A 70518-nucleotide genomic window follows, 5' to 3' on the forward strand; every position below is an offset into this window, starting at 1 on the left:
AAGCAGAAAAAACACCAACTATCGCGTCTTCCATTCTAAAACTTTCCAAAACCCAAATACAACTTGACACGCCAGGTCGTTGGCGACAACTTGTCCCATCAAAAGTTCTCAAACAGTTTCGCCTCGTTGCAAATCTTTGGTCTGAACTGGGCCTAAAGTATCACGTTATATTCTATAGTCTATAATAATACGCTTGGTCCTATAAATCTCTATGAAAATCACCCGTTTTTGATGTCAGTAGTTCAGTGGGCTGCTTCATACTGAGTGCAGAGTGCTTTTAATTACTCATTGGAGGTTGAGAGCCAGTGATCCTGAGAAGACAAAGATAGCCATGGAGGAACCAGAGAGTTGAGGATTACACTATAGCTGTAAAGCTTCTTTGAGCACACACAGCCTCTTTCACTCTGAACACAAGGTAACTAATACTATTAGTTAACTTGTTGGCAGGAAACAAGAGTGTGACATTTACTGACTCGGCAAGGTCTGAATTTTTTTTGCCTGCCGAGAGCTGGATGGAGATGAAATCCGACTAGTCGTTTTTGATCTTTGCCTCTACAATCAACCTTCTCAACCAAAAAAAAAACCCCTCTGACCACAAGTTAATCAAAATCAACGGGTTAATTATTGATGTCGATGCAGTCAAGCAGGCAGACGACATCTTTGGTCTGCTGTAGGGTAAAAAAAAAACGTGTGTGAAAGCTGTCTGTGTTTTAGGCTATACAACTTTTTTTTTTCCTGGACAACTGCACTGTTGTTCCTTCTCATTGCCATGCGGAATACTGCCTTGATCCCTCACCCTCGCTTCTGGAACTATTTGATTACATTTGAAAATTATATTTTAATAGAACATGTAAAAAAAAAAAAAAAAAGAAGTTACTATTTTGTTTAATTTTCTTGGTATTTTAAATGTGCCCCATTTATTGTGTAAAGTACTTCGCGACTGTGTTTTAAAAGGTGTCGTACAACTAACGTATTATTATTATTATTACTATAAAATACAGACATTACAACACACAACACGATACAACATGAGGAACATGCTTTGGCAAGACGTCTGATGTGGAAATAAATTTGTAGATTCGGTTTCAGCCCTCAAAAGACAGAGTGGAGCTGACGTTGAAAAGGAAATCCAAAATAAGAATATTCTACCCGACTACACTACATAAAATAGCTGTAAAATTCCCCGTGATGTTTTATTTCTAAAATATCACAAAGAATATGTTTTTGGTTAGTATTTTTGTCGCACCTCCGGGTCCTCACAAAGGCCACAGTCTTCATATGTTTAACCGCCTTTCACCATGTCTGCACCATATTTCCCCAGCATACCGATCAATTCGGACTTAAAATGTCAGCAACTGCAACAGTATGGAGCTACTTACAGTACGCATTGCTCGGCGTCTGTTGTGACACTTGCGAGATCTCGAAATCAATGAAAAGCGATCAAAACCGAAGGCGCCCCCTGACGACACAGCAATTTTTCGCTCCACATTACTTCCCACATGAGCGCACACGCGGCATGACAGGCATGTGCCCAAAAAAGGCCGAGTACATGCACGCAGCGACTACAGCTGGTTTCAGAAGAACGTGTGTGTGTGTGTGTGTGTGTGTGTATCTGTGTGTGTGTGTGTGTGTGTGTTTGTGTTTGCTGTGCGCATGTGTGCAGTGTCGTAGTCTATGTGCGAGGAAAAGATGATCTATAAATACGCCAGGCCGGTTTAGGTTTCATGACCAGGGTGAGGCAGTGGGCCACGCCATTCACATTTCTACTGCTCTCCTGCTTAATGACTATACGATCAAAATCTCCACCCCCGCCCCCACCCCCGCCCTACCCGCCCCACCCCACCGGACGTACAGTAGACTATATTTTCATGTGTCGTGTATGAGAGAAAGACAAATCTGTTATGCTCACCGGCAGTGATTCTCTCTAAAAATAAAACAAACACAGTGCCATCGCCTAGCAACCACCCACCCTGCAGTGCAAGCATCCAGGCTAAGCTTCATTCAGCGACATCCCCCTCTCCATGTCTTTCTCTCGCTCGCTCTAAGACTAAGACACACACACACACGCGTGCGCACGCACGCACACACCCACACACACACACACACACACACACACACACACATGCGGTAGCGAGAGGAAGGGGGAGTTGCATCATCCATCCATTAGAGCAGTTGCAGCAGCCAGACCCTGAAAGGAGACGTGCAGACTGCAAGAACACATGCAGATACGTTGAGATTTCTCTGGCAGACAATGGTACAACAGTTTGTTGGGAAATCTCACACACGCACAGAACAAAAAAACAAAAACAAAATTGTTTTTTTTTTAAAAAGCCCAGAAAATATCTCCACTGAGATCAGACTGAAACCAGGAACTCTCAACCACTTAACCTCCTCAAAACTGCTGTCACCCGTGCTGTAACCACAGATCGAAACTAACACCCCCTGACGCTAAGACACACGTCTGCCAAAAACCACTGGCTACGAACAGGGAAGTGGAAGGTCGGCGATTACACGGCGCTGCAGAGACCAAATGCTGCTCTGGGAGCAGATACATTCGCACAATACGGCTCACGCTCTCCTGGAAGCGAGGTTAACGCACAGCGCTCAGCGCCATCCATACGTACACATTCATATGCAGCAGGTCGGTGGGGTTCGGCCCAGTAGGTTCATATATCACTTTCTAGGTAATGTGCTACACCTACAGACAAAACAACCCGGGATGTTGATTTCTAGATTTTCTAGTTTGAGGATCTGAGTGTTTGAAATAAGCGCTCTATTCAAGACCCTACATTTGGAAAAAGATATTTCAAGACTTTTCTCCAGGAACTCCAAGACCTCCGCGTTGCCGCCTACGTATCAGATTTTGTCGAGCGATACAAATTGCCTGGTGCTGCTTTAATGACAAAAACTGTTTTCCTGTCTGGATTAATAAAAGAGTCTTCATGGTGAGCGCTAAAGCGGATGACACTACCAAGAAGACTGAAGAGGACAAAGGGACAACAGTCGATCGCACCGTATCAACATATACAGGTCATGAAGACAACAGTCGCGTAATAAAAAAAAATAATAATAATAATGACCCAATTACTACCGTTTAGTGACTAAAAACACGGGCTGTCGGCCTAAAAATAATCCTCTGGGTGTAATTTATTTTTGGTCTGTTCGTTTGTTTACCTCATCTGTAATTTATGAGACACATCAAGCCTACAACTGCGGAAGAGCCCCCACCCGTCCGTACGTCCAAGTTCAACTTCAGGTCGTATTTTATTTATCCACCACGGCGCAGAGTCCGAGCCTCTCAAACCTGCTGGAATCCTTCAATATCAATTTCGCTTGGATCTGAAACAGAATCTCAGAGAACCGATTCTGAAAATTGCACAAACAAACCCCTCTAATATAGAGCATTATTAAAAAATATGAATGTTTATATTAAGAATAGACCCAAAAAAATCAGTTACATGAATGCATATTCTTTTCAACAACAAGAAGTCAACATCAAGATACTCTTTCTTTCAATTGATTTTGGGATGTATGAATCGATATCAGATTAATCAAGAGAAGATTGATTTGAATCGGAAAATTTATTTTTGGGGGAATCTTTGGGAAGAATCTAAACACGTGCAATATTTTTGCACAGTAATGTTTGCTAAGGGTGTTATGCTGACAAAACCAAACCCTCTACTACTGGAGACGTAACGGTATTAACAGCACAGCAGATCACTCCCTTCACACAAAACGACTTCTGTTTTATAAATGATATTTGGCAGGTCAAGTTGGGAGAAAATTGCACTTTCACTTCCCTTCTCAGAGACAGAAGACCGTAAGCAGTTAGCCTTTTTAAAATAGAGAAGATGTGTATTTTCATTAAGAATTTCTGTTCTTTTTCCCTGTTCATCAGACAGTTAATCGAGATCACATAGCTTAACCATTATTTTTCACGTGACATTTTAGTGCTTTGGCAGCCAGTTAACTGGACTACGAACCTGAAGTGACTTCTTTCTTATTTTGTGAATCAGATTGGAACTGAGAATCGATTATGAATTGAATTGTGATACCAATAACTTGAACTGAATTGGGAAATTCATGTACATAATATTTGATCTTTCAAGTGTAATAGGTGCCCTCTCGTGTGATTGTCTTATTATGGGTGTGTCCAAATTCAGGGTTTATATCCTTTGAAAGGACCTGACGGCTCAGGTGAATGTCCTTTGTAAATGTCACAGTCTTGCGACCAATGGGTGGGCAGAGACTCGTGGAGTTTAGAGAGGGAAAGTGTAAACCACTTTATTTTCTCTAGTTAGAATTTGCAGAAGTCTCCTTACTGCCCCATAAGCAGACTATTTGTAGGTGCTACAATTTTCCAGATGTTTCCTAAACACCTCACATTTGGGCTATTGATTTAAAAAGAAAAGAAAAAAAAGAACAAAATACGGCATTTTCGTGTTAGATTTATCTCATTTACAACTGAATGATTTTATTAGGCTGGGCAGACAACAGAAGTAAAACCCATTTATGGGAAACACCGTTATCAACACCTACAAGCAGCTAAAAAGAATATAATATAATATAATCAGTGGCAATTTTGTATGTCGTGGAGCATCAAGCCTTTTCTCATCACTCTAGTCCACATATTGAACTTCGTGACTGATGTCTACCTGAAAAACACCTAATAAATGGCAAGGTCATGTGATACGTTTCCATATTTACATTGTGAAGAGAACCATGTGAATGCGCCAACCCAGAAACGACTGCGGGGGGCCGTGAGTGTGGATTGCAGAGGATAGACCGGGTCACATTTCACAGCCGCATTTGGAGGAGCCTCTGGAACGGGACAGCCTCGACGAACCGCGGTGACGTATTCGGTCTTGAAATACGGACTTTGGAGCAGGCAACCCTGAACTAGGACGCAGCGCGTGTTGTGTAATTGGTCCCCTTGCTTGACAGTAATGACTTCTAAAGCCACATCTTCCCGGTATAGCTGATCACACACCCAAACGTGACTTTACGTATTTAAATACGTCTTCTCTATGTTATCTGACACTCTTTAACGAAGGCTCCTGCTAACGGCACCTTTAACCCTGACCTTGCCGTGCCTCCATTTTTACATTTCTTTTACCACACACACACACACACGGAAGAACAAAGGTGCACAGTTGCTCATCTCCCCTTTGCGCACATATCTGCAGCAAATTACTTCCGAGATTGGCATTACGATGAATTATAGCGGAAATCCCTCCAGTACATGAAGCTCAAAGACCAAATTTGACACTTGAGAGGTATTTTCAAATAAAACGGGTGTTTTTAAAACTAGGCTTGTGGTGACATTGGTACATTTCTACAATCCTTAGTGACAAAAGCACCAACATCTCAAATGAGGAGACCAACAACCAACAAGCCACAAAATCACAACTTACAACTTCATGAGACTCATAAAAGTCCGAGGTGGAACCGCATGAAGAGAGAGGCCATTAAGGCTGAAACTTTGGTTTATTTTGATTGTCACATGACGTAGGAGTCGTAGAGCATGCCTTTAAATGTCTTGTTTTGTCTGACCGAGAGTTTCAAACCCAAAGGTATTCCATTTAAAAGAACATAGCACAGAAAAATCCGCAAACATTCATTTTTAATGAGCAGGGACAAGCAAGTATTGGACTCTCCATTCAGGCCAAACACAGCTCGACTGCAGCCCTGACATCGAGCTCCTAAAAATCTTAATGGAACCGAGATCGCCGTCCTTCACGGGTGACTCACAGACTAAAACAAAGATTATCTAGGTACCATGATATCATCAAGAAATCCAGCTAAGCCTTTTATCGTCACAACGACTAAATAATGTCACATAACAAGGAACCAGTGTCAAAGAGTAGTTATAAACCATGGCCAGACATATAAGGGGAATTTATGGTTTCTTGTGTCGATCTAAATTTCCTTTTTTGTTCAAATTACATGTATATACACTGGGGCTGCAACTAGCAAATGTTTTTATTATCGCTTCATGTACTAATTGTATTCTTGATTGATCAATACCTGTCACAAATGTCCTTTTACCTGGCTGACAATACAAAACCCACAGACATTCTGTTTGCCATCAGGAATCTGAGTTTTTGTTACGGCTGCTTGAAGTAGCTTTAACAGTTAATTTTATGCAAACACATATCGACATTTATTAATTCTCTATAAATAGCAAGACCACAGTAAGTAGCCCTAAACATTTTGTATCGTTGCATCAACATTAATAACCAGTATCGCCTCTTTCTTACCCTCTTTGTGCAACAGTTTATATTCCAAGAATATTTAATAAATGCACGTAGCGCAAAAATATATATCTGCATGGCACGCTGTGTTAGCCATTTGCATTCAGGCTGATGATGCCTTGCTTGTCCTAAGTGAATAATCTACGTAAGCAAATGAGAAAGCTGCAGTCAAACCGATTTAATCCACTAAAACAGTGACGCTTGTCACAGCGAGACTTTTATTGAACCAGAGCAAATTTCTACTGGCTCCCACAGCAATGTAGTTTTCAAAAGTCCCTTCTGACGCCTACAGTTTCACCAGTGCACAGCTTAGACCGATAAGATCTGTTAAATACTAAAATAAGCTTGTTGACTGTCTCAGTCTCCTACTGACATTGTGTTTCATCTGCTCCTCGGTCTTTACACAGTGACTGCTGACTCAGATAAGATTATCAGCTATTGAACTCCTCCTGCATCTTACTAGCAGGACACGGGCTCAACACCAAGTGATGTCATACGCTGGTCACCTGTGCACCTTATCGCAATCTGATATCCTGGAGAAGGTGACTAGGGTGGCTAAGTTTCAACACGGCACGATACAAAATTGATGATGAAATTTACCACAAGCCGTAGCATCGGTAACAAATCTGCAACATAGCGGGGGCAATTTAGATAATCATCTGATGATCACATAACATTTCCAAACTGATCTGCTCGCACACTTGGGCCTCTACACGTGGGGAGTCAAGAGCGTCACATTCAGCATAAAATCTTGGCAATTGTTCTTTTTTTCCATGGAATCAGTGCATCAGAAACTGAAGTACTTTTTGCATTACTGCCTGCTCATTAATAAAAAATAAAAAAAAAAAAGTTGGCGCAGAATTCATCATTTTGGCAGGCTAGAGGATACTCTTGTTTGGAAAACGGGGTAAACCCTAAACGCACGAAAAAAAAATATCCTATTACGATATTGGAAAAAAAAAAACTATTAAGAGAAGATTAGTAGTACGTTTGTTTACTGACCTGATTTGTTGCAAGGGTGCATCAGAAACATTTCAAATAAACTTTTGAATACATGCAGAAGAAACAGTAAGACAATATTTAAGAAGTGGCAGCATTTAGCATCTAGCTGCCAGTTGCTCAGTGCATCAAGAACAAATGCTCTTACACCCAATTCAAGGAGCTTTTTTTTTTATATTATCACTTCAGCAGAAAAGCTTTAAAAACCATGTCCAAGTCAGGGTTGATCGTATGCGCTCCTGTAGGCCTACACTAGTTAGGAGTTAACAACCAAGCCTATGTTTATGGCCAGAACAAGCCCCAGTACATTTTACACAGCTTCCTTGGGTCAATGAACCTGCAGATCTCTTTTAAGGCCTGGAATATAATGCAATATGTAGAAAATATTTATAAAAAAAAAAAAAAATATGAATGTGGCATCTGACTTTGCTGTAACGTCAATCAATCAACCAAGACATGGGAAAAACAAACTCAGAAATGCACATCAAACCAAACCGTTTGAACAGTCAACAAGCGAAACAATGAATAAAGTTCAACACCAATACGTACGTTTAGCTCGGCTTCAGTTACGTTTGACTGTTTCGTAGCGTTAAGACACCAACTGAGCTTTCTCAAAACACATTCAGTCACGCTATTGATGGTTATATACTTAAGATTTTTTTTTTTTTTTTTAGAGCAGTGGAGAATCGGTGAAGTGTTGGGAGGAGCACTGCTGCTGTCGCAGTGAAATGCAACTGAATAAACACCGTGAACCAGTTAAGAGACTATCACTGGTATCCGTTTTAATTACACGTTATACCTTCTTGCCTGACTTTACGGGCTTCAACTTAAAGACACTTTCAAAATTGTAAAAAATAAATAAATAAAAAAATGTAAAATTAAAAAAAAAAGAAAGAGGGGCCTTAGGGTTATAATTGCCCTGCATACATACACGCAAGAACACACAGTACCTGCTGGCACTGCATGCATTATCGTTAAAGACACACGCTTTGATGATTAACTCCGGGCATTATTATTATTATTATTATTATCGCTACGTAGATAACGCTACCAATAGAAATTAATGGGACCTTCTCGGCAGTTGGTTTAAAAAAAAACCGATATAACGTTACACAGATAAACCACTGATACGACACAACAACAACAACAACAACAACAAAACAACAAAAAGTCCGCTAACGCTGTCATTAGCCGGTTATAGCTCGCGTAGCTATAACGTTAACCGTGCTTAGATTAGCTCGCTTTCGGGACCGCCGGACTTTTGAGCACCGGAGGCCAACAACGGCGTGTCGTTAAAAGACTTCACCAAAAAAAATAAAAAATAAAAATAAAAAAGAGTCCGATATTAATTTAAATGAGCTTCATTCAAAAAAAAATTAAAAAAAATAAATAATAAAAATCGGTTGCTAACGTTGCCAAGTTACTGTGAAAACTTCAGAGGTCAGCTTTTATTTCTGGCTTTGTTGTTGTTGTTGTTGTTTACGTACGTTTAATAACACAACGCGGGTGCGCACGACTGATTTGTTTTGTTGTTGTTGTTGTTGGAAATGCGTTTTGCGGTAAAAAAAAAATAAAATAAACGACCGACCGACCGGACCACATGCTTTGAACTCCCTCCCGGTGAACACGGGGTCCGGGGCCTACCTTTCGCCTCCGCCGTTTGTTGACGCGATGCTAACGTTAGCCGGCGGTGCTAACTTAACAGTTCTCTTAGCGGGGGGAGGAGGTTGTCAAAAACTCGAGCTAACGACCGCTTACTTACGTTTTCCTGCTGCTGTCGGCGAACGTTGATCCAATCTTGATTTTCTTTTTATATATATATATATATATATATATATATATTTTCTTTTCTTCCTTTTGCTGGAACTTCCCGCTTTCGTGTGAAAAGATAAATGTCGTTAACCTAGCTATCTACGGTTGGGGGGGGGGAGGGGAGGGGGGAGAACGTTAGCTAGCTTAGCTGTGTTGTTGTTGTTTCCTTATTTGACCAAAAAAAAATAAAAAAAAATAAAATATATATATATATATATTTGTGTATATATATATATATATATATATATATATATATAATCGAGATTGGCCTCAGATGAGCGGCGATAATTCCTTTCTCGGTGGTTCCCTGCTTGGACAGCGTTGATTTTTACGCATGTTTGACGCCAGTTCTGTCTTCTCACAAATAAAACGAAGATAATTCCGATCGTTCCAGAAACAAATATGGACACTGAGAGTTTGGTTGTTATTATACAACACTGACAAATCCAGCACTTTCCTCCATTGAAAGGCCACAGAGCTATCCTTCGACTTTGGGTGCTGAACAAGAGGAGGTGTTATTTTTGGCACCCGCGCAGTGATTGGTTACCACGGCCGGGGCAGAACGTCGGCTAATTGGCCGCTTTCTTCTGTCAGTCAGCTCTGCCCCTATCCCGTACTGCGTTTTCATTGGTCCGCGGCGAAGTTACTGCGACGCGCTCGGATCCGCAAGGGGTACACTTGTAATTGTTATTGGCGTACACCGATGCGAGTCTGAATAGGCGGAGTCAGCCTTGAAAGAGGAGCGTTTAACTCCGAGGCGGAAGTTTAATTAGCCTCATATTACCGAACGAGACTTACAATATTTGTTCAACAAGACGTAGCGACACTTGAGGTAAAACAATTTGGTTGTCTTCCATGTTTGAAAGTTACCGCACACGAGCCCGAGTGCTGTGGGGTAAATAACAAGCGCATGCGAAGTCAAGTAATGGCATGGATGATTGAAGAGTCTCTAACAGTAGGAGGAATTGTCACTTTTCATGAAATCCGTTGGTAGTTTTGCTCTTTCGAGGATTTTTTATTTTTTTTTACACATATTTACTAGGCTTTAGTCACTCCCCTGCCACTCCATGTAGCCTAAAGAGCACAAATCTTTTCTCAGGTAAAACAAATTATATCCAATATATCTATATATGTATGTAATCTAAATGGTTGAGAAAGTGAACTTCACTGTTAAACCATCTCTTCATTAAATGTAACCACATCTAAAGATTTCTCTTAAATATTTTAAATTAAACCAATCTCTAGGATTTCAACTGGGCTGAATATGTTTACTGTGTACCGTGTTTCACTTCTTATCTGGTTTTCAACATGCAGCTACACCTTGTCAGGGACAAACTGACACTTGAACATTGGCCAATGCATTATTGCATGACAAATGGCATTTTTTTTCTATACACAAAAAAAGAAAACCCACTTATCTTGCACACCTATTGGAATGTCAAAGGGGATGATAATAATAATAATAATAATAATAAACTTTATTTGTATAGCACCTTTCATACAAGAAATGCAGCTCAAAGTGCTTGGAATGGTAATTATTACTCAAACTTTCTTTTATAATAACTACTTGTGGAGTCTTATACCCGCTGCACTTTATTGGATTTTTTTTTTTTTTTTGATATTTTTTTCAGAGGAAACTCCAATTTAAGTGCAGACATCTTTTCAGGGAAAGACAACATATACCTGCAATAACTACAAATGAACACTGTGCTCACAGTGGATTACCAACTGGGTACAACAAGGAGCTTCATGTTGGCTGCAGAAATACCAACAGGCATAAAAAATGTACATCATGTGCAAAAAGAGTGGAAGGAAGGAGGGGTTAATGTGACTTTATCTTCAGGAAACCTCGCAAACTTTCCAGGGCTGATACAGTCGATTGCCTGTTTTGGGGCAGAAACCGTATCTCATGAAAATCATAGCCCTCAAAATGGGTCAAGGAGCCGCAGTCGGTCTCGTGGTTCTCCACATGGCATGAGTATGTTTTACATGAGCTCTGCCCAGTGTCATAGTGAGATATATACACTCTAGTCTGTAGTCTCATTAGGAACGCTGTTAAAAAGAAAATATGCTCACTATCCTCAGTTAATATATGCAGCTGATTATTCTTTGTTTTTGTATGTTTGGGTAAATATATGTCCAGGGGGTCAGGCTTAAACCAGGGACGTTGTTGTCCACGACAGTGCCTTAAACCCTCAAGTAATCTGGATACTCTGGCTTTGTTGGCTGATTGTCAAGACCTCAAATGAAGTACTTTAAAGATCATCTAACAGCTTCTGGAAGCCCCAATTCAGTGTCAAACTAGAGCTGCGAAGTAGGAGGAGCTAGTTCTGTATCCCCTGCTTCTGGAAGTTTTAGTACCATTTGTTATCTGCATAGAAAAAGTGAGGTGAGTGCAACACGTCCTCACACCAAAACGATGGAATAAGTGCATTTCCAGTGACTCAGGAAAACGGCCTATATCGTCGTTTTTGGCTCCCTCTATAGGACCAACACGTCCTTATACCTAAACGACAGTGTATTTATCAAAACAACATACCTGTGTACATATGACCGTTGGACAGTGCCAGCGACAGGCATTTCAGGCCTTTGAAAAATTAACAAATAAATAAATTGGTGGCTAACATTGTGAAACAGTTGGTAAGGTTTATGGACCAAAACTCCCTGTTAGGTTTAGTAAGAGATCATGGTTTACTTTACGTGTGTCACATAAATCACATTACATACCTGACATAAGTTATCTAAGTACCATCCAACAGCCCCCGTCGGCAAGAAAACAGTGACTTCTGCAGAATTTATCACATCAGGACTACAGTTGTGCATCAACATGCAAAAGCAGAAGTTTTGGAGAGCTATACAGGAAGGCAGAGCACCCAGGATGAGGCGACGATGACAGGCTTTTGTCTTTTGCTTTTAGTGTTGCAATCATCTGTTTATATGAAGACAATTGTGATCTGAAGAGAGACGTTTAAACCTCTGACGGCAGCTGCCAAATCAATACCTGAAGTGTGGGTGACTGCTGGATTTGGAAAGATGCAGGCCCTCAAATCAGGTCTTCAGAAAGATATGAAAGGAGGGGTTTTCTAAGGCCATTCAACCATCTGACAGGCAGCTCTGGTAAAGTACACGCGTGCCTTCCCTCTACAGTATCAGGGATTTTACTGTTAACAGCAGAAATAAAGATAACATTTCATTCATTTGAAAAACAAAGCTGTTCAAGGAAATAAAATGTTGGCTCGAGTGAATCCAATGGGGGTGGGAAGATTAAGGCATGTACTGTAAAATAAGTGCATGTATAAAGATGTTTAGTAATAGTGTATCAGTGAATCTGTGTTATCTGTGTGTGTGATGGCAGGATGGGGGGAAAGCAGGGCTTATCCGTTGTCATTTTGTGTTTCTCCCTCAGGATTAGACTTGTGTCTTATTAATGAAAAACTCATCAGATATCAGAACAGCTCCCTGAGGAACCAACCGGGGTCATGAGACACATGTCAGATTAAGGCCCCGTTCGAATACTGTATGTGTGTGTGCGTGTGTGTGTCACAGAAGGACAGAGAGTGTGAGTGAGCGGAGGAGAGACGGCAGAGTGGTATTTAATTTTCCAAGATGAGGGATTATCACTGGCAGAATTTGATCATTCTGCTCTGATCTCAGGATGTTCAATCACAGCTTATCCCAAATATTAAACTCTCTTGTCTTTTGTCCCCTTTCCCCTCAATCCCTAACACGCACACACACACACACACACACACACACACACACACACACACACACACAAAACACACACACATATTTCCAAACACACACAGATGCTTGCGCCACTCCAACTGCCAAGCTTCTCATTGAGTAAAGTGGCCCACTGAGCCTACTGTCAGGGTGGTGTGTGTTATGTGATTGTTCAGCCACCTGGTGACCTCAGGGGATGGGTGAGTGAAAGGGGGGGAGGTGGGGTAGGAGGCGGGGGAAGGACGGGGGCAGAGGGTTCTGGTGAGGTTGAAGCCGGGCTTTAGTGTCTTATGGAGGCAGCCGAGGAGAGTAAATTAAAAAACTGTTACATCTAATCCGGAGCACCAAGAACAAGTGGCACACACTCCAAAATCTGATCCCACATGTTTACATGGATCTGGATGAGCCTAAACACACACAACACACACACACACACACACACACACTGCGCTCAAATGATACACCCACATGCACACATGTGCCCCTGAAGCTAAATGCTCTGTGATTGTGTCCCGGGCCGGATGGAGGGGTTAAGGTGGAGGGAGGGGTGGGACGGGGTCCTGATCTGCACTCTCATTTTCAGCCTGGAGATCTGCACATGGGACATCTGGGTCACATCATTACTGCAATCTTCTGCTTGTTCATTCCCAGCTTTACTGGGGGCTTAGAGTGACAGACAGTGTGCGTGCGCACACACACACACACACACACACACACACACACACACACACACACACACGAGGATGCGCAGCATGTAGCAGTTGTGAACAGTGAAATAAAATAACGTCTTAAGGAAGATTAAAACGATGGGTAGTGTCTTCGGTAACACAGATTAAAGGATGCAGTGAAATAAAACTGAGCAGCATGCACCTGTTATACATCAAAGACATTTCTGAAGATGCGTGTGAGCTTTTTCTGAATAATTTAATTTTAAAAAACGTGATTACTAACTGTTATTAAATAAATTTGTAAATATGAATAGTCATAAGGATGACCACAAGTGGCCTTCAGGTTAAAGTTATTTATTTGTTTATGTGGGGGTTTTTTTGAGTGATATTTCACGGAAAATATGTTTGGTGCAGTTACACCGCCCTCTCGTGGTGGACAACCGGTTTCACAACAACGTAGCAGTTGCGCTTGTTGACAGACAGGGGGCGCTGCTGAACAACATACCTGTGAAGATGGAGGCAGGTGGTCTAAAGTTGTCAGAGTTCCTAAATGTTCAAAAAACTAAATGTTTTGGAAATAAAAATGTTTTATTTGCTGTGATTTAAAAAAAAAAAATATTGTTCAAAACCATAATCCAAAATAGTCTACTTTAATGTTCATTATGAAGCAGGTAAAATTAAGGATGTTAATTGATGGTGTAATAACTGCAGTTACATTTGAGCTCTTCGCCAAATAAATTTGATGTTTATTGTTGTTGTTGTGGTTGCACAACTGATTCCCATCCCTACTATTTACTGATGGATTCATTTGTAAACTCGCTTCATGATTTATCTTTTAGAGAAATAGATATTTGTTGATTTAGTCTGATTTAATACATTTGTTGGAAATATTTTAATTATATATCAATTAATAAAAGGCTTCATAACAATCATAATGACAACAGTTACTTCAGTCATAGGGGAAAGTAAGATGCCACTGTGCTTATCTTGCATTGTTGTAAATCCACCACCCCGAATCTACATCTGTAATCACCCTGGAGTAACAGGAATCCCCTTCTCCCGAGGATTTACCTGCAGATTCACCAGATGAGGGTCACACTAAAAACTCTGCTCCAGGTGAGGCTCGAACTCACAACCTCGGCATCGCTTTGCTGAATACTGTCATATAAGTACCGCGCGCTAACCGATTGCGCCACTGGAGCTTCAGAGGACGCGAGCCGAGGTAACGGTTTAAGAAAACCACGGCCACCCGGGAAGAAGAACCGTGTCTTCATTTGATTATTCACTTTGTTTTTCAGCCGGCGTCGCAGCGGAAATAGTGCAAGACTGGAGGAGGAGTCGTCGGGACGCCGGTGGTCGCACAGAGTCCAGCAGACAGCAGCTCCTTCCGAGCCGATTATCGTGATGCGTTCAAGTACCGCTCACAAAGCTCGAACAAATTCAAGTGTGGTTCACACGGAAGAAAGGCAACAAACAGTGTCTTTTCTCAAAAAAAACAAAAACATTTCTGCTGACTTCAGAAAGTCAATACAACCAACTTATATACTTAACAGTTTATTATATTTGTCTATTTTATTTTTGGTCAAGCAAAATAGTAAGAATCATTTTTCAGGTCAGGTTTTAAAAACCTCAACGTGCTTATGAAAAGAAATTAAGTGGAAATTAGTCAATTTGATTTTAAACAACTAGAAATTTCTATGGTTTGAAAAAGCAAAACAAAATATAGCCTGTATAACATCCACACTAAAGTGAAAAAAATGAGTCATAAAGCAACTGGCAAATATTAGCTATAGACAAATAAATTATGAATATAAAAACGTAAAATATAAGGAAAACCTTTGTTTATTTATGCTGTATTTACCCTATATAAAAAACAGCTGAACTTAATTCAGGGAAACAAGAGCTATACAAAGGTGAAGTGGATCTTTTATTTTTTTTTCTTGCAGACCTGTTGAAGACTCAGTGTGTTTTAGACCAGAAAATTCATACTTCATCTAAATACATCTTTGGATCCTAGAATAGGTGACAAGTTTGATTTGTACGAGGATAAACAAATATCAGAGGCACATCACAATAGTGAAACCCATCCTGTAAATGTGTTTCTGTATGTTTTTTGTTTTTTTTATCTCCTAATATCCTCATTTGTCATAAAAGTCCATGAGTTTTTTTTGTTTTTTTTCTTTGAATATACTAATAGTTTGATCATTTCTGAGAGTGACGAAGGCAGCAGCGTTTCTACCGTTGATTCTGTGTTGACCGAGTGACAAACTCGGTACAGATACAACCTATATAGCCAAATCTGTCAGAGTTTGGCCTCTCAGTTGTGGTCACCAGTTCCTGCAGTAAACGTGCTTTCAACATTGTGGCAATAGTTCCGCCGTTTTAACATGACAATCACGCCTGTGCAAAGTCCGATCAATAAAGAAAAGATTTTCTGAGTTTAGTGTGAAAGAACTTATCTGGCCTGCACGGAGCTCTGACCTCATCAGCCTTTTGACCTCAGCTGTAACACTGTGAGGCAGATATTACTATCACACAACATGAGCGGTCAAAATCACTAATGCTCCTCTGAGTTATTGAGTATAAAACCCTGCAGCCAGGTTTTAAACTTTCATTAAAGGCTTTCTGGAAAAGTGAAATCTGTTCCAGCAACATAACTGTCCTATCTGGTCACAAAGCTAACCATCAGTTTCTCTAAAAGATAACAAGACATGTTTAAAAAAAACAAACAAAAAACAGAAGGTCATGTAAAAACAACTTCTGAAAGTATTTCCAAAATCCCCAAAGGCTCCTCCTCCTCCTCCTCTATCCATCTGGTGGAATAAATACTCCATCTGCTGAATGATAAAACAAAGATTCACAACTTTGGAAAGACGTTAAAAATCTTTTATTTATCATGCAGCAGACAGAATATATTTACATCCAGACCTGATTGACTTAATAAATATTGATTGCTTAACTTTTAGAGAAACTGATGGTTACCTCCGTGACTCTAATGTCCATTTGTTTTAATGCCAAAATTAAAACTTTTGAATCAAATGTGCGGCCGTTAAAAGACACTATAAGGGAGGGTGCATATCAGATCTGCTGCACTTTATAGTCCCCTGGGACAAATCCAATTACAACATGTCAGGTTCAATCTAAATACTGTAATTCTACCCTCCCTCTGTTTCTGATTTTCACCTTCAGTGGAAACTACAGACTGTACACGGAATACAGTTTGAAAACAAACAAAAAAACACAGAGCAGTCGCAGGAGTCAAACGTGGTCACGTTTTGATAGCTGCCTGCCCCGATGAGAGGCTGATGCTGCAAATGGGGGGGGGGGGGGGAACAAAACGCTTTCTGAACAAGAGCCACAGGGAGTGTGTACACAAAACGCATATATTTATATACACGCATATAGTGAAGCAGCTCAAAGGCAAATAAGCTTCCATGGAAAAACGATGTATAGCCTGCGAGGACTCCTCATTTCTCATCGCGGTGTCAAAATTGCCGTATTTTGTGGGGGTACTTCACGCAGTGTGCGCATCGGGCCGCCGTCTATCACACTCCCCCCCCCCCCCCCCCCCCCCCCCCCCCCTCAAGAGCAGCACCAGGCGAGGCGCAGAGGCGGAAGAGGTGGTGGAGGAGGACGGCTTGGTAGACGGGGGCGGCACGTCGGAGGATCACACACACACACACACACACACACACACACACACACACACATCACCGCAGGGCTCGCTGAGACGGACACCGCGATCTGGCACCGTTGTTGTTCGTTTTTCTTTTTATTATTCTCAGCATATTCATAAGTCAACACATGACATACAGGAAACACTAACATAAACATTCTGAATGAAAGAGGAGAAAAAAAAAAATAATTAAAAAAAATAATAATAATCACGTGACCCCTATCGGTCAGCGGAGGCTCTCGCCTCAAAAGACATGCGGTGGCGATGCCAGTTTGAAAACTTAGAATAAACAACTCCTGAAGGCTGGATGGGGCAACCGGCAACTTTTTGAGGCAACGTCCTCTGGCAATATTGTCATGCAGCAGTGTGGAGGAGAGAGAGGTCCGAAATATGGGACTTGTTAGCTTTAAAGATGAAATGCAATGTAAGTAAACGGGATGTTTGTTTTTTTTGTTTGTTTTTTTGTTTTTTTAGGGATCAGCAATCAGCTGCTGCTCTTGTTTTCGCCTCAACGTGTTGCCGGTGCGTCGCAGCCTCCGGGGAAAGATGACGGAAACCATGCCCCTTCTTCTGCTGGAAAGGAAGTGCCTCGGTACCCATGTCAGGGCTGGGTAGAGTACAGTCGGCCTTAGAAATTGGATGAGTAGAATTTACAGTGCTGTAATGAGATATACAATGTCTTTTACACGGGTTCATGTGGGAGCCTTTCTGCTGTTTTCTCTCTTATTTCTTTGCCCTGTTTTATTTTTTTTATTTTTTTATTTTTCAAACTTGCACATTAGTCATGAAATAGCTGACAGCTTTTTTTTTTTTTTTTTTTTTTTGGGTGTGGGGAGGTGGGGGGTATAGTTATGGCAGGGGTTGTTAAATAATGTCTCCGGGGTCATCGTTCTTCAACGCCGGCTTCCGGCTCGCTTATCTAGGACTTCGAAATGAGCGTGAATGCGGCGTTTTAAAGCAGCCGTGCGTAAAAAAAATAAATAAAAAGGCCGCTGGTTCGGTCTCGGGTATAGTGCATCTTCTTTTATCTTTTTATTTATTTATTTTTTTTTTTTCCATGTGGACGTTTGTCTCTTCTCCCGTCTTAAAAAGAACCTCAGAAATGCATACACCACCCCTCCCCTCCCCTCCCCCAACATCCTAATCCCACCCCATGCCCCCCCCCCCCCCATCCCCCTCATCCCCTCCCTTCCTCCCTCCCCACTCCCAAAATATACAAACTGATAAAACTTCACAACGATTCACCATCAACACAAAAGGGTCACACAAAAGCTCCGTCGTTATGTCCATCCATAGAAACTCAGAACAGGACACCATCGCTCTCTGTCGCACACGCACACACTCGCACACGCACACGCACACGCACCCCAAATACGGTATATACACATAGGAACACATTCCCAGGGGGGTCAAGAGACAGTCAGCGCTTGCAGTCAGGTCAGGTCTCTACTGCGTCATCAACATCCCCCTTGTTGCCAGACAGTCAGACAGCTTGAATACGTGTTGTCAGGGGTTACACGCCTGGTATCTTAAAAGCAAAAGGAAGGTCGGAGGATTTTAGTGAGAGAACAGCAGGGGACAATTCGTCAGCAGGTAAGGAGGGGGTCGGGGGAGGAGGAGGGGAGGGGAGGCTGCGGAGTCCACAGAGTCCGGTCAGTCGTGGATGACGATGGGGCCTCGCATCCTCAGGCTGGGGTGCGGGTGCGGGGGGGGCGAGGACGAGCCCCTGCGGTGGGCCCTGGGAGACCCTGCGCAGGGTGATTTGCTCACAGGGCTGCCGGCAAGCGTGCCTCAGCTGGGAGCGCGAGAGCAGCCGTCGGGCCCTCCTGGAGGGGAGGACACAAGACCGGGCGTGAGTGAAGAGGAAGATGCAAAGCTAAATGCATCAAAACTGAAGGTTCATTCTTGACCTTGAGTATTTATACTTCTTCTCTGCTACATTTACTAATTTTGTACTTTTTTTTTTTTATCACATTTATCCGACAACTGTTACGAGTTACTTTGCAAATTCAGATAGATGTTATAAAATACATTCATCAGCTGCATTATCAGCAATTATAATCCAATAATACACATTATTTTTTTTTACTTTTGGTACTTCAATCATATTTTTTATTCAATTTGTTTTTAAATTTTGACATTTTAAATGTATGATTTTGACCTGTAACAGAGCATTTCTACACTGCGGTATATGCTGCTTTTACCACCAAAAAGTAGAGAAATAAATATCACCAGTTGGCCCAATTATTGTTTCCAAGGTTAGGAATGAACTTTCAGTCTCAATTTTGAAGTTAACGTGGACGAGAAGTCCTTTAAAACGCTCAAAAACTAGAACATGTACGATGCTATTCAGTGAATATTAGTAATAACTACATTAATTGGTTTACAAGCAGATATTACTTGGATGATTTGGTTGTAAAAATGTTGGAAACATGTTGATTAACAGTGTCTTATCTATGACGAAGAAAAAAAAGGTTCCTGTGATCAGCACTTCTAATCAGCTTTATATGAGGTGGAGAGCCTCGTCAGCAACAGCCCGATGACGTAAGATGGAAACACTCGTAAACAGAGAGGGCTCTAAAGTGCAGTCCACATGATTGAATATTAGCACAAAGGTTCAATGTGAGGGCACCGAATTGCGTCTCCAGGCTGCAGAGAAAGTAATTATAAAACGAGCTGCTTTTCTCATTTCAGGGGGGGGTGGTGGGGGTGGGGGGGGGGATTCACTAACGGGGGATTCACCGAGCATCAGGAACAGAAGTACGCGTCTCTGTTACGAGGTGGGAGAGAGGAGGACATCTCTGCAGGGGTTTTCAGGCTTGTGAAGGAGCTCAGAGGTGATTTCCTTTGTGATGTGGCAGGAAGGCAATTTTAACAGCCCCCAGCACTAAAATCAACACCATGGGACACACCCACGAGTGTTGGGCTTCACCACTAATGGCATTCAATCGGAGATAAATGCAAGGTACATAAACACAATGCATAGGCCATTATTCATGACTCCCTTTAGGCAGTTTGGGATTTAATGAACAGCGAGGCCTTTTGTACACTCTAATATTCTTTCCTTTCACTGCTCTCAGCTGCACTGACTTTTTTTTTTTTTTTATTGCACTGTGACTGGGAAACCCATCAGCTCCCTCCAGATCCCTGCTGTTGATCAAATGAGCGCATTACATTTTGTGCTTGCGCTTCCGAGAACACCGACTGTGTCCGATTGCGCGTGCGACAATCATACAGCTCCGCAGTCGTTTTTCCAAGTACAATACGCTCCGAGATGGACGGTCGATTATCAAGCAGCCCGACCTGCAGGTATCGTCTCTCAGACTTAAAGCGGAGAGTAACGCAGAGCAGATTGAGCTCTGGTGGCACATTATCTAAAGCGCTGCTGTTTGTCTGTTCAGCTGCCACAAAGCAAACATGTAAATCTGTCCTCAAACATATCAAGCCGTCTCATCAACATTTCTGCTTCGCTTTCTCTAATTTTCTCTCCTTAAGTTTTACACTTCTGATGCTTTGCCGTACATATTATCATACAGGACATTATTATAGTGTGAATACAGATGTTGTACTGAGCTGGTTGAAGTGGAGCTAGTTTTTCCAAAGACAAAAACATGATGAATCTGCCTCATACTGAGCTGATAAATAATGCAGCGAAAAGGAAAAAGCTACGTTTCTCTACTTAAAAATCGTTATGGATCTTTCACGAATCTTTGATTTTTGTAAAAACGTTAATGAAAATAATTTTAGGCTTTAAAGCCTCGAGCAGTTATTTTCTAACCCTGTTTTATTCATCAAAAATGCACCGTATTTTGGTAACACCTTTGTAAAAGCCTGCAATTTGCTGTGTAATATTGTTGACAGAATTAAACTGGGTTCAAAATCATTTCTACGGCTACTTAAATGTTGGTACTGAAAAAATTGGGATAACAATTTGGGTACTTCCGAGTGGGAAATAAAATTATGTTAAGTGGTCAACATTTTATTTGGTCATGTTTTCATCGTCTGTATGTTTAACTAAGTATTTTCTTCATCACTGATTCATACAATGAAATTTCACTGTAAATCATCAGCTGTATTAAAACAAACTGTCTCAACAAATATTCGATGTACAACCATGAAAGTTTCGACAGATATTTATTGCCCCCAGATGATGAATCTTACCTACTTTGGTGCTCCCTTGACTTTTCCTCTAGCATCACCATTAAGTTAATAGTTTTAAACATTTCAGAATATAATATCTCAAAATTTGGTGCATATTTTGCACAAACATTCAAGATCCCTTGAATTATCTTGTTCTTATTTTCTTATTTTTGTCCGATTGAGCAGGTTCAATTGGTTTAATGACACTTTGTGATGCACTGTGTTACCTATGATAAGAAAAGTGTTAATTTGTCATCTCTATTTCCGTGTCTCTCCCCTCCCTGAATAAGTGGGAGTGCTCTCCCACTCCTTCTCTCTGCTCTGTGACACGCTGTGTTCTTCATCACACTGAGAGAGAAAGAGAGGGATAAAGAGACAGAGAAGGGGAGAAAATGAAACTTCCGATCATCTCTCATTAGCAACAGCCTTTCAGAGCAGATCTATTAACGTCGTTCATTCAGAAAGGCATTCATTGTCTCTGTTAGGCGAGTGTATGACAGTGTAATATTACAAAGAGTACAGAATTCAGACGCTATCTGTCGCACACACCAACACACAGCCATGTTGATCTCGGTGGTAAGTGAGTGATCCATGCTGCCATGGTTAATGTGGTAATGATATTTCCACTCATGGCCCAGCGGTGCCTGGCTCCATCTGCACCAGTTAGCTGCTCTAATTTTAGCCCCGGCGGGCCGAGGGCGGCTGTGAGAGCCGGGTGCCATGGCTCATTTAGACACGGGCTTAATGGTAGAACATATTTCTCTCTCACACACGGACACGCAAACCTTGAGTCATTACGTGCACACGCACACGTGCACGCGCGTGTTTGTGTGCGCGGGAGAGTGTGTCCATGTATGTGCGTGTGTGTCCGGAGAAAAAAAAAAATAAACGCTCGTTTAATCACGTGTTATGTCTTAAAAACAAAATGCGTACTGGTCGTCTGCAAAGAGAAACAGACCATAAAAGAGAGAAATCTTAAGTTTGGGGTTCAGGAGAAGTCTTAAACAAATTGTTTGCAAAGGAAAAGAGAAATCAACATCAGTCCGTTCCAGTCAGGACTTTGTAGGATGTTGAGGCAACACATTTTGTGAAGAGCACATGGAGGAGCTAATCATTTTTATTATTATTACCATTATCCATTAAGTTGAATGCATCTTTAAATCATCAACAATTATGACTTGAGGATGGCCCTTGATTAAAACTTGAATGGGGTAATCACCAAAATGATTATTATTAGAATGTTTGTACCAAATTTCTTATCAATCCATCCAAAAGTTGTCAAGACAACCCAAAACCCAATAGTGTTTGCATCATGGTGGGGCTGGATCACTGAAGTCAATTGGACCATCGATTCGATACCATATTTAATTGTAATCCAATTGTTGTTAAGATAAAGGTGTGCATAAACCAAAAGAATTTAACTGTGGTGGAAAAATACTTAATCCATCATATTTTTGGCCTGAAAGTGGTTAAATTTAGTTATAATGAGTCCAAAAATACAAAACATCAACTTGTAAGTTTTTAACTGTAGAATTTGAAATCCTTTAAAAGTTGCTAAGACCCCTGAGAAACCCAGAGGAAAAAAAATAAAATAAAAAAAAATCCAATTATATGACCCGAGTGTGTTTCATCACTTTCTTCTCAGGTACATCTTTGAATCTGGTAAAAAAAAAATGTATTTATTCAGACTAAATTGGTTCTTTTTTTCAGTGTTTCTAGGCTGCATGAACAGCTGGTAGATGATGTTTGGATGAACGACGTTTTTACACCCTTACATATTGTATCCTGAGAAAAAGTCTCATCCTGGGCTGCGTCTCTGTTTCAAAGCACCTGGGTATCGTGTTGTATCTGTCTGTGTGTTTGTGTATGTGCACTACGAAGCTGTCTGAAGTCACCGCGGGACAAGAATAACTCGGTGTACTTTTCTGTCAGAGCTCAATTCCTCTCGGCATCACTTGCTTTCCCCTTCACACGCGCACACACAGTCATCCAATCAGAGGTCAATAAAAGGTCACCTTTGCTTACCTGGTCTCCCGGGTGACGAGGAAGAAGCTGTCATCGGGAGCATCGATCCAGTTGGGGCGTCTCTTGCGGATCATCACTCCCCCCCGGCTGCTTCCACTGCCGCTGTTGCGCCCATTATGCTGCAGAAGGATAATCAATATCATTTTTATTATGATTAGCAGTGAGGCAGCTGTATTGATTTTGTAAAAAAAAAAAAAAATAATAAAATAAAAGTTGTAAAAGTATGGGACACCTACCATGAGTGGACCACCTGTTGTACCTGGGTTCTCTGCAAAAACAAAGTCACAGCAGTGAGAGAAAGATGCAAAGTACGCATTAAGGAAATCGGTCAGTTGTGAATGGTATTGATTAGTTTTGTCCTAGCAGTTACAAGTGGTGCAACAAATGACTGTGTTTCAATTTCAGTAAAAATAGTGAAGTTACCAATAAAAAACAAAGTGTCAGACTGAAGTTGAATCATCCAAATTATCCAAATGACCCCCATCTGCTGATTCGTTTTCATTAGAATTAGTTGTCATTCTCTCCAACGAGCTAGTTTAGATAAGAAATGGCAGAAAAGGTTATCAACTCCGGGTGTGTGTCCACTAATTTGATTTTTTTTTTTTTTCAAGCAAAAGGATGACAAAAAAAAACAAAAAAAAAACATTGGATATCAACACTGTTTGGTCCCCAAGGTTAATTCACATCACTTCACCGAAATAAAAAGGGGATATATTTTCCAATTTTGGGGGGAGGGGGGGCTTTAACAGAACAAGAAACGACTTTTTGCTTCTGGGCAGAATTAAGTTAAGCAATACTGAAAATAAGATTTAAAAAAAATAAAAGCCTTTTTGGAAATAATAGAGGTCTTCTTTTTCTTTTCTTTTTTTTAGTAAAATGTGGGTGAGAGTGTGTACCTGCGCGCTTGTCGGACTCGGCCCTGCTGTGGTGATGGTAGCTGCGTTTTCCCAGCATGCCGTGGGGCCCGTGCGGGAGAGAGGAGAGGAGGCGCCGCGGCGGAGGCGTCTGCAGGCCCGGGGTGCGGTGGGAGCGCGGAGCGTGGGCCGCCGGACGGGACTCTGGAAGAAACACCACACCGGAGCTGCATGAACTGACTCCCATAGACCATCTGAATAATTTTCTACTCGTGTTTTGTTTTTTTTTAATCGATTCGTCAGTGAAATGAGGCCGATTACGGTCAAATCCTGCTGCTGAAAACACTGGACTGGGTGTGCGTGTTGGATTTACCTAGAAACTGCAGAACACTGGTCAGAGTGCTCCTTTGGGCGGCTCTGGTTTTGGGTAGGCGGGTCCCCTGCCCTTCCGACACCCTTAACATGTCTAAACCAAACACACAGAAATTCGTGTCAGTCACGGCAGTGCGTCTCAAGACTGCACAAACCCCACTCTCGTTTCCCGAAACACTGCCTAACCAAAGTCTCTTCCTGACTTGAGGGATGTCTTATGCGGATGAAAATGGCCTCTTCAGATGGAAATGACCGTGGAGATGACAGGAGAGAGAGCAGATCACCGGGGCATTTATGTGGCGTCTTGTTTTCAGGGATGGCACGACCATCTAAAAATAGATCTCCCCTTCTACATGCAAGTACAGATGTCAGTACATGCACGCATGCGCGTTCAAACCAAAAAAAAAAACAAACATAATGTAAACACACATACATCCAAATATGAACATGACAGCAGGGCACTGAAGGTGGAGTCCATGCTGGAGGGGGGAGGGGGAGGAGAGAGAGAGGTGAGGGGGGGCGGGGGGAGGTGGTGCAGCTGTGGTTCCTCTGAGTGTGGTGGAGTTGATGGACAGACAACACTGACACATGAAGCACAAGGACTCGGAAGAGATGCTTTCAGGTGCGACTTTATTGGAGGTCTACTCTCAACATTCACACAGTAATGAAAGAAAAGAGCCCAAAATGATGGAGATGAGAATATTGCAACAGTTGTTAGAAAATGAAGGATGAGCAGGCAAAAAAATAAAAAAAAAAACAGAAGGGAGAGATGAGTCTGAGTGGCAAATCCTGTCCGCAGGATTTACGAGACAAGACGAGGCAACGGGATGGATTCATGTGAATATTGCATGATTTGAACAGAGGATATTAGCTGAGAGGGAGTGTGTGTGTGTGTGTGTGTGGGGGGGGGGGGGGGGGTGGCATGGCGAGGATCCGCCTTAGGGGAGTCCGTACAGGTGAGCCTGATCTACGGATGGCGATGCGGCCAAGCGGCAAAGAAGTCAAGAGCGGCTACATATTCTCCTTTGCACCCGACAATCACGTCTTCTCTTCACCTCCCCTTCTTTCAAGTTTCAGCAATCTAAAGCTCACGATCAATCAATCCAAAACACAATTCACCTCGTCTGATACACGCACAAAAACACACACACACACGATGAACAGACCGGGGAGGGGGGAGGGGGGGGGTGCGTGTGCGAAAAGAAAACGGTGATGGTGAACACACTGCAGCCGAGGTTCAGTGTTTGCGAGGAACATCTGCGGCCGAGACAACTCGCTCGGTCGTGACAGCACAAGAGCGGGGCGCACCTCGACCCGGGGCGCCGTGCAAAATAGAGCTTCTCTTAGTAAAATACGTTTTCTCTACATCTAACCTCAGCAGATACGGCTCAAGACCGACCGGAGGAGGAGGACTTCTACTGGACGCCATTACAATCTACACGACGGAAGCGATTTCAGTCGTTATGTGTGGATTCTCAAGAGTGTCGGCAGGCCGTGTGCTCGTGTAGAGCAGCCCTCGTCTGACCGGGAGGTCTTTGTGTAGAATTCCCACAATGGCTTTCAGTTCACAGTGACCACAAACCGTAACAAGACAAAAGAATACAAAAATTAAAATTAAAAAAAAAAAAATTAAAAAAACACGAATGAAAAGATGATCAAAACTCATAGTTATGAGGACAGGCAGTCTTTATTGGAAACAGGGGGTGGGGAAAATACAAAAAACAAAATAATAATAACAATAATAATAAAAACAGAAAGAGAGACAGACGGGGGCAGAGATGGGGGGGGGGGGGTTGATGGCGGGGCAGTCAGGGTGAGGAGAGGTGAGGAGGGGTGGTGAGTGTGTGTGTGTCTGTGTGTGTACACGTTTCTGTCTGTAGATGTGTGTTTGTGGCCATGTGGCAGAAGTTAGGAGGAATTGAAAGAGCTCTTACACTCTGCCTTTATGGCCCCACAGTTAATGGGGACAAAGGGCCGGCGCGCAGCACGGCGCAGCTTGATGATGTCACGGCACATGTGCCGGGCCAGCTTGGTGAGGCGGGTGGCCTGCAGCAGGAAGGCCTGCTTGGTCTTCATGGAGGACTTGGGGCTGCCGCTGTTTCGCATCGGCACCATGTGGTTGGACTGGCGAGCGGCGTGGCCCCTTGAGCGAGACTCCTGAGATCGAAGGAGGGACAGAGAGCAGAAAAGAAAAAAAGACAAGAAAAGGTTCGTAAACGCGGTTGAACTGCAAACGCTATCCAGGTCCCAAAGTCAAAGACTCCGAGTTGTCACAGTTATACAAATTATATCCAAATTTTACTTTCTGAATGTACTTTTTTTTTTTTTTGTGTGTGTGTTTAATTGAGGTGCGATTCAAAAAGTTCCAGCGACTGCTGCCGATTCGCGTGAATGGATGAGACTTCATAAAAGACTTTTTTTTTATTAATCCCGCAGTCTGGAAATTTAGTGAGAGCACGAAACAGGAGGACGCTTTAACCTTTGTGAGTCCTTCCAAGTTTCTGACGGCAGTGATCCGGAGGGTTTCTCCACGCGAACTTGGGGAGTTCTTCTTCACGAACGTTAACGGTTTACCCGTCCAGCGCACATCGCGGTGCCGGCCGGCCGACCGTCGCGCGCGAAACGCAACGGTCTCTGAACTTTCCGACAGCCGAGCTGAAACGACTCCGTCCAGCAGCGGTAAATTCTGCCTTCCTGAAGGATGCGCAGCTGTTTGTTGAAACCGTTTCAGAGAGGAGTTGATTTAACTCCGCAGCCATTGTGGAGGCCGCAGTTTGCGGTGCTGTAGCCGTATTGTGTGAAACTGCTATGTTGTCCGCCCAGTTTATGCCAATGAAGATAATTACAGCCTCCAAAACCACCATAAAGCTGATTCATCGCCCTCCTGAAAAGTTTGGATAAAACACAACCTGCAGGAAGGGAGGATTTACTGCTCGGCGGTTACGCAAGACTCCCATTAGATGCTGGCAGTTGAGCGTGTATTGTGTTACAGCGGCACACAGACAAAGACATTTTCCACGTGTCGTGGCAGGAAAAGTGCAGGTCTAATTAATGACATCATTAAAAGACGGCATTCCAGTTAACATCAGATAATTAAACTACAGTCGCGGGATGCCTGACTGTCCCGGGAAACCTTTCCTTTGCCGATTATAATAAAATAAAAAATTCTGAGACGGCATCTTTTAACTGGCCGGCTTTCTCATTTTGAAGAAAGTTCACGCAGAAAAATGTGTGAATTTATTCAATATGTCGGATACAGTACTGGATGTTGCGAGCTCAATGAATAATTGATGTGGACGTATCCAAACATCACTTATACGCTGCAGATGTTACATTTTACAGGCCCGCAGCGTCACTAATGTGGTACTTCGGGATATCGGCAAATGTATCCTGCATCACTGAAACGCATCGAACAGAACTTTGGGATTAAAAAAAAAAAAAAAAAAGCGTTATTGTTTTTTTCCTCTGTCGAGACTACGCGATCGAGTGCGTTCTAACGTTTCAACATGTTATAAGGAGCTGCCGACACCGTGATTCTGTCGCATTCAGTCTTTTGTGTGCTGCAGAACTGTACCTTCTGAACTGAGCTTACATTGCCTGCTGGGCTGGGGGAGGTCCGCTCCTCCGGGCCCTCGGCTCTGCTCGGCATCTTCAGGCCACCGTACTTCTTCCAGTACATCCAGCAGGAGACGCACAGGCGGCACTGCATGTTCGGGGGGCCCCATGAGTACCACTGGGCCGACTGCATGGCTGTTAATGTGCAAAGTGCATCAAGGCTTCGTTAGAGAGGCGAAAACTGATATCAAAACACTCAGAACGTCAATCTCAGTTGCAGTGTCGCCGTCTCTCACTCGGTGATGTGATCATCATTCATAATCCGGAAGGACTCGCATTGCGTGTCTGGTATTGAATGTATGTACCGAACAAACGTGTGCAAGTTTGTCCAAAACGGGCACGTGGACAGGGAAAAAGGATTAAAGACGACGTGAGCCGACAGTCGGGTTGGGCATCGTTTGGATTTTGCAGATTTTAATTAAAACCCTGAATCTTATTAAATCCCACTTTCAATATTTAGCAGAAAATGAAACCATAATATGCTGAAAGCAAAAATCTAATGACGGGTTCGCGTAAATCTTTTACATATTCTGTGATTTGCATGGCAGCAGCTCACAATGGCTGCAGTTCAGCTTCCACTAATACAAACAGCAGTATTTGTCTGCAGCTGTCGTCAACACTCTTAGACATCATTAGGTGCAAAAACTATTTGTTAATCAATTCTGATTAAAAAAATAAAATTGTCAGTTGTCAAGCAAATAGTCACATATTCTCCGTTTGCAGATTTGTAAATTTGAGGATTTGTACTTTTTTGTTTTATCATCGTAGAATGAATATTTCTTTAAGCTGTGAGGCGAACAAAACAAGGAATTTGAAGACACTTCGCTGTCAAACTATGATGGGCATTTTCATTATTTTCGGAAAATATATCAAAAAATAAAAGACATCATAAGTTGATAAACAGAATTCAAAGCACATTTTTTAGAGCATCCCCAGTTCATTTCAAAAGCCAGGTTTGTCCTACCCGAACCTTAAGGGGAGCTAAATGCAGGGAGATATTGATCATACACATATTGTTAACGGTTGCTGTGGATAAGGAGGGATGGTGAAAATGAAAAAGAAGCGTCTCCTCTCCAATCATAAAATCAATATTAAACCACGAGCTAACACTTCGTTTGTTTCCCTTTCATTTCTAATTAACTTATGCTCACCACGCTGGTAATTTAATTTCCCCACTCGCCACGCTTGACCAGACACTCACTCGCTCACTCTCGCAAACAAAACTCACTGTAGCAGCTCTCGCAGGCTCGGCCCCCGCCCGTTGCGTGGTAGGCCCCGGGGCCCGCTCCATTCACCGTCGCCATCTTGCCATTGGTCATCGAGATCTGGTTGGGGTTGGGTTTGTTACTGCCACAGAGGAGAAGAAGAAGAAGAAGAAGAAGAAGAAGAAGATATTTCAGAACTGCAGCTGTCTTCTGCAGAGCTTTAAATCAGAAAAAGATTGACAATGATCATCTTTCCACCACAGGCACGGTAATAACACAAGACATCTGAATATCAAATATGAAAGGAAGAGACTTACTATGTGGGGATATAAACCTGCTTCAGTTTGCTTTCTGCCTCTGCCGCCTTCAGTCTCTTCTGCTCACGGAGACACACAGGGGATTTATTCATTAACAACAAAAGCAAACAACCGTTTAAAATCAGCGCCGCAGCCTGAAAACATAACGATGGGGTTGCAGAGATGATTAGTGCCAATCCATTTCAAAGGCGTCGTTTCCTTCGCTCCTGGCGTGCGATACGTTTGCAGTCACCTTCCACTCAGAAAGCAAAGACCTGATTCGTCCCTGAACGCCATGAGTTATGCTCCGACACTCATCTTCTACATTTGGTTGATGTTCTCATCCACACTGACTTATGCACACTCCGTAGTTAACAACAATCTAAACCTTTAAAAAAAAAAAAAGGGGCACTCCGCTCATTTTATGCATGAAGAGTAGTTGTGTGTCAGGCGGATAAACAGCTGTACGAGACTTTCTGTGGGTCTGAAAGGAGGGTGGTTTCCGTTAATCTCAGACTCCCCCGAGTTGAAAAGAGCGAGACTATATATCTCGGGTATGTAGCTCAAGAATGGTTGAAAAGAGATACATATTTAATGATTACACTGCTGGTGGCTGGTAAAAAAGACTTGTCAGGGACTGTTGATCACAGCAGAGCCTCACTTTAAAACGCATGGTTGGAAATTACAGTGGACATTTTTCAGTCGTAAATTACAACACTTTGCTTCACGCTGGAAAAATGCAACAACTGTGTGACTCCCCATTGGCCCGATTTGATTTTGACAATTCGAGCATCAGGACGTAAAGAAAAGATCACCCCCTACTTGTACATGTGTTTTTTCTTTTCCTATCCTGTGTTTGTACTCAAAGGTTTTGAGGTTTGCAGCAAACATGAATATGTTATATTTACATAGACTATCTGAAATACGGCTTATGGAAATGCTTAGCTTTATGCTGAATGTTGGTAAAATAAAAATCTTATTACCAAAAGGAAAAAACATATGCAATTAAATTTTGGACATAAACCCTGTGCCACAGATAGGATCTATGACTTTTGAAGACTATTTCACAGAGGAAAGGTCTATTGAATGATGCAATTAATTTCAAAATGTTACGGTTCTCGATCAATTCTGGAGGGAGACACGATTTCTACTTTTAAGATTAGGCTTTAAACTTTATGGCTCGGGCTAGTTACGCTGCTAAAAGCCTAAACGGCTCTTTGGATCTCCCATGATGCACTGAGCTCCTCTCATCCACTCCCTCTTCTGCTCTCTGTGCATTAGGCATTACTGCATGATATCGGGTCATCTTCATTTTGTAAATGTTGTAAAGTGGTTGTTGTGGGGTGATTCTACATTTTAAATAAGACTGAATTTGATTGAGTCAAGAGTTTTAGGCCTCACTCAGAGACTAACATTCAAGATTTCTTTCATGCGAGTGGCGCAAAAACACAAGTATATATTATATACATGCAGAAAGAAATGACAAAACAAATACCCACAGACGAAATAATGTCAATGAATTTAACAAAATTTAGAACGTCTTTTTTTTCCCTCAGCAACACAGCGGAAATCTATTCCATAAAAAAATAAAAATAAAAATAAAAAAAAATACCGACTTATCTATTGTCTTATTGTCTCACCTGTTGCACATATCTGTCTGTGGTCTTCCACATGTAGTAGTACTCTATGATACTGGTCAGAGACTTCCACGGCAGCTTCACAAGCAGGAAGAGGAAAATGTGGCGAGAGGAGGGGAGAGAGACAGACAGAGAGCAAATTAATGATATTAATATCTCATGTTCTTGCCATCTGGGTGCGAAAGCCTTCATGTATAATTCATGAGCAAGAGGCATCGTGACCACAGAGGCTGAGAGCTCCTGGCTTTACTTGGTTCCGACTCCAGACGAAGACACGCACACACAGAGAGACGCAGACGCAGACACACACACAGCGAGTCACACATTTAATAAGTATTCATGAGCACCTGGTGCCAAAGTGTACACCCGTATGCCGGCTTTATTGCACAATACAGGTAGACGGTGGGAGGGAAAGTTCACCATAATCAAACAGTCATCCCCTCAAAGGCTTCAAAAGGCCAGTGTTAAAATGGGTAATTTTGTCCTTAATACTACAGCAGCTGTGGTCAGCTTGAACTCATGACGATTACAATGGACTCCAACTGTGGCAGGTTTTAACTGGGGAGAAAGGAAGCTTCAAAACGTCTATAGAAACTCCTGAAGCCTCTCCGCTGAACATCAGTATGTAAGGCTAAGTTTCAAAAAGTTATATATTTTACTACAACAGATTGCAGACAGTCACGGTAAATAACAATGCAAAACAACATTGAAACACGCACAAAAAAAAGAACAAAATATTTAAAATGGACTATTTTGTGCGACTTATTCATTAAAACCACCTTGGCAACACTTCGGGAGTTTGCTGTGGCACATAATAACAGACGTGGCACCCTGCAAGCCAGAGTGAGAGAGCAGTAACAAAAAAACACTTACAAAGTCTTGTCGGATGTCGTTGAAGTCTTTTCCATATTTCTCTAGTGCCTCTTCAAACATTGCGGCTTCCGAGGCGCTCCACTCCTCCATCTCATCCCTGCAGAGCACCGGGCCGCCCGCCGGGACCAGTACACTCAGCGCACTGGACAGGTCGTAATTATGACGATGCAGCGTGTCCATTGCATGGAACTGCGACCGATGCACACAGAAACAGGGTTACAGGGTTAAGATCCATCATTTAAATGCCGATTAGGTGCAGCAGGGTGTGTGTGTGTGTGTGTGTGTGTGTCCAACTCACCAGTGTGATATCTCGTGATGCTGCAGCCGCGCTCATGTGTAAGCTTGGCTGTCTAACTGAGCTGCTGCAGTCCAACGCTCGGGCAAAGGTCCCAACCGCCCTGAAAAATACCCACAAAAAAGAATATATATCACATGCATGTATAATTTACTGCATATTCGCACATACTCATGAGTAAGGCTCCAAAAGATTAAACCAACGCAGCCTCACAGCTCAGAATATGCTTCTGTAGCGCAACAAACCCCAAAACAGTCATTTATTATTATTAAAGGACTTATACTGATTTAAATACTTTGCATAATTCCTAATTAATTTTCATCCATTTCTTAAAAACAAAAACTAGGATGATTTCATATACGGACTTCAAATGAAAATAATGAGCCCTACTTATGAGCAATGTGCATTCGTTATTTTTTATTTATTTCACATTGTCACACGGAAACAAGACGAAATAGTGGAGCCGAATGTTGGATCCTTCACAACAGGAAGGGTCACGAAGTGTCAGAACTATGAATTATTCCAGCGAGAATGTCATTTATCAGCGGTGACTAGTGACCTACCGTGCCACCACTAGGAATTGGTCTATCTGTTTGTTGGTGAGCGGACACTCTGGATCCCACAGCTTCTCTTCTAGTTTGGACTGGTCCCTGTCGTCTGCTTCACCTGCACAACATGGAGGGAACAGATCAGAAGCAGCAAACTGAAGGTAAAGAGATCGGTTTACATTCCACACGTAACGGCTTACTTGTTAATTCACGGTTATAAACCCATCAAACTGCCTAAAAATTGGCAAAATAATGTCCAAAGAAATCACGCGTTGGCAAGATTGAGCCGTATTGGAATATGTTTGCTTTTGTTTGAGGAAAAATTTATTATTTACTAGAAACGGTTTTACACATTAACCTCAACTTAGATGATACCATCTTCTCTGTCCAATATGAAAGTCCCCCCCCCCCCCCCAATGAATACAAATATATTGCTCGCTCCCTCCAACTTTCTGACGTCCACTTCTAATTTTCAAGTTTTAAGCGAATCAGTTCAGTGTGCAGGTCGGACTGACCCTCTTGTAACATTTCAGGTACGTCTGCCTGAAAGCGCGGTCCCACTCTGATCTCTCCTTTGTCCGCCAGCAGAGTCTTCTGTGTCGGGTCGTACACCAGCGAATAGAAGAAGGTGTCCTGAAGGAAAAACAACAAATCAATTAACCAAAACAAAGAATCAGCCTTCATGATTTGACCTCACAGTTTTCTGATGTGGCGTTTAAACTCTCTTCTAAACATGTGAACATTTAAATATGAATCCGTTTGGAGGTTCTCCGATTTTCTTCTCTGAACTTCATGCGTATCGAGGCTGCCGTTGCCCTGGAAACACTCAACAGCTTTTAGAGAGGAGTCTATGCATGACTCCAGAGGTCTACAAAGGGTTTCTTCAACTTCATGGCTTGATATTGAGAACTTGTGGATTACATCGTTGGCAACACGCTAACTTTGAGGATGCCATCGACTTTACAGTTGGTCAACCGACAGTTGAAGCAGGTGCAGTGCACTTCATGCTGAGAGGAGAAACCCCTCTCTGTAGCCACTCCACAGCTCCATACATTATATATTACCGAGAGTAATTTATGGGGGGGAAAAAAAGTTGCCAGTTTTATCCATTTTAAATAAAATCTACAACACCAGGGTGAAAGAGTGAAGGGGTCTGAGTATTTTCTGAAGCGCCTGTATAATTTTTTTTTTTTTTTTAAATTAAAAAAAAAGCACGTAGTAAGTACGACTGGAGCTTCTACGATGCTGTCACGAGCGAACAAAAGCCAGCAAGAGACATCCCCTTTTCTTGTCCCAGGCTTACCTCTTTGTCAAGGTATGAAAGAACGGCTTCGGTCTCATTCAATAATGCGACACTGCACTTCCCCCTAATATAGAGAGAGAGAGAGAGAGAGAGAGAGAGAGAGAGAGAGAGAGAGAGAGAGAGAGAGAGGAAGCACGCATCATGTAAAACAGACAAAGGAGGTGAGCAGCATTTGAGGGATGTATTCATGTCTGAATGAGTGACTATCCATGGGCACTGCCTGCAGATGAGGGGACATACGGTCCATTTTACGGGCATAAGCTCGCGCTCGGTACCTGATGTGCGTCGCGGGTAGACTCTCATACTGCCGGGAGAGGAAGAGCTCTCTGTGGCGAAGCTGGTGTTTCTGTTTTTCCGTTAGCTCGGTCTCTGTTGGGTTCTCCTTCTCCTCTTCCAACTCCTCTGCAAAGGCACACACGCGGAAGGGAAATTATATAGGAGGCATGTACACCGATTTTGGTATCACGGAGGCCATTTATAAAGAAAAGAGACAAGAAACAAGACGGTGGCTTAGTCGTGACAGATAAATTACCAAACGACCGGATAATCGAAGTCGCAAAATTTCATCCATTTATCCGTCAGGCTTGACACGACATTTCATAACTGTGCTGTTATCAGACAAAACAACAGGTTGGTCAAAAAAAAGCTAAAAAAAAAAAAAAAAAAGCTCTTAAGTGGTCTGTAACCACAAACCACCGCTGCCATCCACTGAAGGGCCCAAAACTATTATGCTGAGGACTAGAATTGTAAATTCAAGAACACGGTGTTCATCCTTAAACACTGGATAAGCTGCAGCTGAGTCAGCACATAATGCGAGGCAGCCTATAAACATTTGAAATCACTGTTATAAAGTGCAGGCATACACTTAGAAATAAAGATCACCTGTCACGATCACGCAATGGTTTCTCTGTATACTGGTATTTTGTCACATCTCTGGAAGAAATTACTCACTGTATGCGTGCACATTTTGAGACAAAAGATTTCCATCTCTTATTTGACATTAAGTTTAACATTATAAAAAGGAGACGCAGCCACAGGCTCTGGTCAATTGTTCAAAAATCAAAATCTCGACTGCTTTCAGTGCCACAAACATAATTCTATTCATCTCCATTGAGGTAGGGGAAATCTGCAGCAATATCTTTGGCAGATTCCTTAAAGTCTTGGCAGATAAAAACCCAAATTATCGCCATGGTTAGTGGGGATGTCACAAGTACTGACATTTTTATACCAAGTTAATGCCAAAAAATTATGACGCAAATGCCAAAATTCTGAAAATTAAGAGCTTGTTTTTCTACAGCAGGAAGTGGAGATACTGGACAATAACAACATGTGGGATAGCAGCAGGGGGTGCAGGTGCTGCAACAGGTCTGATGTGACTTGCGGGGAAATAAGCGCACTACGAGTTGTATATGGAGGTATTTTGCATTTGTACAAACAGCATGTTGTCCAAATGCACATATCCTGAATGATGTCTGTTATTGTATCAATGTGCCAGGAACAACGTCCACAACGGCTATTATCTCGCACAGGCGAACGTGGCGATAGCGCATAACGTGCTGCTCATGATGTTAGTCATCACTGTTCAGTCTGTCAAAATATAATGTGCGATTTAAAAAAAAAAAAAATCATTTTCTATAAGGAGAGTTTGAAATAGACTCATTCATTTTTTTTCGTCGGTATTAATAATCACAGAAATTCAACTGTCCGCTTACCGACAGCATTTCTGATATCGCGGCTTCCCTAATGGTTAGACGTCACTGACATTGGGAAAATCTAAGTGTATTTTCGGAGATTTGGATTAATTGACCTCTTAAAAGAGCTAATTTTTGACCCACGGCTGTTGTGCGGAAATGATTAATGAGCACGAAAGACAAATGAGATGCAAACTCTACTGTCAGGGCTCCAGCGCAAGTCCACAGCGAGCGCAGGTGCTCGCTGCTTGGAGCAACACATTTACATTTTTCTTTGATGAACCTAGTAAAAACAAACACTTCAGGTTTAACTACTCTAAAGTTTCCACCTTCCGTTTGACTTCTGTAAAATCGGGCGTCGTGGCTGTTTTGTTTTGTCTCTCTGAACTGATCTGAGTCATAAATTGAGTAATCCTTCTCTTTATGTTTTTTTTTTTTTTTTTTTTTTTTTTTTTTAGCAGTGTGGTAGGCAGTGATACATTTTATTGTTGTTTCTGTCTCTCCTTCTGACCAGCTGGCAGATAATAGACTCCAAAGATCTTGTGGGATTGGCACAGCATTGCGATCAATGCATATGTCTCTGCGTGTTGTGCGTTTTTATTTTGTTCTTAAGGTTGCTTTATGTTTAACACACACACACACACACACACACACACACACACACACACACACCAGCAGCGAACCACAATACATTCCTTTCAGTAATGTAATGTAAACTTTATGAACACATTGTCTGTTGGGTCTCCTGCTGCTTTTCAGCTCAATCATCCTCATAATAACTGGGATTGTTGTGGTCTAAGGGGTGTTTTTTTTTTTTTTTTTACTTTCAGAAATAAACTGATCATTTGTTTTAGTGTGACCGAGAGCCCTGGGAAACAGGTATGAGGCGTCCCACACAGAACAGGTGTTGTTGTGATGACAGTACATTCCCTTCCTTCCCTCTTCTTCTCAAACAGCAACACTGACACTCCAATTTTTCCCCTCTCAGTAATAAACAATTGAGAAATGAATGGGATTTATAAATGTGAATTGCAACTTCACTTTCAAGTCCAGCTAAAGCACCCATTTATGTTCCAAATGCACCGTGTCCAGAAATATCGCTAACTAAGCGGTTGCACTCTGAAACCATAGTCGACGAGAAAAAACATTTTATTGACAGTAAATGTTACAATGTGCAAAGGTGCTAAATGGAAGCGCTGCTGGAAATGGCTCTTTGACCAACATCCAGCAGAAAGATAGTGATGACATTTTCCCTGTTCTTTTCAACTGCAGCTGAAAACCACTCCGTTTCATGATAGTACTAAAACGTCCATTAAGCTGTTAAAAACAGTTTTAACTTTTGTCTTTTATCGAGTAAATGTGACAAAACAATTCAGATTCTTACTTCTCAAATGTAAGAATTTGTTGGGTTGTTGTCCATTTTGTTCATCTTGTTGACCGTTTATTTTGTCAAATCAACATTACACTAAAACACTATGAAATGCATTCATCAATTCATTATTTGGTCTATAAATGTCTCAATTGTTCATACAATAAAAAAAAAATCATCATCATGATTTCAAGGAGCCCAAAGCAACACGTTCAAATTGTTTGCTTAGTCCAACAAAACCCCAAAATATTAAAATTTAAAAAGAAAAGCAGAAAATTCTCACATTTGTGAAATTGAAACAAGCAAATATTCCCAATTAGTTTTCACTTACTTGACTAATCAATTAATCCACATTTTATTCCAGCTTTACATTTGAGTTTAATCCTTCTACTCTAATTAATGAGAGGTTTGTGTTTGTTTGTCCCACCATTACTCCAAACCAAATTCCTCAAATCGCCTCCAAACTTGCCCTAAAAAGCTTCAGAGAGCCGGCTGTTACATAAGGTGTTTTTTTTTTGTTTTTTTACATCAGTGTTTCTTATCAGCCCCTTGCAGAGCATTTTTATGTTAAATGAATACTCATCAGTTTAGCTTTTCACTTTCAAAGCTAATATTTACAAATTCTGAACTACCGACTTTTTCCATCGTACCAATGACAACAGTTCAGCAAAGTAGCCCGTCTTTTTTTGAACATTTGTGTCATGTCTAAAAAAAGAAGCACAAATCGCTGTAGTCCAGTCGTGATGCCAGAAAATGCAAGAGATTGGCTAACGGTTGTGAATCTCACATGCAAACCAGTCACGTGTTATCCACATATTGATGTCTCCAGATATAGAAATTAAAACTTTTTTTTTTCCCTTCCAACATATGATAATGTTTTCATTAGCAACTGCCTCATAGTTCCTATGAGTGTGCAGGAAAAGCCTGAGCCACTTATGCATGGTGTTCCCCATAAGCATACGTATATTTTAGCCCCTATAAACATTTCCAACAGCGTTATTATCCAGTGATGCACGGCGACACTGACCGCCTCATTTCACAGTTTTCTATTCTTTATTTGATTTGTTTGGGCAATGTTTTAAGGGTCAGTCGTCTGGAGGGGCCAGAAAAATGGCACTTGTGCCAAACACAAATGACCTTAATGTACCAATATAGCCTTACAATACTAGTATTACTGCACTCTGATATGACAGTTGTGTGTGTGTGTGTCTGCGTTTTTCGCAGATTAGACCCTTGCAGCTTTTATCAAATCCCTTCCACATACACCAAATACTGTTTGGAGGTCTGCCCTTTGCACAGGATCTTTCTAAGAGGGTCAAGGGGTACAAGGGAAGGCTGGGCGTGAACGAAATGGAGAGGGCAGCAGTACAGGGGCAGGAGTCTCAGGGTAGGTGCTTTCCTCTACTGTACGTTGATAAACAGATCCTTAAGAAACTGTCCTGTCTTTTGCAACACATTATTGCCTGAATGGAGCTGTAACTTTCACTCACATGCGACGAAAGCAAAAAGTCCGATGGTGCAAGAAAGGGTGACTACTCACTTGCATGTTTATCTGCCAGCTGGATGAGGCTGTGGGAGATGTCTCGCCTTCTGTAGAAACAAACCACCTTGGCCTCCACATTTCCACTGGCGGTCTGAAACCGAGAGGAGAGAGATCCAGGTTGACTGAAGGAAATGGCAACACCTCCCTGCACAACCCTCTAATTTCCCCAAGATGCTTGGCTCTTTTGTGTACTCATCAAGCTATGCTGCTATGACAGGCTGGCCATGGCTGTAACATTGTTTTTGATCAGATGATTGATTTATTGTCTCGCTGTATAATTAGGCCGACAGGCTCAGTCAGCATTAAATGCCGTGACTGACGTCGAGTGAGTGGATGTGGGGTTAGAGGGTTAGAGAAAGGATTGAGAAAACCGTGCACCCCCAACTGCCTGCCTCAAAGTTCTGCTGCTTTAACGGGGAAGTTGTAGGCGAGATGAAAATGTATTTTCTGACAGTATTCATGTGAAGGATATGGACAAAAGAACAGAGACAATTAAATGCATTACAATGCAACACCATCACAAGCTACAGCCACAAAAATGTTAATGTTTAAATCGACCACTCTCTAAGCTATGTACAGTTTGTATTTGCAGCAGGACCGCTATAATAAATTGTATCATACTGCAGTAAGTGCCCATTTCTTACAATAACAACGTGTCTGGTCTTTAGACTATAATATAAAGCCTCACGAAGTTTATCTGAGGCCAATATTGACCTGATCTGACATTATTGCACACCCACAATCTGACCTGAATTTATCTGCATATCTTGGTGCAAGTGCAACACAATAAAAGCTTTTGCAAGCCATTAAAGATGGTTTTGTAAAATTTCTAACAAAGTATTGTGCTAATGTTGGTCTTTTCTTGACGGGCATACATGCAAGTGACACACTAGTGAGAATTTTTTTTTTTTTACAGCTGTAAACTCTTCAACTGGTCAAATATTGAAAGACAACATATCTCACCACATCGCTTTTACACTTTACACTTAGGTTCGTGGCTATATGCGCTCTTGAAATGCTCCTTATAATAATCATCCTGCCTAACGCACACCCACACTCCTACAGCCGTGTCCAGTGACACTAACGGAAGTTGGGAGATCAGGTAACACCTGTCTTTTACAGCCATATTACAAATACTTAAAGTCACAAAATGCAAACAGACACAATGCCAAAGAGAGGGGGGGTTGGGGGCAGGAATGGAAAGGAATCCAAGCTATTCACCCTTCAGGCAAAAGGAGGCATAAACGCACACAAAAATGACACAAACACATCAGTACCTTGTTGAGTTCTTCTATCCGTCGGATCAGGTAAGGGTTACTGGAGGAGTTCTCAAAGAATACATAATCTGAAACAGAAAACAAACACCGATCACTTCACTGTGACAACGAAATAATCCCGCAGAACTGATTCAAAAGATAATATTTGAATATGTACATCGCAGATTAACCAAAATCCTGTTCCTAACTCGCAGAGAAAGTTGTTCAAGGAGGTGAAGTGGGTCGAGTAACACACTGTAGTGTCCTCCCTCACATTTGAAATACATCACTCAACTGCACACTGATGCAGTGGTGCCAGATCTGTAACCATGACTATCAGCAACTGTTACATCTTTAGGAAGTTTAAAAAAAAAAAAAAAAAAAAAAAAAGATCTGCAGACAACAGCTGCAAAGATTAGACAACGAGTTGATAACCAGAACATTAATTACCAATTATTTTGATGATCAATTAATTGTTTTGAAGCATTTCCAATAAAAAAAGTACCTTAAATTCTTCTTTATTCTGAACATTTTCTAGTTCCTTTAGCCATTCATTAGAGCAAACTGTATATATATTTGAGGTGAGGACTGTTGGTCAATTTTGCACTGCACCATGAGCTTTGGGAAAAAACTGGTTGACATTTTAAGGACCAAACAGCTAATCAATTAATTGAGAATATAACTGACAGATTAATGAAAATAGTCTTTATTTGCAGCCCTAATGCACACCAGTAACAAAGTGTAACTGAAATGAGAAAACACCACTGAGAATATCAAATTCCAAGCCGAACCGGTCATGGCAGACTCAAATGCGCAATGTAAGATTGCCAAAGCCAGCAAGACGGCTACCGAACTGCTTTGGATCAAAATAGCCGATTTATTAGAAGATATTTCACTGGACATGAATAAAATTTGCATAAAAATGACTGCACGCAAATCTGTCTGAGCAGGATGTGCAGCAACTTCACACAATTTCAGTGAATATAAAATGTTACATTTAAGCTGTCTGAAATAGTGTAATCACCACTTTAAGTTGCTGCAGAGTGTGACATTTAATTACACTCAGAGGATACACACCTATAGTGTGCAAATTCAGCAGCAATAGGACCGACTATATCTGTTAAGAAGCAATATTTCAGAAAATACTTGCTCAATATGAGATTTGCTATCATTCAAACATGGGGTGGAGGGGGACAACAACAAAAAAAAACTGAATGTACCTACAAGTTTAGGAAGTTGGGAGTTTACAAAAGAGCACCTGAAGGCAGCAGACTAAAAGGTGACCACACAGACAACAAACTGATTACACCCTGTTTATACACCGACTGATTAAAGTGTGGCCAATAACATCACATGAGCGATACGACACTTATTGTTAAACGTTGCACGTCAAGCATCTGTGCATTTTAAGGCCTAATTCGACAACTTAACATAGATTTAATGCTCGAGGTGTAAGGATTAAATCCTGCCAGACGCAACGACGCCATGAATCGAGACGATAAAATTTTTTTTTTTTTTTTGATGAATTCCAGTAGACTGCTAAACAGCTAGCCGGCCAGCTAATTGCATTAAGGGGAGAGGGGTGGTGGTGGGGGTGCACAGCGTTTTTAATATCTTAAAAAAAAGACTCGTTTTTAATGCATTGCTTTAAGAGTACAGTAACGGTGCAGCGACAATCAGTGAAGACGATGCTGGGTGCTAACGTTAGCTTAATAAGGGACTCGCACTAATGGCTGCATGCCAGAAGAGGCAAATACAAAAGGCAGCTTCAGACTGCCCGTACTAAAAAAAAAAAAAATTAAAAAAAAAAAATTAACAAGCTTTTAAAACCGTCTAGTGATGAATCCCCCCGCCCTCCTCCTTCGGGTATGAGTGTTTAAAAAAAAATTAAATTAAATTAAAAAAAAAATACAGCCACAAAAAAAAAAAAAAAAAAAAAAAAAAAGGTGCCGACAAACTGAAAAATGTTTACATTGTGAGCGCTAGCCATTTTAGCATGCTGGCGGCTAGCTGCCGCGGCCACGACAGACGCGAGGCCCTGACCCATTTTGAATCCCAAATATTTAGAAACGCTCACCGTCCTGCTCAAACGGACCGCGGCCGAGTTTAGCGTCGCGCCGGCCGCGTCTCCCATGTTACATGCAGACGGTATGAAATAACGCCACATTATCCGTCCGGGGAGATGCTAAAAACTTGGGACGGGGGGGTTTGTTTTTTTTTTTGTTGTTTTTTTTGTTTGTTTGATTACCACGCACACACACACACACACATATATATATACAGAGAGGAGGAAGAAAAAAAAAAAAAAAAAGAGAAAAAAAAAAAAAAAAAAAAAAAAAGGTCCACATTGACATACATACCTCCGACCCGGTACATGTTGGCCGCCATTTCTGCCCTCCCAGAGTGTTAACGTAAACCATAAACTAAGAGAAATAGAATAAATTAATAGGAAAACAGTGAAACTCGGGTTCCCGAAAAGGTAAAAGGAGCGATAAATTATGATCGTCGTGACTCCGGATGTGTGCCCTATCGGGAGAATTTTGGCAATTCAGGCCCCCCCCCCTCCTCCTACGACTCACAGTACCCTTTACGATACAGTGAACTCACGGCAGCCAAAAGAAGTCGGATCAACCCGAAAAACCACTGAATGGTGACGCTGGGAGGGGAGCCGCGCACGCGCAAACGCGAGCCACAGACACACATATAAACAAACACGTTTACCTCTTAAAAAAATAAAAAAAATAAAAATAAAAAAAAAACCTGATTTAATACACAGTGTGTCCGTAGTCTTACAAAAAAAAATAATAGCCATAACTGGAATGTGTATCTATTTTACAGGTGAACATATATATATATAAATTTAGTTTTTCAGTAATATAACAAGTTATTAATATTATTACAGGGCTACTGGGAAAAGTCATAAACAGGTAGGTAGGTAGGTATATACTTTATTAATCCCCGAGGGGAAATTTTTTTCGCCACAGCAGCATACATACAGAAGCAATAATAGAAACAATAGAATAGAATAATATAATAGAAAAGCAATAAAATAGCAGTAAAAAATATATAAAATGCACAGTATATATACAGTACATTATATATATTATATACAACAAACCAATAAACACAGTCAACATATATATATAGATATATACACATACAGTACAGTATATATCTATATATAATATACAAGCAACCAAGAAACACAGTCAACAGTGTTATTGTAAATAACCAGCCTATCTGGTTTTAAAGTAAATATTTGATACAACTAACAAATCCAACAAAGAGCAAACCTGCTAAGATCGTTTTGCTCAAGTTTGTTCATGATTTTGTCCATAATAGCCAATGCTTCCTTTTTTCTTTAAGATAAAGAGTAAACGGTAAAAAAAATAATAATATATTATTTTTATTTTATTTTTTTTTAAACTAGCGTGGAAATATTTGTAGTATTTCATAGTTATGGGAACAGGAGATTTAAATGCGCGTGAATTTCTCTATATTGTTCCTTCATGTTTTGTTGTTTTTTGTTGTTTTTTTTTTCCCATTTACTGCGTGCGTTCATGCGCGCGCGCATGTGACATCATTGATGGGATTGGCTCCCCCTGACTGGGGTGGAGAGTCTCCTCCACAGGCTACATAGGGAGAAGGAGAGTGAGAGTGAGGGACACAGGGAATAGTTTCTATCAGACGCTGACCTCGGCGCAGGGCCACCTCCATTCAGAGAGAACCACGCCCCGGGGGCAGGGGAGACCGTCAGCTCCCCCCAACTGCCATGACTCCTTTAAAGGAAGGGGCAATGGACTGGGAAGAGGAATTTTAGCAGAGTACAATTTGACAAGATGAAGTTTGGAAAGAGCATCTGCGTGCTCAATGTAGGGGGAACCCGGTACGCCTTCACCCGTGAAGTGATCAGGGATTTCCCTCTCCGGCGCGTCAGCCGCCTGCATGCCTGTGCAACCGAGAAAGAGGTCCTTGAACTGTGCGACGACTACGACCGGGACAGGAATGAGTTTTTCTTCGACCGCCACGCGCAGGCTTTCGTGTTCATTATGTTGTACGTGCGCTCCGGTAAACTCCGATTTGTTCCCGGAGTGTGTGAGCTGTCCTTCTACTCGGAGATGCTCTACTGGGGGCTGGAGAGTGCGCACTTGGACTCCTGCTGTCAGAAACGCCTGGACGACCGGATGTCCGATATCGGACTGGACAGTCTGTCCGAGATGGACATCGGAGTGTCAGAGGATGAGCAGCACAGCTCAGACGAGTCGGTCCAACGGACTCCGCTTACCGGACGCGCTCGATGGATGGAGAAAATGCGCAAGATATTTGAGGAGCCCAACTCTTCCCTTGCAGCGCAGCTTGTGGCTTCAGTGTCCGTGATCTTTGTGATCATTTCTATGATAATGCTGTGTGCCAGCACCCTGCCGGATTGGGATACAGCCAAGAGAAATATTGTGGAGGAGCACAGGTAGGCGACAGTCAAGTGTCTGGTAACTTTAGGGAATAGAAGCACTCTCCTCATAAAAATGCTGCCGAATAATTGGCGCAATATGTGGGGATTCAGTGAGATGGTGCCCTCAGGTCCGGTGCGTAAAAGTGAGCTCGACAGGCGACATCAAGTCAACGATGCGTTTCCGTCATTACAACCACTCTGCCCATGGATAACCACACTCATACCAGCACCTGCAAGCGTTCAAAGCAGCAGTCAAACTTCATTGTGCACGATACATTAATTGTCCAGAAGGTTGACGCACTGAGGCCATGTTCATATTCCAGCTTTTTGAGTGCTAATATGATGTCAAACTTAACCATGACAGGATAATACATTATTCTCTTGCCAAAAATCTATACATAGATATTAGAAATTTGTCCTGGTGTTAAGTGAATTGACACCCCTGAAGTCAATGTGCTTTCGGCCAAGTTTTAGGCATCACATTAAACACAAGGATCTTCACATGACAATCAGACAAGCTACCAAGAAAGTTAATCAATAATCAATCCATATTATCTACAAAACGTCTATTATCAAGTAGAAAGTCCCTTTTTAATCTTCCTCCTCAGCTGTGCCCTCAGGTCGTCCCCCTCCTATTCACAGTGACCCGAATATCTTTATTGGTTGGTTGGGTTACATTGGATAGTGCACATGAAGGACAAACATGGACAGACACGTCAGATTCACAAGATTCAAATGGGTAATGAGGTGAAAGTAGAATGTGTACAAAGAGAGAGTAGATTAATAGAAGCAAACAAAAAGAGAGGAAGCCACTTACAGGAACCATCTTATTAACAAGTCAGCCTTATGACTGTCATTTTAACTTAAGTTTATGGGAGCAAGGTGGAAAAACTGCACGTTTCTGCTTTCATGTCCTCTCTGAAGCCTGAGCCGGCTACTCTCTATATAAGGCTCGGGTATGTCCACTCAGGCAAGACATACTTCTCAGTTTTGTTTTGAATACAGCGGTTAGGTAATCAACCAAAAGTGCCGTCTATACTAGAGGACAAAGGGATTAGAATTTTGTTTCATGCCAGCAGATGATGCAGTTCTCTCCCCTGCTCCATAATTTGGATCAGTCTAATTGTGCTGATAGTTGCCCTTCAGGCACTGTGGTGTTGGCTTGGCCTCGCTGCTTCCATGTCAAATACAAGTACCACTTCTCTAATTCGGTGCAATTGCTTTTGCTGTGCTAATCAATGGCATAATTGTGAGGTCATCTGTCTGAGAGGTTTTAGTCCCTCCTTCTGTTCAGTCTCCCATCAGTTTACTGGCACTTTCATCTTCAGTGTGTCTGTCTGCCCGTCTTTGTTTACTTATGTCAGCCCTTAATTGCATCAGATGTGCTCCTTATTTCCCATAATTTACTTCACCCCCGTTTTGTCTTCCTTCTTACCAGCATATGCTGATTGTGAAGCGGCATCTCATATCGTCCATATCGCTCCTCTGCCATTTCCTGTTTACAGTATATTCTCCCCTCCTCTCTTCTCTGTAGGATCGTGGAGGCAGTGTGTATTGGCTGGTTTACAGCAGAGTGCTTTGTGCGCTTTCTGGTTGCCAGAGACAAGTGGGAGTTCCTCCGCCGACCGCTGAACATCATCGATGTCATTGCCATCACCCCCTACTATGTCACCATGGCGATGGCCCGGGCAGGGATGCCGGGTGCTGGGCTGGGGGTTGCTGGGGTGATACTGCGGGTGCTGAGGATGATGCGAGTGTTCTGGCTAATGAAGCTGGCCCGACACTTCCTGGGCCTGCAGACCCTGGGGCTGACGCTCACGCGCTGCTATCGGGAGATGGTCATGCTGATGGTGTTTGTCTGCGTCGCCATGGCGATATACAGCGCACTGGCCCAGCTACTGGAATACGGCTTGGACTTGGGCACGCAGAACCCGGATTACGCCAGCATCCCGGCCGCTGCCTGGTGGGTCATAATCTCCATGACAACAGTGGGGTACGGGGATGTGTACCCAGTGACAGTCGGTGGACGGGTGCTCGGGGGAATGTGCGTCGTGAGTGGCATTGTCCTCCTCGCGCTGCCCATCACATTCATCTACCACAGTTTTGTTCAGTGCTACCATGAACTCAAACTCCGTTCGGCCAGGTATGCACGCAACCTGTCGTTGGAGTTGCTGCGATGAATAATGCATTTATACCAAAACTTCTACGGCCCTGCCCCCCCCCCATCTGAAAGAAACTCATCACACCAGTAGACCTGCCGATCCCATTGAGAAACAACAACGCAAAACGGCCCCGTTTCCTCCCTGAGCAGCGCCTGATTTTATTGACACGGCCGAGATGCTGTCTGTCGCGTGGACGCTTTCCAATGACTGTCTTCAACCAGAACACCGTCTCCTGAACAACACCGTTTGAACAGAATAATAGGAATAGACAAATCATTATTTATTTATCACACACACGTGCACTCAATCCAGTTTTGACAGTGGCTGCTGTTTACACTGTATTCCCGTGGGTTACACACTGGCGGAGATGGCTGCATCAAGCGCAATGTGTGTCTTTGTGTTTGTTTGTCTGGCCATCAGCCTGTCACTTTGTCTAGGCTTTGCACCCAGATGGTACAAGTTACACAAGATTGATGTGTGACCTAGATGCATTCTGTTCGACCGGTGAAATAAGAGAAAAAAGGGGAGTAAGCAAGGGACCACAAAGTGGGGATGGAGGAAGGGTACAGAGGGTTTAAGTGAGTAGGAGGAGCTTAAACCAAGGATAATGAAATATGGAGACAGGTCAGAGAGGACTACAAGGTGGCAGACAATAAAAAGGAGAGAGATATGACAGGGCAAATGGAGTATGAAATTGAGGATAAAAAGATTATTGACCAAAAATGACAGACCGTGAAGCCCTGTCTGAGTACAAAGAGTGAATAGATGGAGCGTGTAGCGCTTCTCCATTTGTCAGTGAATGCAAGGCATTTTGTATTTCTGTGTCTCCAAGGCAACCGCATCCTCCAACATGCCAATCATTTTGGTTGATTTGTGTGCACCAATAGGCTACATCCACGCATACCTTTTGACTGGCACGCAGCATTTCTTTCCTACGAATACTGGGAATATGACATCACAGTTGAAACTACTTTAAAAAAGAAAAAGTGTTGAAAAACCCCAAAAAAGAGCAGTCAGGGCTGTCACAGATGATGGTTCTGACATTCATGATTCAGACATTTCTGCACAGGCCAAGTTTTGCCAAGATGGTATGATTTGTTGAGGAGACATGATCCAAACAAACAAGTCAACACCTCTCCCACACAACAGGCTTTCTCTGCATCTCCTCTCTTCTTCCTCCTGTTGTAATCAACCATCCTCTTTTTACGCATAAATGCACACACACACACATCGAAGATGCTGCGCTTCTGTTGCAAAGGAAATTAAAACAATTAATGCATTTGTTCATTATCTGTCTGTCCTTGTGTCTACACACTGCGTGTAATTTCCCCATAATCTCCGCTGGATGAGTTGTATGTATTGTAGACGTCTCAATATCCTTGTTGTTGTTATTGATGTGCTTTTTAAGTAGTTTAACTGTCGCTGCCGTTTTACAATACATGAATCATGTAGCATAGTTAATAGCTCAGTGAATTTTTTGTAATCCAGGCCTGATTGAAACCATCAATCAAAACTTTTTCCATCAGCACACTATGGACTTGTAATTATTGTGATCAATGTGAGCTTTTTATAATAAAATTACTCTGTGCAAAATGTCTGTGAAGATCTAATAGCCCATTACAAATCAAATAGTGGCATAAAAATGGGTCAGATTTATGTGTCGTGATCTCAGAATTATCGGACTCCGTCGTCTGCTTTCAGTGTTTGAATATTTTTCTTCAAGATTTTTGCATCCCTTACTTGTAATTAAAAATATCCCTCTTAATTAACTACTGTAAATTACCTATGCTAATTAATGTCAGACTGAATCGCCTCAAGATGTGATAACTGGCATTTCTGGCAGCTGGAGCTCGATAATTTAAAAGTCTTGATGTGATGACACACGATCTAAACCTTTTGGGTCATGTCTCCCGAAGGCTTCGGAACATGACATTTGATGTGAGGAACACCTGAGCCCGTTGGCAAGGGCAGTCAGTGCACTTATCAGATTTACACAGGGGTGAGCGTTGCACCACAGTCTAGTTCACTAAGTACTGCTATAAGGGTAAATCGAAACTGCTGCTTCACTGATCCAAAGGGTTCAAACCTGTTACACATCTGTCAGTGGAGCCCTGATGGCTGTTTGCTCTCACTCAGCTCTTTGTGCACCTGAGGCAAATAACAATTCATTTATGGCCAACAAATTAAAGGAAAAACTAAAATAAGTATTTTCCCTACTAAATCAAGGCTTCAGAGGTTCTTAGATTCTTTAAAAAAAAAAAATATTACTGGAGAGATCAAAACCAGTTTTCTTCAAGTCATTCTCTCATTTGGTGTTTTGATAACTGCACCATATGAATGTTCATTTTTCCACCCTTTCTTTATGTCTGAATGTCTTGTTGTAAACCAAGTAAGAAAACAAGTACATTGAGATACTATTGAGATGAAGCTGCTCTTTTAAATGCTAATGTGAACATGCAGAGAGGTTCACAAGGACAGATCTGATATGCTGATGTGAAGTAGGTACTTGGCATGATAATGTCAGTTAAGTATCTTGAATTAACAGTTGCTGATGAGGGCTGATGGGAATGACAGTTTTGTTATGGCTCACGAGAAGAAGCAGTACACAAAACGCTCGACACTGAGGTGCTAAGTATTGAAAAAACAGCATGGTTCAGAAGAAGTAAGGCAAGCCGACGAAAACATTGGATTTAAATACAAAAAGGAAACGAACAGGTAGATGGAGCTCAGGTACACACCATTTTGCACTTGCAAATCACCGTTCATTCCAACAACAACTGGGAGGTGAACAGGCCGAACCTTATATACACTATTACCTGATGGAAAAACAAAGCAAGGGTACAAGGTATTAAAAGGTGGAAGATTCGAAAATAAAACAGGAAGAGATAAGAGTCCAAAACTGCGATGGGTCATGAATCAAAGCTCTCAGCAGATTATAATTTTGACCCAATAATGATGATGCCAGACAAACAAACAAAAAATACAGACCACAAAAGTTATTATATTAAGTATCAAAAAGGTAAAAGTGAAATGTTAATTTGAAAAGAAAATGTCGTAACATTAGTTGTCAGATAAATGCAGCGGAGTACGAAATGCAACATTTCACTCTGAATTGCATTGTCATTCTTGCATTACGAAAAACACTCAGAGAACATAAATATTCCTTTTGGAGTTACATATTTTAGGCTAAAGATGACCGATTGCTCGTTTTATGCGTAGCTGGATGAACTTACTTGACCACCGCTGGTGTCATCAATAAGAAATTCTTCCACCAACGACGCGGCAGGTGCTTTCTTGGTGTGAGAGGATGGCCTGTAAATTGACAACAGCAGTTGATGAAGTTAATTAAAGGAGAAGCAATCTGTTCATCCCTTCCCTCCAGCAACAAGCCGATTGGTAGAAGCAGAGCGCTTCTACCAATCGGCTTGTTGCTCCCTCACTGTGAGCTAAACACTCTACAAAAATCAAGACTGTTTGCTGTCCTGGCTCCTAAATGGTGGGATGAGCTCCCCACCGACATCAGGACAGCAGAAAGTCTGTACATCTTCCGCCGCAAACTAAAAACACACCTCTTCAGACTTTACCTTGAACAGTAGCACTTAAAATGGCACTTACTTATAGCACTTAGAAGTTTGGCTTTCTTGAAGAAAATTGTACTTTCTTGATTGTTGTTGTTCTGAATTTGTACCCTCATGGTTGAAATGCACTTCTTGTAATCTAACAGCTCAAGTCAGGAGATTGCAAAATTCCAAAATAGGCCGCATTCAGGGCATTAATGTCAAAACAATGCTGTCTAGTTAATTATTGCCACAGAATGAAAACTACTATACCCCCTATGATCCCAGACTTTATTTTTTTTTTAAACAAAAAACGATTTTAAGACCATGCCAGTATACAAATAAAACATAGGTATTGATATGAATTAACTGTGTGTTCGATGCACCTCTGACCACCTCCAGAGATGAATCCAGAAAGTTGGACAATGGAGGAGCAGGAAAATAACTCAACCAGCTGTTTAACCAATAAGGGTCCAACCCTTTGACTCAGCATGTGTGTTTACAGAAATAACCGAAAAAAACAAATTATTTGCATAGTGTGCACTTTTACTTTTGATACTTTGAGTAGGCCTACATTTTGTTGATAATACTTAAATACTTTTACTTGAATGCAGGATTTTAACTTGTAGTGGAGTATTTTTTTTTTTTTTACAGTCGGGTTTTAGTACTTTCACTAATGTAAAGAACCTGAATACTTCTTCCACCGACGCCTTCCCCCACTCGAATATTAAACAGGCAGTTTTGAGCCAGCTTGACTGTCACGTCACTTTCCCTCGACGGGTCGCTGTGCGGGAAGTCCCTTACCGGCTGATTTTGTTGTGGTTAGCACCCTTCGCTGTCCTTCAGCGGGAAGAAAAAAAAAAAATGTACTACAAGTTCAGCGGTTTGACCCAGAAACTGACGGGGTCCGCTCCCGCGGCCGCCTACAGCCCCCAGGTGAGACCGGGTGTCGGTGAGAAACCGAGTCGGTAACCGTCGGGCGTGACCTTTTGATATCATCGTGTTGGGCTCCGTTAGCCTCTCCGAACCGGGTCGAAGAGATTTGAAGAGCGAAGTTAACTCCGCGTAAACACGTGTGCGCTCAATCCTGCAACCTTGACGGGTTGGTTATGTTCAAAGATAACGACGAGCCTACTGGCGGTTAAACATTAGTTTAATTCATTTTGAATTAAGTTATTTCATTTCAACGAAGCCTCGTGACGTTATTGATCTTTTTTTTTTATGAAGTAATCTGCTTTTTTTTCTTTTTTTTTAATTATTATTATTATTTTTACCCAATGCAATTCCCCTTTTCCATCACATAACTTTTTTTTAAATTTTTTTTTATTATGAAATGCTATTTCTGATCTGCGGATCTGGCCTTGCTGTGATTTTATTTTGTTTTACAGACAATTTCAAAATTCAGTGGCCTCCCAGAGCCAGATTTGACCTTTATCTGTTTATTTGACCTCTGTGATCGTGGTTTAAACAACTTTGAAGCTCCCTTGTATCTCGGTTTCAAAGTCACTTGAACAACACGTAGTCGGTAAGAAGAGAAATCATCTTCGATGTCCGGAAAAAGTGAAAAACAAACAAGTTGGTATATGAGATCGTTACAACAGTGAATCCTAATACTGATTTACAGCTGACCTGTCCTGACGGCAAACCAGAAAAATGTCACTATAGCTACCACTAAGGTGTCGCGACACATTCGTTAGTTAGATCACGCTTTAGTTGTAAAGGAAGTCTCACTGAGATCAGATTTTTCTTCTCAATATATATAATAAATAGTCATATCTGAGAGCAAATTCAATACTTACAACATTACAAATTGAAAGTTCAGTGACACAAAGCAGTATGAGAGGTGTCGGATCCCATCAGCTGATAATCAAACAACAGCAACAACAGCAGCAGGCGGTGGAGATAATGTGATAAACTTTGATTTCATCTTTTTACTGTTTAATAGTAAATACACTGCGGTATATCATATCATACAGCCACAAGTGAAATAATTGTTTGTCTGTGTTGTTTACAATGCTTTTGGTACACCCTGTAATCACACACTAACTTCATTTTAACGTTTGTGCAGTTGGATTTTATTGCATTATACTCACAGCTGTTTGTGCTCTTTTGTCCAGCCGGATTATATTAGGAACAGAAACACTTCTTTTATGCAGTATAATACAAGACAGTTCAGCAGCTCCTTGAACTACTTCCTCCAAAAATAACATTACAGTTAAACTAACATCCCTCGAAACTTCAATAGAAACTGAACTTTACTCCAATTAACTCAATTTCAATATTGCAAAATATTCACATGATGAGATTTTTGAGAAATAATCATCATGCAGAATTTAAAAGCAAGAAAAGACAACAATTATGCCGCAGCACAATATTACAGTGTCCAATATGTAAGACAATACCTAGTGTCATATCGCAAAATAAACTCTTTCAGTGATGAATTAGAAAGCTGCAGAATGGCAATTCTCCTCTCCTTAAAATAAACCTCCATTTTGTTTTTCTGGCTCATGCGTGGTCCCAAATTTTGGGCTAATGTGCTGCACACGAACCCTCACTAACTTGGGCAGATGATGAAATTTACGTCACATCAGTCACAAGAAGCGTGAATAAGACATCTTGCCTTTACCGGAAACTGTTTGCACAGTTTCTTTTTGCAGCTCCATTTGTAATACCATGGCAACCGCATCTTTTTCCACTGGGTTAATTATCACCTTGAAAGCTGGTCCTCTGACCTCAGCTCCATCTGTCCTTTCGGTCTCACCTCTACCATCACGCTCTCGGCAGATCGATAGAGACAGGTCGATTAGAAAGTGTGGGATTGTGTAAAAAAAAAAAAAAAAAAAGAATGACAGACAACGACACTGACACTAATGAGTCACATCTTCAGGCAATGTCGCGTTTCCGGTTTACCTAACCTGCATGTGATCGGGTGAGGGTTAGGGAAGTCCTTCCACCAGACGCTCGAAGGCAGCATTTTTCTTCCTTTTCCTTTTGCTTTTTGCTTATTATTCTTCAGCATCCTCTGTAAAAAAAAGTCACACAATCTACAGGAAATACAAACAGGAATCATCTTCATATTTCTGGTATAATCCACAGATGTGATTTCCTGCTGTGAAAACTTTTCGTAAAAGCCCCTCTTAAATGACAAGTAAAAAATAATCTGCTTTCGGTGGCTCCGCATTTTCATGTCAGAATTAATTTCCCCGCTCCCACACCGTCTGCCTCCACACGCTCTAACGAGGTAAGAGGTCTCCCAATAACTTCCAAAACCAAAGTGGGTGAGAAGCTTCCTCCAAGTGACAGGATACTAACGAAGACTTTATCGACACCGCGGTGTGCTTCAGGTTATCTGCAGATTACATATTTAACAAATATAACGACATCATGGTCTGGGGTTTCTTTGTAGGAGGTGTGTAAACTTCAGAGAAGGAGCTCAACAAAATATCATCATTCAAAGCTACAACATTGAACTGCTGTACATAAAACATAAATCTAGATGCTGTTGAGCAGCCACTTGCGGTTCTCTTTAATAATCTAAACAGGCACTTCAACATTTCAAGCGGAGCCATAGCTTGAAAACAAAATCCAATCAAGCAATCACTTGTGTTTATTCAGCAGCCGGTAGCTCAGTCGAGCGCTTATCCACTTTGGTCATTCTTAATGTACAGAAAATCAATTTGAGATGATGACTTTTAAGAGCTTTTTTAAAATTGTTATTATTGTCAAAAATTCCAGTACATTAATGCAAATCTCATCATCCAATCACTCAAAATTTGGACACAATTCAGAAAATATTTTGACCACGTCAGCTTTGCCTAGCTCACGTTCATATATTTTCTTCTACATTAGACACTGCTCAAATTTAAAATCCATTATACCGATGCCAAAATAGTACAAATGTTTTCCAACCATAAATACGCTCGAACAGATGCAAGGACTCGCTTACTTTCACAACACTTCTTTGACAAGGTGCCTTATCATTTTCAAATTGAAGCATATTTCACCCAATACATTTTTAGATTGAATGGAAGAGGCGCTGAATTGCATGAAACTGGGTAAAATACGAATAAATGCTCTTTGCTCACCGAGATTCTTCACTGCGATATAACTTAAAAACATGAAAAGGTCAGAAGAACAACGTATAGTTCTTACAGAAACTCCAGTAATGTTGTAATTTAATTTCTTGCACGTGTATGTTTCGGACAAAGAATCCAATTGTGCATTGTTCTTGGTTTTCCTTCAGGGGCTGAAGCCAGGTTTGCCAGCAGAGTCCCCAACCATGATCTTTGCTACACCCACCAAGTTGGTGTCGGAAGGCGTGGGCACGGTGGAGTACATGGGAGCAAACCGGGTTCCTGACCTCCAGAAGTTATTCCAGGTAACTGAAAAAAGGCACCAGTCTAATACCAAGAAGCTAATTTTCTCATAATCTTCTCCGCGAGTCACATCTTCTTAATTTACTCAAAGTTCATGATGTGCCGGCTTTATCAGTCAAAGTGGTAAAGATTTCTTCGCACTAGGTGATTACTGATATTTAGTTCACTCTCTGTTCACTCTCTGTTCACCTTCTGCCACCCACCAACCCTCATTAATCAGCACTCAATAAACAGGAACAGAAATAATAAGAGAGGCTGAGGTTGGGCAGAACGATCACTCAAGTAAAAGGGCAGTCGCAGTATCTTGTAGATGTTCATGTGGAAGGAAACATGGTTTTGTTTAAACACTGAAACACAAAGAAATATTTAAAATGAATGCACACTTGTTGATCATCCTTGCCGTGTTGGTTGGTTGTATCACGCAACTGTCAAGAAAATTAGTAGCTAGTTGCGATTATTAGTTATGAGGGTGTAAGTAGTCAGCCACAACGTCATGAATTTATGTCCCTTAATTTTCTCCTTTCTTTCCTCTTTCTCCCACCATCCTCCGCCTCCTCTCAAGACGGCGGACGGTGTCCCCATCCATTTGAAGCGCGGGGTCCCAGACAGGCTCCTGTACCGCACCACCATGGCTCTCACCATAGGAGGCGTCGTCTACTGTCTGGTGGCTCTCTACATCGCGGCCCAGCCCAACAAAAAGTGACCTACACAAACCGGGGGAATCTCACTGTAACACCTCCGGCATGTCGCTCCTGTAATCTACCCTCCGTTCACCGTCTCCGTCTGCCCTCACTATGCCACCTCTTGGGACTCTTTTCAGATGAGAAATTATCACTATCAGGATATCAAACCAATGATAACACTTCTAATGTCTGCCACCTTCGAAAAAGATGTCTAAGTTAATAAATTTTAAAAGAAAAGGCTCGACTTCAGGCGTCTTTCCTTCCTGCATCGTGTCACTTGTTGAAGAGGCGTCATTACTGCCGACCAACCAGCAGAAGCACGGACATCATACGTGAGAGTAGAGGGGTTTGTCATCTCTGGAGGCAGAGAGTGCTGTAAAGATTGGATTTTTATTTTTTTATCACAGCTTTCAACGGGCTCGCGGCGGGGCCGTGATGTGTGCGCGAGGTAGAGAGAGAGAGAGAGAGAGAGAGCATGCATGATGGAGACACCCCGTCTGGAACATAGCTGCTGCTCACTTGGCTTCAGTACTGTCTCATACAGTATTTATATGTGTGGGCCCTGGTGTGATGTCAGATGCTCTTCACCACCTCATCTGACGGTCAGCTCGGTCTCTCTGCCTCTCCTTCTCTTGTTGTGTGTCGTATATTTCTTTTCAAATTTAATTTGTATTCATGTTTTGAAGCGAGAGTACATTCATAAGGATGACATGCACACTTGAATGGGGACGGAGTCTTCCAGTGACTTGCCATCTGTTATATCGGGCGCATTTACAGTGGGTGGAAGAAGTGAAATGAAAACTACATTTTCTAAATTTGTCCCCGTGTTAATTGACATGCCTCTTTTTACATGCTAAATATGCTTATGAAGCTCATTATTATGATTTAATTATTATAAAAAGGTAGCGGAGGAAAAACATATGAAGTAGCAGAAAATGTGAATGCATAAAGTACCTCTAAAATGTATGAGTAAAATATATTAGGGTACTGTTGCTTGATTACACAGTCAGACAATCAACGCGGCAGCAGTGCAGATACAGGTCAGGCGCTTCACAGCAAATATCAGAAAGGGGAAAATGTCTTTGACCGCAGCGTGATTATTGGTGTCAGACTGATTTGCCTGGTTCACGACACCATGGTAGGAGCCGACTGAAAGGTTACATCAACTCACACTCTGTAACCACTCTTTGTAGCTGCGATGAGCAGAGAAGCAGCCCAAAGATGCACCACATGTCGAACAGCAGAAGATCAAGCCGGGTTCCGCTCCTGTCAGCCAAGAAGAGAAATGTGAGGCTGTAGTGTGCACCGGACAGCTGAAGACCGAGGAAAAACGTCTGATGGATCTCGATTTCTGCTGAGGAACCCAGATGGTAGACTCACAATTTGTCATGAACAGCATGAATCCGTGGACCCAAACTGCCTCGTGTCAACAGTCCAGGCTGGAGATGGTGTGGGGAACGTTTTCTTGGCACAATTTGGGCCCTTTATACTAGCCGAGCCCGTCTGAGTATTAGTGGGGACCGTGTGCATCCTTTCATGGCAAAAAATACACCATCTTCTAATGGCAACATGATGTACCATGCCGCAAAGCTATGTCTTAAACTGGTTTTATGAACATGACGGTGACGATGTCCTCTCCAGTCGACGGATCTGAATTCAGTACAAGCCCCAAAAATAAGGAAAACAGACCGTCCTTTTTGTTTTACCTCGCTGCTCCCAGCTTTCATTTTGTCCTTGAGATCCCCTTTGTCTAAATTTTAATTTCCTACAAATGTCTGAGGATTTTTGTTTTAGCAAGATTATATGTATTGGAAAGGTGTTTAAAAAACGCCGAGCAATTATCATCAGCCACAATGCAATAAGATGTTAGACCTTGATGTGCCCAGTCCTTGTTGTACTGATTGCACAGTGATGACGTGGGCTCGTTTTGAAGCCTCCAGTCTGGCATTTTACCCGTCGCCATCCAGATTTTTTTGGAGCCAGAAGTGACCATATTTGGAAGAGTTGGAGAGGAGCGAGGGTTGGACCTGATTGAGAGGACACTACACCTGCCGACCTATACGGGGAACCTGACTGCACCCTGGGCATGTCAATCAAACCTGACACGCTCCCTCACATGCCTTTCTTTGAGGCCTAATGTCTCATTATTTATGGAAATATTTTCAGAAGGGTCACCAGAGTACTGGTCAAGAAGGAGGGAATTCACCTAATGACACCATCACGACTTTCAGGTAATATTTTCTTTGGAGTCAGCCCCTAGTGGCCCTCGATGGTATTGCACTTTACAGCATAGGCTTCATTTTTCAGACCCGGAGACCGCGTCCATTTATGTGGTCTGAACAAAATTTCATGGAAACCCATCCAAGGGTTGTTGAGATATTTAGGTGTGAGGAACCATCAAGTCAGCCACCCTGCGCTGTCATCACTAAAACAGTTTTAGCTGCAGTAGTATATATGGTTTTGATTTGAGGAATCGAGGAATCCTTCAGTGTCCCCTTCATGCTAACCTTCTGTCTGCCCCATCCCTCCGACGTCACGACAGCCCACTTGAATTTCCCTCAGGAACAATGGACCCTTTTGTCATTGCTCTTTGAGCAGGCGGGAGAGACATGAAAGCACCGCAATAACATGTTTACGACTCGGCAACACAGCTCGCCCAACTGTTAATGAAGTGCACGCTGGAGGGAGTGTGAAGACAAGAAACTGGGGCAAAAGGAGAGACAAAACACAGGAAGCAGGTGGGATGTGAGAAGGGGGAGGAGGAGTGTGACAAGGAGGCTGTTACATGGAGATTGGGTGCAACATTTCAGGAGAAAATTAGAAATATTATTTTTTTCTTTACAGAAAGGAATCCCTTCTCAAAGGAAGGTATTAACATCTCGTATTATGAGGAACCTCCATCCTGTCAAACCACCTTCTCCCGTGTAAAATTTCTGGATTGATTAGGAGGACTCGTTAATCCAAACTAAATATACAAATTTGGGAGATGTAAATTCGAAATAGAATACAGAAAAATGTATCTGAAATAGGGCAAATCATTTCTTCTGTAAATGCATAAGCAAAAAGATGATTTGGAGATAGACTTATGACATTGATTTTTATGTGCAGCTATTGTTCTGTCTCTCCAAATTGCTATGGTTCTTTTTCCTTTCTCTCTTTTGTCTAGTAAATACGCCTTTTGCTTTCCTCCTCTTGCCTTTTTTCCTCTTGTATTAATGTCTGGGTGGGATGTTTTTCGGCCCAGCGAGGCTTTGAGGCAAATGCTCAAAATACTGCTCAGAATAATAAGGACAAAATGCCAATGCAGCAGAAAAAATATCAGAATACAAAGCAGCGCCACGGATGGCTGCCTCTGTGTTGTGCTCTCTGATTTTATAACCACTGAATTTATGTATATCAGGTCAATTATTTTCATCACACATTTATTATTTATTTCAGTACTCCCTACTGGGAAAACAGATCGACCTGTTGCTTCAATTATGCATCCGCTCGCATCTATGTTATCTCTGCTGAGCGATTGTTGTGTGAGAGACACTAGACCCGGAATCAAGTTTCTTGCGCGTGAAATATACTTGGCCGATGAATTAATAAACATTCAATCAAATAATATTCATCATATTAGCATGTTGTAATACTAAAATATATTGGCAGTAAATACAGCAGCACCAGGACAGCAGAGACAGGTCTTCTTTGGTTCGGCAAGTATTCATTAACCAGGTTATTTAAAAGGTTTTTGGTTTTTTTATCAGCAAATGTCTATGATCTGGATTAAAGAGGTGGACTGACCAATGGACAGCATCATCATCCCTGGACACGTACAACTAAGATCACTACAAGTTTCTAACAAATACTGTATGTACCAGACATTACTGTCCTTAATTAGACTAACGTACAAAAACACAGTTATCTCCTTTAAGTTACAGCTCTTTTGATCGTCATCATTCACATCCGGCAGACAAGGAGCAACATTAGCATTCGTACAGTGTCATGTTCCTGGTCTCCAGATGAGGATTCATTTTGGTATTCACTCTGCTTTTCACTGTGGTAAGTGTTGGGCTGATTTCCGCTGCTGCAAACAGAGTAAAATAAGAGCTGTGGTACCGAACCTTACATTAAATATGCAGGCTGTAAAACCAACACGACCTAAACGAGATTAAAAGGCTGCACAGAACTGCATGCAAGACCTGAGTGTTCATTTTCTGTGTTGGTCTTTTCACACTGCACAGTCATTTCTTCTTATTGATTCAATGGTACCCTTAAAAATACCGATTCAGAGTCTACCAACCCTGCTTGTGTCTCGTCAGAGGAACAAAGCAGGAACATAACTGATCTGCAAACAGCAAACAAACAGCAAGCGCCTTGCAGAAAAGGCTGTGGGGAGAGGGCTGGCAGGGAGTGACAAATTACCTCTCCTCACAATGCCCTGCCACAATCGCGAATAATAATGAATAAATAAAGTTCTCTGAGATTGAATGAGGAGAGCAATTTGTGAGGCAGTAGCTTGTGTGTGTGTGTGTGTGTGTGTGTGAATGGCTCTGTTCTTTGTTAGCAGATGAAACAACCACAAGTGGAACACAGTACTTGGATTACACCGCAAAAAACACACTCAAAAACCACTAGAAAAAAAACGTGACTCATCTTAGCCTTCCTAAAAATATATGCTGATGGTACAGCGACGCCGGAGGTGAAATCTGATGTGAGATTTAGCTCAGGTGAGGGTGAAATCACACCTTTTGCTCTCCAAGGGCCACCCTCTTGCCAGCGCCTCTGCTCTCCACGGCTAATGACATACCACGGCCGAGATGGAAAGTAGAGAAAGAAGCACGGAGACCGAGGGTTAATGGAGCTGACAGCATGGGGTCAGATTGAATCTCAACACAGAGATGGAGGTTTAAAGTTGAAGCATGGGGGGGAAAAAAAGTGCGTTAATTGGTGTTGTAAGCCTATGAAGGCTTTTTAAAAGGCCTCTCTCTCTCTCTCCCTCTCTCCCTTCAGGCTATTTTCCCCAGCTTTTCCCTGGCAATAACCTTATGTAAGAGTTCAAGCACAGGGCAGAATGGACAGCGTTGCCCCCTGGCTGTGAACTGCAACCATCCACCAATCTCTATAATACGAAACAATACATTTCAAGCTGCAGAACTGATAGAATTTTTCTAATTGCTGAACTTTGATTGTATTACAAAGTGTCTAGACTGTCTGCAAACGACATCCTTCACTTACTCAGCAATTTGACACCCCGGTGCGGGAAAATGTACATTTCACTGTGGCTACTCAGCTGCGAGGGAGAACAAGAGATGTGGGCAGCATGAAAGGAGGTAAATTAATGTCCCCAAAATGAAAGTGAATCAATACGGTTGCCTGAGGACGTGAAAAGGTGGAATGAGAATGAGAACTGGGGCGGGAGGAGGGCGTCGGAATAGAGTTGGAGCAAGATTAATGGTTGTTCAAAAAGGTACAGTATTCATCAGTTGTGGGCTTCAAGTGCCTCAGTGTGTGTACGTGTGTGTGTGTGTGTGTGTGTGTGTGTGTGTGTGTGTGTGTGTGTGTGTGTGTGTGTGCGCACGTGTGTGTGTGTATCGGCACAGTTTGCACTTTGTTTTTAGTTTTTTAAACTGTCAATCTTGACTTTTGCAATAGCGCAAATTCTGATTAGTTTGTATTCCTGTGCAAATTAGGTTCTTCATTTAAACTCCTGCTGTGTTCCAAATGGCAATACTTGTGTACTCACTATTTTGAGTGCACAAGTGCCTTCACACTTTCAAGTACAGAAACTTGCATCATCCTGGTACTTGTAGCGCACAAGTACCAGGATGACGCACTTGAAACGATCCAAAAATTCGTCTGAAACGCTGGACACTTTTCACCCTGAACGGTCGCCGCCTTCGCTGCATTTACCGACGTAAAGAGGTTTTCAAATTAAGGCGTCTGAAGCTGCTGCCGTTTCTTTTTCACTACTGCTGCTGGACAGAAGCCATGAAAAACAAGTTCATTTCTGGGTAAAATATTTAAAGCTGCAGATATTTTGGTGGGTGATATATTCACACACTGAGGTTATTTCTGGCCAGTGTAAGTAAGAGTGCTAACATGTAAGAGCACTATTTATTACTGTACTAAAGGAAGTATGTCATTTGGAACCCAGCATCTATTTACCTTCACATAAAACACAAGCACACGCACACACACACACACACACACACACACACACACAGGTGGTGATCCAACAGCTCCACCTACAGGTTTGAGCTATTTTAGATTCAACCCATCAAAAATAAATCCCCGTTTCCGAGGCAAGTTTCAGCTACAAACCATACAAATCCAAATTAAATGGCCACTGTTAATTAAGTCATGTTTTATTCATGTTAAAAAATATTCAGGTATCGTTACAAAAATCATCTCGTGAACATAACAGGGTGAATGCTCCCAATAAATAATCAGTTCCCCTCGTGGACACATTCACACAGGCATTAAAAACAAAACAAACAAAAAAGACCAGCAACACATCTCTGTCTGTCACTTGCACTTGTACGTGAGCTGTTTGCGATGGTAGTGGATCCACGCGGGAGCTGCGACAAGTCCGGTCAGGTAGCCAATCATGGCGCCCAGACTGCAGGAAACGGGCCAAACCTGCGAGAAGAGGACGAGTGAGTCTGATCGTTCGCTGAAACACACCGACGTCGCTCTAAAAGATCAACAGGAGCAAAACCGTCTTCTCCGCAAGCATTTCTCCACTCGAGTCACGTTCAGTTCATTTTAAAGGGGAACTTTTAGAGGGAAAATACAGCACCAGTGTTACAGTTTAGGTTATACTCTCATTACCTCTGTCTCATTATACAGAGAATTTCCTTTTGCAATTGTACTTTTAATCTTTCCCTTGTTGTTGTTAAAAAAAATTATTAAATGAAAATGAAGAATGAGATGATTACTGTTAAAAAAAAAAAAAAGGGAATTTCGGAAGTTTTAAGTATTGAATTCAGCTCCAGTAAAATAGATAACCAAGACTCACTTAATGATTATAAATAAACAATTTACAATATTCTGTCACATCCCCTTGAAATCCTCTCATCATAGTCACGGACTACTTTAAAAAAACAATCTAAAAAAAAAAGAAAAACGTCCTGTTTTCTCTTTATCTCTGTCAGTACAGTTCTGCTGTGATGCTGCCAACAGCTGTATTATTTATATTTTCTAGTCATTTGGGATCCTTTAGAGCAACAACTGACAGTGAAACACGCGTTATCTTTCTGTCTGTTGAATTACTCTTTGTTTTGCTCTTTGGGGGGGGACAGTTTTGTGAATATAACTCACCCACAAAGAGAGCAGAACAGGTGGCTTTGTGAGGCCATTTTAAAAGGTGTAAAGAGCATTCATCAAGCTGAAACAGGCAATTCACGACAAGTCTTTACACTTAAAGGGAGCTTGGTGAATTCAGCTCTCATACAGTCAAACCCAATGTGAGGATAAACATCTCGGTACATTCAGGCGATGTTCAGACTGTCAGTCAGAATCCGATTTTTTTTTTGCATATGCAATCAGAATCTGATCTACCTGGTTGTCTGTTAAGATTATACTTTATCTTGCAAGTGATCAGATCCAATCTGTGTCTCCGGCCGGTAATCAGTCTTATCCACATTGGTTGCTATGGTGATGACATTGAGTCCAGTCGTAGAAGTAGTTGACAATGAATCGAAATGGAAGGTAATTAAATTGTGGAGCAGCAGCACAGTTGCCGTCTCCGTCCCCCATTAAACTGGCATGTTTCCTGTACATGTGACGTACACGTGAACTTTACGTGGTGTCAAAAGTTACAGACATTTAAAAAAAAAAATTTTTTTTGTAAACATTAAATCTGATTAGAACAGAAGGAATAAGCAGAAATGGGATTTTAATCGTGTTTCAAACTAAATATAAATCAGACCTCGTGATTTTTGGCCGTTCAGACTTCCTACATGTGATCAGGTTTCAATCAGACTTTGACTGACAGTCTGAACGCCGCCTGCGTTGATGCGTTTGCTGACCTGCCACGGCCGGTCCCAGTCCAGAGGTATAGGGAAGGCCCCCACCCAGGCTCCAACCACCGTGCAAGCCACTGTGATCTGCAGACAGGTGTCCCACACAGACATCGCTCTGGAGACGGAGCAAAGCAAGAACAGTTCAGAAAACACGTGATAAGCACATTAACACACGTGGCATGAAGAACGGGGGGAAAGGGGAGGAAAAATAAAATATATATGTTATTTTCAGCTCACCCATGTCGACTGAACACTCGTATCCAGGCCTGAACGTTGGGGCCGAGGACGCAGAGACACCTCAGCGTGGTCAGCGAGGTCAGCAGCACAGCGAGGGAGAACGTCTCCAAGGCGGATCTGAAACACACACGAGGAATTACAGACCGAGGGTATCGATAACAGCCGGAATAACAAGAGATATCACCAAGCAGCTTTATGTGGATTTGACGATAACTGATCGAATAACTTCACAGTGTGCACATTTTTATTTATTTATTTATTTTTTTTAAAGCTGGCTGCTGTATACAGTAACCACTATCATGCGCTCTGTGAAAGCTGCAATTTTCTATTGATTTCTTCCATTGTCGGTAGACGAGCAACAGCAGCTACTCACTCAATCAGCGGAGCTCCATAGAGAACAACCACAGTGTGGAAGAACAGGCAGGACAGGAAGAAGTACAGACAGGAACGAACCAATCTGGACAGCTGCCGAAAGAAAGGCGTGAAGGGTTAGAAGATACTGGGATATACGAAAGGGTTGGAAGAGAGATCCAGATATGAATGTTTTATTTTGACTCAAAAGGTTCAGATCCTGGTTGGATGAAAGAGACCTCCTGGGGCAGGGTTTTCTTTCTTCTTCTTCTTTTATTTTTTTTATTTAAAAAAAAAAAAAAGGTCAAATGATTTTTGAACAATCCCTAAGGTGATCTAAATCCTCCCAGGTCAGGGTTATAGAAAAGCTAATATTAATAGTAGTAAGCACTTTAAAATGTTTAGAATTAAATAATTAAAAAAAAAATATATATATATAAGTTATCAGCCAACTTAATATTTAACTTAACCACAGGTATTATGATTTAGGGTATTCTCAGCACCTTGTATCCCAGCGTGTGCTTCTTCGTGGGCGGAGTGATGCCGAGTAGCCAGAAGACGGCGACACTGACCGCGATCACCGCACCGGACACCGAGTAGAGCCACAACAGGTGAGTCCCGTACACCGAGAAGCCCGGCACGAGCACCGCAGGTAGGACGGTCGCCATGAACACCGAGGAGGCGATGATGGCGTGAGTGGACGCCATGGCTCTGATTTCATGGTCCCACATTGCGAAGAGTGTAACCGAACCGACAAACAGGGAGCCCCGACGCGGTGGACAGAATGAAACGGGGAAGACTTTAAAATCTTTAATTGAACAGCAGACGTACGGAGGAGGTTAAAAATCCCGTGGACGAACCTCCCCGGATGGTTTCCGTAAACATGGAGCGACGTTGACTTCCGTTTGGACTTCACAATAAAAGTCCATCGCTCAGCTCGCGATGAACTGAAGTGAACAGGAGAATTACTTTTTAGTTACTGTAAAATACATTGGGTATCCGCATACATTATTCCTCGTGTTAATTAAGAATAAGTGAGTAAATTAAATAATATTTATGCCATTTGTAGATGCAGCTACCTTTTTTAATTCAACATGACATGTCGATTTCAGATGGGAATGAGAGCTGATTTTTGCCCCTTTCTTTACTTATATAAATGTTCAAACAAAACAGAATATAGCCTGAGATAGTATGAAAAATGTAGGCCTACTTTGTATAAATATTAAAAAAAAAACAAATAAATAAATAAAAAAAAAAACAAGAAGAATCATTTTATCTTGTAATTAGATAATTTGTCAATTTGAAATATTTTAGAATATACAACGGAAGACCAGATGACATCAGCAAAAATAACAAATTATAGTCAATATCTGGTTTAAACTTCTCCAGCACAAACAGGAAGAAACGCTTTATAGGTAACTTTACGGAAGCGCGACCGTCCTCCAACCAATCACAGAACGTGGTTCTCTGACGTCATGTGACGGACGCTAAAATGAACCAATGAAATCTGAGATTTGAAATGCCAGCTTTGACCAGTCAAGCTCGCAAATTTAGTGCGAGAAAGCGGAAGAAGCCACCGGAAGTTGACGTTAACCGAGGAAGCTAAAAACCAGCTAACAGTTCGGGTTTATTTTTAATCGTTGAAACAAATAAGAGGAAAGATGGTTTGTGAAAAGTGTACGTATCACGATGTAACTCTGATTGTCAACATTATTTTATGCCTTTAAATTTGATATACGTTGTTGTTGTTGTTGTTGTTGTTGTTAGCGAAGGCCGGAGATGTTTTCCCGAAAGCTCGCTAACGTCACGTTGTTGTTGTTATTGCTCATCGTTGTGTTTGAGGTGGTCTTGGACGCCGAACCTGACCCCCTTTTATTTTTTGTGTGTGTGTCACTTGCTGTTTCAGGCGAAAAGAAGCTCGGGAAGGTCATCACACCGGACACCTGGAAGGACGGAGCACGGAATACAACAGGTGAGCTGCGGCCTCAGGTTCAGGGACAAGTCTGCTGGTTGTTTTTTTTTTTGTGGTAACAGAGATAGTTAATAATATAACAAGTTCAATTTAGGATCGGGACACCAGGGTGCTTGGGTTGCCTGCTGTGTTTTACATGTGCAATAATCTGTTTTTTGTTTTGTTTTTTGTTTTTCTCCCAGTAATGTACATTTGCTTCTTTCCCTGCATATTAAAAGTGAGATAATGTAATTGTTTTGCTGTTTACTGCCTTGGCACGTGAGAGACAGTAGTAGGTGTCTGCTACATCCTTTTGACGTTAAGATAGTCAGATAACCGCAACAGCTGTGAGTTTCTGACTGGGTGGCAGACAGATTAAAAACAACAACAACAACTAGAATTTCAAAGACAATATCTTTAACTCGATGATGATGTTTGATGGGATTCTTTTCTGCATCTTTTTGCACAGAGAGCGGCGGGCGTAAACTGAACGAGAACAAGTTTTTGACTTCTAAGAAAGCCAGGTGAGTCGCTCGCTTTGAGAGTGCATCGCCGTCTGTGTCGCCGCTGTCCTTCATCTGAAGTCACCGGAGTTGAGAGCTGAACAACATCGCTGCGTTTTGTAGTTTACGTGTCTGTAATTGCTTTTCGCTTTTCAGGTTTGACCCCTACAGCAAGACCGGCTTCGCCACCTGCAGGATCTGCAAGAGCTCAGTTCATCAGTCCGGATCCCACTACTGCCAGGGCTGTGCATATAAGAAAGGTATGAACTGGCTCACACTGGACTGCACACTGTTTCGAAATCCTGTGCCACAGCCTTTATCGCTTTCGATAAAGCTTACCGCTTTCCATCGTTGGGTTCATTAGTCTGCAGAGCAAACAGATGTCATGCTATAGTGTGTTTATACAGTGGGCAGAGTACAGATTTGCCCTGTTTCCAAGGGTTCTCTTCACTTGTTTGACTTCATACTAGACACAAATATTTTGAGACACTCACCGCACTTTGTTCTCTTTTTTTTTTTTTTTTTTTACAGGTGATATTACATGCCTTATCATATTTTCTTCTGTTTGTATGCACTCGATGCCTGTCTGGGTTCATTATCTGCTTTTTACCTGGTACTTATTATTCACATAGAATAATGCAACACAATTAAAGCAGATTTCAATAATATGTTAATTTACGTTGATACTGGGTGGATATGAAGAGAAAACCAATGGCTGCCTACAGGAACATCCCAAATACTGTAGCATGCGTTTAAAAATGAATTGGAGAGAAATGTTTTTACCTGATCGTGTCGTCATTTTAATGCTCGATAATATGAAAGAAAAAGTGCAGAATCCTTTTGTTGGCATCGCTCATCCCACCACCGATGCTTTTTTTTTTTTGTCTGTCCAGGAATCTGCGCGATGTGTGGAAAGAAGGTTTTGGACACCAAGAACTACAAACAGACATCTGTGTGACAGCGTGCTGTCAGAGTGAAAACCCAAAGACTGTTAAAGAGAGAAATCTGGAGATGGCTTTGTCCTCTTATTATAGAAAACCATATAATGCTGCTGGACCTATTCCAGTAGCCGTACACGGGTAAGCACTGCTGTCTCCGAATACACCACCTGCCGTCACCTGTTTCTCACGTCAATGCTTCCAGACCTTCTGTATATTTTAATTTCAACACTTTGACTTTATCTATATCGTATGTGGCTTTTGTTTTTAGTGAATTAAAGCTTCCTGTATGATGACGTTCGACAGGTCTATTTTGTATCTCTGCCTGCAGCCATGAAGGGGAATAATTTGAGCCTCTTACGCACAACATATTCATATTTTTCCAGAATGCATGTAGCAATTGGTTTACTCTGACATAATCATATTTGGAAACTGCATGATGGCCTGTCACACACACACACACACACACACACACACACACACACAAACTGCGTTCAGAGATGGAGGTTATAGTGCACAGGCTGTCTGACGACGGGCTCCTCCTTTGATATTTAAAGGGCTTGCTCGCCCTCAGGCTTTCAGCAACATGTGCACACACTTATTGATTTATGCTGCTGCACCACAAAAACAGCATCAGTCTCCAGCTAATACAGCTATTATACAGAAGGTAATGTTTGGATGTAGTAAATGTAAATGAGTCAGCTGTTCACGGTAGTTTACCGGAGTAAGCTGCTGTGATCTCAAATGTTTTAAAAATCGCTGCAACTATAGCTGGTTATACAACTCTCGACTTAGCTTCTTGCATCACTTCCTATTTGCTCGTTATTCTGTGTTTTTGGTGCGTTTGGAGTCAGGTTGATACAATATATTATCTTGCACAGTAATTCTGTGCTCTTATGCGTAGAACAGCTTAGTACTAATATAGTAATACTCAGTATACCACGAATGCAGTACTGATTACAAACTGTGTGAAATGCTCAAGAAATGGCGTATTTAACTGTTTTTAACAAGGAGGAAATGATGCTACGTTTAAAACCACTTCAAGTTACACCTCAAAATGTCTCCAAAGATTTCATTCTTTTTTTTTTTTCTGGAGCTGCCTCATCATCACTTTTGCAGCTGTAGTTAGCTCGTTTATTTGCCCTGTGCAATGTACTGCAATGTACCCCAGCTTAGCTGTAAATGCTCATTATGTTTTATAGTGTGAACACGCATACTAAAAACTGCATATGCTGTAATTCTGTCTCGCTTATAAAACAAATATTTGACACCGTAACCTTCCCTGAGGTGTTATTGATTATTGACATACACAAGACAAATATGACAACTTTGACATTGTTGCTGTAGTTTTTATTGAAGCAAAGAGCCTTCAGAATAAATGTTACAGTGGTTATTGATCAAGACAAAGATCTCTCATTACATCAATCAGCTCTACTCTTTGGAATACAGATATAATCATTTCATTTGTACTTCAAATTGTTTTATCATACAAAGGCTTTAAAAATGTATTCATAAATGACAAAGTTAAATTATTAAAATCAGTGGAATCTAAATACAATAATAAAGCAAAGAACGGTGTAAAAGTACCGTCAGCAAGGGCACCATCAGAAATACACAGAAACTTAAAATCTTTTGAAGTGTTGTCACATAACAATATTGCACTCAGGTTTTCATACTTTTATAGCAACAATATTGCCGTGTAAGACTGTCGAATATCTACCAAAGGCACCATGAGTGTGAGTCTGTCGTGTTCACAGTGATTTCAGATGACGGATTTCATCTTTCAGGCTTCGGTGTGTTGAGGTTAACTCCTGAGCAGGAGCTTCTGCATCTGACAGCAACTCCTGTGTTTAATTCTGTATGTTCTCTACAGTAAAGTCAGATTAGGAATCCACTGTTACTCTAGATCTTTCCGTGTGCTACTGTGTACAAAGGTTCGGGAATGAACGGCGTATGGCGTTTGTTAGGCGCGCTGGGAGAGAGTCAGGAACTCCTCCCGGGTTTTGGGGTCCTCCAGGTAAATTCCCAGCATGGCGCTCGTCACCGTGCGACTGTTCATCTTCTGGACGCCACGCATGACCATACACATGTGCCTGCGAAACACACACACACACACACACACACACACACACACACACACACACGTCTCAAGTTTTCAGCTGCAGCGTTCGACGTGCCCTCGAGGTAACCCTCTGATCTTGTGATAATATGTTTTAAAGGGGTACTTGGCCAATTTTTTTTGGCCAAAATAAGAAGGTTGTGTAAAAAAAAAAATAAAGTCTATATATGATCTGTTGTGAATTAATCTTTTTTTTTTGTCTTTCAGCTGTCCTTTGTGAGTTCACCGAGGAGTAAAATGTTAAATTGGTAGAGTTTTCCTTTAATTGAAATGAAGTTATGGATCTTGTGTTAAACAGTAGCCACCTGGGCCACTAGTAGCAAATTGAGGATCATGACGGTAAACTGGCCCTGCAATATTTGTCACGTTATGTACATTTCTGGTCATTTCAGACGGCGTAAGGCTGCAGCAGAGCGGACTGAAATGAGCGGGAGCGTTTAATCGCTGATTATTTGCGTTCAGTCTTGAGGAATTTTTTGCATTTTGCTGGTGCAGCTTTAAACCATACAGATAATAATGAGGAAGGTGGCTCGTGTATGAGTGAGTGTGAGTGCACTCACGCTGCTTCAATGACCACGGCGACGCCTTTTGGCTGCAGAGCCTCAGCTATTCCCACGGCGATCTGCTTGGTCAGACGCTCCTGAACTGCAAGAAATAAAAATAATCCAACGTATGTAAACCCTAATTACATTAAAGAAGCCAGAATGTATTCTTAATTCTTGATTTTAGCAGAAGAAAAGTGCCGTTAATGGACTGCTGATGGCACAATACCTTGAAGCCGCCGACTGTAGATCTCCACAATCCTGCAGAAACACGTGCAAAGGACTGATTAGAGATCAGGTGTAATAATGATTAATCTTGATAAACACAGACCGGCATCAGTCTCCTGACCTCTGGCCTCTACGCTTCCCATCCAACTGTATAGACTCTGTGAATCATTCACCCTACACAGTTCTCAGAATAACCTTTGCCAAAAAAAACAAAAAAAAAAACAGTGACTCCGTTACTGCTGTTCTGGGTTTGTA

At 41.8% G+C, this 70518-nt stretch overlaps 7 protein-coding genes and 1 non-coding gene across 10 annotated transcripts in view; 3 read left to right on the forward strand and 5 right to left on the reverse strand.

Annotated features, from left to right (window-relative positions):
* The window catches only part of ppm1bb (protein phosphatase, Mg2+/Mn2+ dependent, 1Bb), a 24308-nt gene extending 14737 nt beyond the window's left edge, over positions 1-9571 (reverse strand). For 2 of the 3 annotated variants that reach the window (XM_069160321.1, XM_069160319.1), the window contains exon 1: positions 9016-9571. The gene's annotated coding sequence lies outside the window, so the exon portion shown is untranslated. Of the gene's footprint in view, positions 1-1379; positions 1446-9015 lie in introns of those variants that run through there. The other variant, XM_069160320.1, reaches the window with a different exon arrangement.
* Positions 9572-14567: 4996 nt separating this feature from the next.
* trnai-uau (transfer RNA isoleucine (anticodon UAU)) lies at positions 14568-14661 on the reverse strand. Its single transcript has 2 exons — positions 14624-14661; positions 14568-14603 (listed from the first exon to the last, which is right to left on the reverse strand). It is a non-coding gene; the product is annotated as a tRNA-Ile (tRNA).
* A 4030-nt stretch (positions 14662-18691) lies between these two features.
* mta3 (metastasis associated 1 family, member 3) lies at positions 18692-42790 on the reverse strand. The gene is given in 20 exon segments (XM_069160322.1): positions 18692-18845; positions 18847-18961; positions 23301-23419; positions 23537-23568; positions 24197-24358; positions 24528-24620; positions 26461-26683; positions 28119-28276; positions 29370-29488; positions 29664-29722; positions 31283-31357; positions 32153-32341; positions 32451-32550; positions 33011-33113; positions 33511-33628; positions 34299-34362; positions 34574-34700; positions 38899-38992; positions 40179-40246; positions 42518-42790. Coding segments are annotated over 20 exon segments (2103 nt in total). The 5' UTR covers positions 42546-42790; the 3' UTR covers positions 18692-18788.
* Positions 42791-43801: 1011 nt separating this feature from the next.
* On the forward strand, positions 43802-48352 carry kcng3 (potassium voltage-gated channel, subfamily G, member 3). The gene is made up of 2 exons (XM_069160324.1): positions 43802-44622; positions 46142-48352. The coding sequence occupies exons 1-2, from the start codon at positions 43997-43999 to the stop codon at positions 46785-46787; spliced, it is 1272 nt and encodes a 423-aa protein (XP_069016425.1). The 5' UTR covers positions 43802-43996; the 3' UTR covers positions 46788-48352.
* Positions 48353-51109: 2757 nt separating this feature from the next.
* On the forward strand, positions 51110-55622 carry cox7a2l (cytochrome c oxidase subunit 7A2 like). The gene is made up of 3 exons (XM_069159809.1): positions 51110-51262; positions 54570-54704; positions 55265-55622. The coding sequence occupies exons 1-3, from the start codon at positions 51191-51193 to the stop codon at positions 55403-55405; spliced, it is 348 nt and encodes a 115-aa protein (XP_069015910.1). The 5' UTR covers positions 51110-51190; the 3' UTR covers positions 55406-55622.
* Positions 55623-61717: 6095 nt separating this feature from the next.
* Positions 61718-64855, reverse strand: pigf (phosphatidylinositol glycan anchor biosynthesis, class F). Its single transcript, XM_069159810.1, has 5 exons — positions 64486-64855; positions 64005-64096; positions 63632-63748; positions 63401-63509; positions 61718-62009 (listed from the first exon to the last, which is right to left on the reverse strand). The coding sequence occupies exons 1-5, from the start codon at positions 64711-64713 to the stop codon at positions 61896-61898; spliced, it is 660 nt and encodes a 219-aa protein (XP_069015911.1). The 5' UTR covers positions 64714-64855; the 3' UTR covers positions 61718-61895.
* Positions 64856-65548: 693 nt separating this feature from the next.
* On the forward strand, positions 65549-68650 carry cript (cysteine-rich PDZ-binding protein). Its single transcript, XM_069160326.1, has 5 exons — positions 65549-65659; positions 65889-65954; positions 66403-66457; positions 66593-66696; positions 67330-68650. Exons 1-5 carry the CDS (start codon positions 65644-65646, stop codon positions 67392-67394), a joined length of 306 nt encoding a protein of 101 aa, XP_069016427.1. The 5' UTR covers positions 65549-65643; the 3' UTR covers positions 67395-68650.
* A 58-nt stretch (positions 68651-68708) lies between these two features.
* The window catches only part of gch2 (GTP cyclohydrolase 2), a 3300-nt gene continuing 1490 nt past the window's right edge, over positions 68709-70518 (reverse strand). The window contains exons 4-6 of the mRNA XM_069160325.1: positions 70265-70296; positions 70054-70138; positions 68709-69467 (exon numbers count right to left, since the gene is read on the reverse strand). Of these exons, the coding sequence (XP_069016426.1) occupies positions 69338-69467; positions 70054-70138; positions 70265-70296 (247 nt within the window). The 3' untranslated portion in view covers positions 68709-69337. The remainder of the gene's footprint in view (positions 69468-70053; positions 70139-70264; positions 70297-70518) is intronic.

The sequence above is a fragment of the Embiotoca jacksoni genome, unplaced genomic scaffold (genome assembly GCF_022577435.1).
Source record: "Embiotoca jacksoni isolate LCO1_2020_lvr unplaced genomic scaffold, fEmbJac1.0.p SCAF_26, whole genome shotgun sequence".
NCBI classification, from domain to species: Eukaryota; Metazoa; Chordata; class Actinopteri; family Embiotocidae; genus Embiotoca; species Embiotoca jacksoni.

What these genes read in the sequence shown, in the direction of transcription:
- kcng3 (XM_069160324.1), top strand. Translation starts at nt 43,997, where the DNA reads ATGAAGTTTGGAAAGAGCATCTGCGTGCTCAATGTAGGGGGAACCCGG. An exon ending in AATATTGTGGAGGAGCACAG is followed by an intron (nt 44,623 to 46,141) that starts GTAGGCGACAGT and finishes TCTTCTCTGTAG; the next exon opens with GATCGTGGAGGCAGTGTGTA.
- cox7a2l (XM_069159809.1), top strand. Translation starts at nt 51,191, where the DNA reads ATGTACTACAAGTTCAGCGGTTTGACCCAGAAACTGACGGGGTCCGCT. An exon ending in CGGCCGCCTACAGCCCCCAG is followed by an intron (nt 51,263 to 54,569) that starts GTGAGACCGGGT and finishes GTTTTCCTTCAG; the next exon opens with GGGCTGAAGCCAGGTTTGCC. An exon ending in ACCTCCAGAAGTTATTCCAG is followed by an intron (nt 54,705 to 55,264) that starts GTAACTGAAAAA and finishes CCTCCTCTCAAG; the next exon opens with ACGGCGGACGGTGTCCCCAT.
- pigf (XM_069159810.1), bottom strand. Translation starts at nt 64,713, where the DNA reads ATGTGGGACCATGAAATCAGAGCCATGGCGTCCACTCACGCCATCATC. An exon ending in TATGGAGCTCCGCTGATTGA is followed by an intron (nt 63,749 to 64,004) that starts GTGAGTAGCTGC and finishes TGTGTGTTTCAG; the next exon opens with ATCCGCCTTGGAGACGTTCT. An exon ending in ACTGGGACCGGCCGTGGCAG is followed by an intron (nt 62,010 to 63,400) that starts GTCAGCAAACGC and finishes CTCTTCTCGCAG; the next exon opens with GTTTGGCCCGTTTCCTGCAG.
- cript (XM_069160326.1), top strand. An exon ending in CGGAGCACGGAATACAACAG is followed by an intron (nt 65,955 to 66,402) that starts GTGAGCTGCGGC and finishes CTTTTTGCACAG; the next exon opens with AGAGCGGCGGGCGTAAACTG. An exon ending in TTGACTTCTAAGAAAGCCAG is followed by an intron (nt 66,458 to 66,592) that starts GTGAGTCGCTCG and finishes TTCGCTTTTCAG; the next exon opens with GTTTGACCCCTACAGCAAGA.